Raw genomic sequence first — 72,089 nt, forward strand, 5'->3', positions numbered from 1 at the left:
ACTACTGTAGTTTAAATATGTTGATATATGTTTCTTCTTCCTTTATGCATGACCAAAATCGCTTATCTCCCTTCTTAGAAGTAGTATTGGTGGCTGATAAACCCCCGTCCCACTTCCCACATCACTGGAGGACACACTGGGAGGTCTTTCTGGACTTATCTGTGCCGTTCAGTGACTCCTGAGCTGACTGCAGCTGCCTGTCTTCAGTCTGGCAAGCCTAAAGTACATGCAGCACTCTCCAGCCCATCAGGAAGCTTTGGTGCTTCCTTCTTAGACTGGTAAATTCCTGCCCAGCAATCCCAAGTGGATGGTGCCATCTGGCAAGTTCTGTTTAAGGACCTCCACTCAACTGGGGAAACTGCCTGCAATAGGAATAGATATTCTCAATCCAAGAAACAACTGAGACCTTGCATTTGGCTTCCCTAAGGGAATATGGGAAAATACTAAAACAAAAGAGAAAAATGCAATCTCAAACCTCCATCCCATCCCAAGCAAGTCTAGGAGACAAGGACATAGAATAAAATGTAGGCCATACACCTGAAAATTCTGAAATAATAGCAACTGAAGTAAAGAAAGAACTCCACAAAGCTATAAAAGAACTCAGATCAGAAATAATCTCCTAGGTAAAAGAAGCAATGACAAGTGTAATGAAAGAAATGCCATACACATCTAAAAAATACATAGTTAAAAATTAGAAGAACAATGCAAAAATATGGAAACCTTGAATGAACAATATAAGAAACAAACAATGCTTGAAACAGATTCAAAGAGATGTACAGAAAATAAAAATTCCATTGAAAGTTGGCAAAACAGCCTTAATGAAAGTGAAAATAGACTTTCAGACCTTGAAGACAAGATTGCAGCTAGTGAACAGGAAAGGAAAGATCTTTCAGCAACAACAAGGATGCCTGGGGATTTAGCTCAGTGCATAAGTGCCTGCCTGGCAAGTTTAAGGTCCTGAGTTCAATTCCTGGTGCAAAAAAATAAAAACAAAAACAAATTAGGAAATAATAATTCAACAGCTGCAAGAAGATGCAAAGATAAACAACATAAGACTGATAGGTATAAACAAAAAAGAAGGTGACAACACAAATGATATCAAGAGACTATTTACAGAAGTAATAGCTGAAAATTTCCCAAACATGAGAATGGAAACTGACATACAGACCAGTGAAGCATATAGAGCTCCAAATAGCCATAACCAAAATAAAATTACATTCAGACATATAGTGATCAACATCCCAGATATCCAACATAAGAACAAAATATTAAAAACTGCTAGGGAGAAGAGACAGATCACCAACAAAGAAAAGCTTATCAGAATCACAGCAGACTTCTCAACACAAACAATAAAGTCAAGAAGAGCATGGAGTAAAGTATTTCAGATCCTAAAGGAAAATGACTTCCAACTCAGACTGATGTACCCTGAAAAACTGTCCTTCAAAATGGATGGAGAAATAAGATACTTGCTTGACAAAGAACAGCTGAAGAACTTCATGACCACCAAACCAACCCTGCAAAGAATACTGAAAGACATTCTAGATACACATAGGAAAAAAACTACCAGAAAAATAATTAACCAGAGTGGAAAGTTTAAGAATCAACATCAGAAAGATAATATATCAAAAATAAACCAATATATTTCAGTTATAACCATTAATATAAATGGCCTCAATTCACCAATTAAAAGAAACAGACTGGCAGAATGGGTCAATAAACAATATCCAATCATGTTGTATAAAAGAAACCCATCTAACCCAAAAGGAAACTCATAAATTGTTTTCCAAAGGGTGGAAAACAATACTCCTAGCAACAGGATTCCCCACCCCGATAAAGCAGGGGTAGCTATTCTATTTACAGATAATGTGAACTTCAAACTAATAATGATCAAAAGAGATAAAGAAGGCCACTATACACTAGTTAGGGAAAAACTTCAGCAGGAAGAGATAACAATCTTAAATATGTATGCACCAAATTCCACAGCACCCAGCTATACAAAATAAATACTAATAATAGAAATGAAAAATCAAATAAGAAAAAACACAATTATAATGGGAGACCTTAACATTCCTTTGACACAAAGAGACAGAAGACAGAAAATCAACACAGAAATAACAGAACTGAATAACACCTGTGAACAAATGGTGGACGTACACAGAGTGTTCCACCCAACAACACAAGACTATACAATCTTCTCAGCAGCACATGGGACATTCTCTAAAATAGACCATATATTAGCTCACTTAAGTAAATGCAAAAGAATTGAAATTATCCCATGCATGTTATCAGATCATAGTGCAACTAAACTAGAGATTAATGACAGAAGAAACTGCAAAAACCCGACAAACACATGGAAATTGAACAAAACACCCCTAAGCAATCAGTGGGTCACAGAGGAAATTAAAAAGCAAATTAAACAATATCTACAAGAAAATGAAAATATAAATGCAACTTACTGGAACCTGTGGGACACAATGAAAGCAGCCCTCAGGGGAAGTTTATTACAGTGAATTCCCACATCAGGAAAATAGAATGGACACAAATAAACAACCTGTTGTTACACCTCAAGCACCTAGAAAAAGAAGAGCAAGTCAAGCCCAAAGCCAAAAGAAGGGAGGAAACTATAATGATCAGAGCAGAAATCAATGCGATCCAGACTAAGAAAACAATACAAAGAACCAATGAATCAAAGAGTTTGTTCTTTGAAAGGACAAATAAAATTGATAAGCCACTAGCCAACCTTATTTTAAAAAGGAAATAAAAAACTCAAATTTGTGCAATAAGAAATGAAAATGGTGAGATCACTACAGATCCTGTGGAAATACAGAGGACCATCAATACCTATTTTGAAAACCTCAACTCTCATAGGCTTGATAATACAGAAGAAATGGGCACATTCCTACAAACATATGAATTACCAAAGCTGGATCAAGAAGATGTAAAACTTCCGAATAACCCAATTTCTACTAATGAAATTAAAAATGTAACCAAAAACTTACCAACAAAGAAAAGCCCAGTTCCAGATGGATTCACTGCAGAATTTTACAAAAAAATTCAAAGAAAACTTAATGCCAACACTCCCCAAACTCTTCAATGAAATTGAAAGGGAAGCAATTCACACTAACTCATTCCTGGAAGCAAGTGTTGCTCTAATACCGAAAGCAGAGAAAGATCCAGTCAAAAAAGAGAATAACAGACCAATCTCCCTAATGAACACAGATGCAAAAAATATCAATAAAACATTGGCAAACAGAATGCAGCAAATAATCAAAAAGATTATTCACCATAGCCATGTGGGATTCACCTCAGGAATGCAGGGATGGTTCAACATATGCAAATCAATAAATGTAATCCCCATTGTATCAATAGAACCAAAGATAAAAATCACATGATCATTTATAGAGATGCATAAAAATCTTTTGATAAGGTCCAACATTCATTCATGGTAAGAATCTTACAAAAGATTGGAATAGGTGGTCTTTACCTCAGTATGATAAAAGCTATCTATGACAAACCAACATCCAGCATCATATTAAATGGCTGAAACCATTTAACTGAAAGCCTTTACTCTAAAATCAAGAATAAGACAAGGATGTCCATTATCACCACTCCTATTTAATATAGTGCTGGAAATACTAGCCAGAGCTTTTAGATAATAGAGAGAAATAAAATGAGTAAGGATAGGAAAAGAAGTAGTTAAATTATCATTATTTGCAGATGACATGATACTTTACATAGAAAACCCCCAAAACTCCATTGAAAAACTCCTAGGTATAATAAATAAATTCAGTAATGTAGCTGGATACAAAGTCAATTCTCAAAAATCAATAGCATTCCTATTTACAAGCAACAAACTCATGGAGTGAGACATAAGAGAAGCTGCACCTTTCACAATCGCATCAAAAAAATGAAATCTTAGCAATCAATCTAACAAAAGAACTAAAATATCTATTCAGGGAAAATTATAATACCCTGAAAAATAAATTGAAGTGGATTTCAGAAAATGGAAAGACATTCCCTGTTCATTGATAGGAAAAAGAAGTACTGTGAAAATGGCTATTCTCCAAAAAATGTTATATAGATTTAATGTAATCCCTATCAAAATACCACTAGTATACCTCACAGACCTAGAGAAATTGTTCCTAAAATTCATCTGGAATCAGAAAAGATCTAGAATAGCAGAGGCAATTCTGAGCAACAAAGGCAAGGCAGGAAGCATCACAAAGCCTGATGTGAAGTTATACTACAAAGCTACTGTAATAAAGTTAGCATGGTAGTAGAATAAAAAACAGATCTGAAGATCAATGAATAGATTAGAAGATACAACTACAACTACAAACACATTCAGCCACCTTATCTTTGATAAAGGGGCCAAACATGTTCACTGGAAGAAAAATAGTCTCTTTAATAAATGGTGCTGGAAAAACTGGCTCTCCATATGCCGAAAACTAAAACTATACCCATGCCTATCACCATTTAGTAAGGTAAGTCAAAATGGTCAAAGATCTAAATATTAAAACAGAAACATTAAATCTGCTGGAAGACAAAGTAGGTAGAAATCTTAAAGACTTAAGGGTAGGTAGAGAATTCATGAGCAAAATCAAACTGCATGGGAAATACTTCCCCGAATCAATAACTGGAATCTAATCTTATTAAAAAGTTTTTGCATGTCAAAAGAAACCTCCAACAGAATAAAACAGAAACCCATGAATTTTGAAAAAATCTTAATGAACTGTCCCTCAGACAAAGGACTTCTATCTAGAACATATACATATAAAGAATTAAAAATATCAGAACCCTGAAATTCAAAGACCCAATCCAAAAATGGACATCTGAGATGAACACACAGTTCTCAGATAAAGAAATATAAATGGCAAATAAATATATGAAAAAACATTCATCATCATTATTTATTAGAGAAATGCAAATTAAAACCACACTAGGATTCCATCTCACTTCAGAAGGAATGTCCAGTATCAAGAAAACTACCAACAACAAATGCTGGAGAGGCTGCTGGGAAAAAGGAACTCTTCTGCACTGTTGATGGGAGTGCATACTGGTACAACCACTGTGGAGGTCAGGCTGGAGGTTCCTCAAACTGATGGGATTGGGAGTCTCATTTGACCCAGCTGTACCACTTCTGGGCATATTCCCAGAAAAACTGAAAGCATCATACCACAGTGATATATGTACATCCATGTTTACAGCAGCACAGTTTGTAATAGCCAGATCTTGGAAACAATCTAAATGCCCATCAACTGAGGAATGGTTAAGAAAGATGTGGTACTTTCGGTATCTACATCCACCTTCCCATCCCGGCTGTGCGTGGAGAACTGTGGAGCTTCCAACAAGTAGGCGGGCACATGCTATCCCCGGAGCCCAGCCTATTTGGGACTCCTGCACCTCACCATTGGTGTGCAGCAGAAGGGCTAGGTGGATCTGGGGCGCCTGCATCTGCCTGCCCGTGTGTCTGGAGGACTGTGGATATCTCAGCAAGCACGGGAGCATCACAGGTTCCAGAAGCCCCACGGCCTGCAGTCAGTGCTCTGTGCACTCTGCCCAAAGCCCAGACTGTTTGGGACCCGCCAGGCTTCCAGGTGCAGTGAAGTGGATAAGTGGGTTTGAGGCATCTACATCCGCCTCCCCATCCCGGCTGTGCTTGGAGAAATGTGGAGCTTCCAACAAGCAGGTGGGTGCACAGTGTCCCTGAAGCCCAGCTTATCTGGAACTATGGAGTTCTAAACAGGCAGAAGAGGGCCATTGGTTCTACAGGCCCAGTGGCTTGGGATAACTGGGTGCCAGAGCCTCAGGAGCTGCGAACATAGAAGGGGATTTCCAACAGACCCTGAGGAAGCTTTCAAATAACACTTGAAACACAGAAATATAGGAAAATGACAAAACAAAAGACCAAATTACAACCTCAAACCTCCAGTCCATCTTAAGAAACCCTAGGAGCAATGTATATAGAAGAAAATATATGCCATTCACCTCAAATATTGGACACAATAGCTACTGAAATTAACAAGCAACTCCAGGAAGCTTTAAAGGAATTCAAACTCGAAATAATCTCCCAGGTAAAAGAAGAAATGATAAAAGAAATGAAAGAGATTCTGAATATACCTAAAGAAAACACAGTTAAAAAATTGGAGGAACTAAACCAAAAGATAGAATCCCTAGATGAGCAATATAAGAAACAAACAGAATACATAATGCAGATGCACAGAGATATGGAGGAAATAAAAAACTCCACTGAAAGATGTAAAAAATACCTCAATGAAAGTGAAGATAGACTTTCAGACCTTGAAGACAGGATTGCAGCTAGTGAACAGGAAAGGAAAGATCTTTTAAAAATAACAAGGAATCAGGAAACAACAATTCAACAACTGCAAGACCATGCAAAGAAAAATAACATAAGAATGATAGGGATTAATGAAAAAGAAGGAGACAACATAAAGGATGTCAAGAGGATATTTAGAGAAGTAATAGCTGAAAAATCCCAAGCATGAGATCAGAAACCGACATCAGGATCAGTGAAGCATATAGAACTCCAAATAGTCATAACCAAAATAAAACTACACCCAGACATATAATAATCACCATCCCAGAAATCCAACACAAGAATAGATTATTAAAAGCTGTCAGAGAGAAAAGACAGATCACTTATAAAGGAAAACCTATCAGACTTCTCATCACAAACAATAAAGTCAAGAAGAGCATGGAGTGAAGTATTCCAGATCCTAAAGCAAAATGATTTCCAACCTAGACTGATGTATCCTGCAAAACTATCATTCAAAATTGATGGTGAAATACGATACTTCCTTGACAAAGAACAGCTGAAGAACTTCATGAACACCAAACCAAGCCTGCAAAAAATATTGAAAGACAGTTTAGATACACAAAGGAAAAAAACCACTAAGCAAAGCAGATAATTAAACAGAACAGAAAGATAAAGATGCAACAGCAGAGAGATAACATGTCAACAATAAACCAGCATTTAACAGTAATAACCATTAATGTAAATGGTCTCAATGCACCAATCAAAAGAGACAGACTAGCATGGATTAAGAAACAAAATCCAACCATATGCTGTTTACAGGAAAACCATCTAACCCAGAAGGATACTTACAGACTAAAAGTCAAAGGATGGAAAACAATACTTCACACAACAGGAATCCAAAAAAAAAAAAAAAAAAAAAAAAAGCAGGAGTAGACATTCTGTTTGCTGACAACGTGAACTTTAAACCAACAATGACCATAAAGGACAAAGAAGGCCACTACATACTCATCAGGGGAAAACTCCAAGAGGAAGAGATAACTATCTTAAATATATATGCACCAAACTCCAGAGCACCCAGTTATATAAAACAACTATTAACAGAAATGAAAACTCAAATTATCAGTAACAGAATTGTAACAGGAGACCTTAATACACCACTGACACCAAGGGACAGATCAACCAGACAGAAAATGAGCAAAGAAATAACAGAACTGAATCACACCTGTGAACAAATGGGTTTGATAGACATATACAGAATGTTCCACCCAACAACATCATAATACACATTCTTCTCAGCAGTACATGGATCATTTTCTAAAATAGACCATATATTAGCTCACAGAACATATTTAAATAAATGCAAAAGAGTTGAAATCATCCCTTGCATGTTATCAGATCATAGCACTCTGAAATTAGAAATTATTGATAAAAGATTCTGCAAAAATCCTGCAAACACATGGAAACTGAATAACACACTCTTGAGTAATCAGTGGGTCACAGAAGAAATTAAAGAAGAAATTATACAATACCTAAAAGAAAATGAAAATCAGATACAACTTACCGGAATCTGTGGGATGCAATGAAAGCCATCCTCAGAGGAAAATTTATTGCAGAGTTCCCACATCAGGAAATTAGAACGAATACAAATAAATAACTTGATGCTACACCCCAAACAGCTAGCAAAAGAAGAGCAAGTCAAGCCCAAAGCCAAAAGAAGAGAGGAAATTATAAAAATCAGACCAGACCAGACATCAATGCAATAGAGAATAAGAAAGCAATCCAAAGAATCAACAAATCAGAGTTGGTTCTTTGAAAGAATAAATAAAATCGATAAGCCCCTAGCCAACCTTATTAAAAAAAGGGAAGAAAAAGCTCAAATTTATGCAAAAAGAAATGAAAAAGTTGAAATCACTACAGACACAATAGAAATACAGAAGATCATCAACACCTGTTTCAAAAACCTCTACTCTCAAAGGTTTGATAACACAGAAGAAATAGATTCTTAGAAACATATGAAGTACCAAAGCTAGATCAAGAGGATGTAAAACTGTTGAATAACCCAATCTCTGTTGATGAAATTGAAAATGTAATTAAGTCCTTACCTACAAAGAAGAGCCCAGGACCAGACGGATTCACTGCAGAATTCTATAAGAAACACAAAGAAGACCTAATGCCAACACTCCTCAAACTATTCAATGAAATTGAAAGGGAAGCAATCCTTCCTAAGTCATTCCTGGAAGCAAATATTACTCTAGTAACAAAACCTGAGAAAGACCCAACTAAAGAAGAGAACTATAGACTGATCTCCCTAGTGAACACAGATACAAAAATCCTCAATAAAATATTGGCAAATAGGATCCAGCAAATCATCAAGAAGACTATACACCATGACCAAGTGGGATTCATCCCAGGAATGCAAGGATGGTTCAACATACGTAAATCAATAAATGTAATCCACCATATCAATAAACCCAAAAGTAAGAATCACATGATCATTTCTATAGATGCAGAAAAAGCCTTCGATAAGGTCCAACATTCATTCATGATAAGAACTTTACAGAAAATTGGAATAGATGGTCTTTACCTCAAAATAATAAAGGCCATTTATGACAAACCAACAGCCAGTATCATACTAAATGGCCAAAAATTGAAAGCCTTTACTTTAAAATCAGGCACAAGACAAGGATGTCCTTTATGACCACTCCTATTTAATATAGTACTGGAAGTACTAGCCAGAGCAATTAGGCAAGAGAGAGAAATAAAAGGGGTAAAGATAGGAAAAGAAGAAGTTAAATTATCATTGTTTGCAGATGACATGATGCTCTACATAGAAGATGCCCTAAGCTCCATTGAAAGACTCTTAGATACAATAAATAAATTCAGTAATGTAGCTAGATACAAAATCAATACTCAGAAATCAATAGCATTCCTATACGCGAACAACAAAATCATGGAGAGGGAAATAAGAGAAACTACACTCTTCACATTAGCAAGCAAAAAATGAAATATTTAGGAATTACTCTTACGAAAGAAGTGAAAGACCAATACAGGGAAAATTATAATACACTGAAAAAAGAAATTGAAGATGATCTCAGAAAATGGAAAGACATCACTTGCTCATGGATAGGAAGAACAAACATTGTGAAAATGGCCATTCTCCCAAAACTGTTATACAGATTCAATGCAATCCCAATAAAAATACCATCAACATATCTTATAGATCTAGAGAAATCACTCCTAAAATTCATCTGGAATCAGAAGAGACCTAGAATAGCAAAGGCAATTCTAAGCAGCAAAGGTAAGGCAGGAGGCATCACATTCCCTGACTTGAAGTTATACTACAAAGCAACAGTAGTAAAATCAACATGGTATTGGAATCAAAACAGAGCCGAAGATCAATGGGATAGATTAGAAGATACAACCACAACTACAAACACACTCAACCACCTTATCTTTGATAAAGGAGCCAAGCAGGTTCACTGGAACAATGACAGTCTCTTTAATAAATGCTGCTGGAAAAACTGGCTCTCCATTTGCTGAAAACTAAAGCTAGACCAATGTCTATCACCATGTACTAAATTAAAATCTAAATGGGTCAAAGATCTGAATATTAAAGTAGAAACACTAAATCTATTGGAAGACAAATTGGGTAGAAACCTTGAAGACATAGGAGTAGGTAGAGAATTCATGAACAAGACTCAAACTGCACGGGAAATACTTCCCAGAATCAATAACTGGGACCACTTCTTATTAAAAAGTTTCTACATGTCAAAAGAAATCTCCAGCATAGTGAAAAGAAAACCCAAAAGCTGGGAAAAGATTCTGGTGAACTCTCTCTCAGACAACGGACTCTTGTCTATAACATATAAAGAATTTAAAAAACTCAGACCCCCAAAATTCAAAGATCTAATCCCAAAATGGGCATCTGAGATGAATACGCACTTCTCAGATGAAGAAATACAAATGGCAAATAAATACATGAAAAAATGTTCATCATCATTGGTCATTAGAGAAATGCAAATTAAAACCACACTGAGATACCATCTCATTCCTGAAAGAATGGCCAGGATCAAGAAAACCAACAACAACAAATGCTGGAGAGGCTGTGGGGAAAAAGGAAGTCTCCTACACTGTTGGTGGGAGTGTAGACTGGTACAACCTTTGTGGAGGTCAGTCTGGAGATTTCTCAAAAAGCTGGGATTCAAAGTCCCATTTATTCCAGCTATTCTACTTCTAGGCATATGCCCAGAAGAACTGAAAGCATCATACCACAGTGATATATGTGCACCTATGCTTATAGCAGCACAATTTGTAATCGCCAGATCTTGGAAACAACTCAAGTGTCCATCAACTGAGGAATGGGTAAAAAAGTTGTGGTGTTTCTATACAATGGAGTATTACTCAGCTATAAAGAAGGATCACATTGAGATATTTATCATTAAATGGGTGCACCTTTAGACCATACTCATAAGTGAAATAAATCAATCTCGCATGTGTGAATACCAAATAGTTTCCCTAATGTAAGTAAGGATTCAAATATATAAAGTATGTGGTAATCATGATTCCCCATTATGTGGCCTTGAAGCCTTATAAAGTTTTCACTTATTAATTGGAAAGGCTTTATTCTGGGCTTCTTGATATGGAAATATTTGAAGCTATAGTATATGAAGTTTTATTCAAATATTTTAAGGAAAAAGACAGACACTATGGTAACTACTATTATGTCGGGTTATTTGGTGGTGAAGCACTAGGTTGCTGAAATAGTCATGCTTTGACCTGTATTGGTATATTTTTATGCCCTCTTTTATCTCAATCCCTCCCTTATTCATTAAAAAAGTATTTAGTTTTTTTATGGTTTTTTAATTAAGGGGAAAAATTTTAAAAATTAGCAGGATGTATAATAGTAACTTTTTTTGATTTCCTATTAACTTGTTTTGAAGTCCTGTAATACTCCCACTATCTTGTTTTGACTGATTAGATTCTGTTCCATTCTGTCTGATAGTATCAAGTTTGAGGGTATAGAAAACTACTTTGAAGGCAATAAGATTCACTAAGATGCCCATTCTGGTTTGACTATTGTCTCCTTTGGAAGTCCTGTAATGTTTACAATGCTTAAATTTTATTGGTCTTGTTCTCTACTGTTTTGTTCCACTTTATAATACCTAATGAGATAGTCAATTCTTTTTAAGGAAACAAAATACATTATGATAACCTTTGTTGATAACATTGTACTCCGTTCTTACATCATGTACTATGTCTATCCTTGGTTTTGACTGACAGCTTTGCTTTGCCATATTTGATTTTATTCTCTCCCCAACAAAAAGTAATAAGAACTAAGGAGTAATAAAACCCCAAATGTGTAAATTTTGTTGTAAAAAAAGAGGGAAAAAAAGTGCTCTAAAGGATACAACAGCAAGTGTGTTTAGGGGTGTTAAATAGCTGACCATGTTAATGTTTTTGGTTGGATCATTAAACACAACTGTTTGCAGTCTCACTGTTTGAATGTCCACTTTGTATGCTTTGATTCTGTGACTTGAGCAACTATCTCTAAGGTGATAATATATGATCTATTGACTGGTGATTTCTTACTGTCTTTTTTTTTTTTTTTTTTGTAGTTCTGTATTACTTGTACCCTCACACCGCTTTGTTTTGTTTTGTTTTTTCTCTTTTTCTTTTTAAATAAAATAAAATTTAAAAAAATAAATAAAATTTAAAAACAAAAGAAAAAAAAGAAAGTTGTGGTACCTTCATACAATGTTGTACTACTCAGCTGTAAAGAATGATCACATTGAGATATTTATAAGTAAGTGGATGCAACTTGAGACCATACTCAAAAGTGAAATAAATCTAACTCACATGAGAAATACCGTATTGTCTCCCTAGTGTAAGAAATGGTAAGTGTACATAAGATACAAAATATTAAATACAGTGAAGGGTAAGAATCTTCTCAAAGGGAGAAAAATAATATCTCAGGGAAAAGCACAAAAAAGAAAAAGGAAGGGAAAAGAATAATATCTAAATTTGTATATACACACAGGGTAGCTAAGACGATTGTGCTACAAATTCTATAAGTTCATAAAACAAAGCAGTTAATAGTCACAGGATTGGAACAATTTTGCATGTTTGTGTCAGGTGACCTTGAGGAACTCTTGAAGATCACTATGTAAAGTATCAGCCTTAGTTCTGTTCCTACCACTGTGTTTTGAAGGCCTGTATTGTTATTGTTTTGGGCTCTTTGCTATTGTTATTTATTTGTCTTTTTTCTTATTTTTCTAGTAATCTCTTTTTTTTTTCTCTAATGCAGAAAGGATAGTTATACATGTAGAGGCTTACACAGGCCTAGAACTTCTAAACAGTTTAAGAGAATCGATTACATTATGTGTGATGAACAGCTGTTTTGAAGAAAAAGGGACATTATGGTATCCTTTGCTGATTTCATATCATCATGCTGTGAAATCCAATAATGCTTCTATTCTTTGTTCTGAGTGGTTTTAGTCTCTTGTATTGTTTAATTGCAACATACATAAAGGTATGACCAGCTACTTTAAAGAGAACAAGAGACATTATGGCAGCCATTTTTAATTTTCATATTGTCTGGTTTTGAAGGCCTGTAATGCCTTCATTATCTTGTTCTGATCAGTTTTATACTATTTTGTTTTGTATGAATTCATTGTGTGTGAAGATATTGACAATCATTTAGAAGAAAACAATAGACAATATGATAGCCACTTTAGATCTCCTGTATCTTGTTTTGAAATCTGTTATCACTTACATTGTTTTCTTCTGATCTTTGTTATGTTTAGTTTTACCTGTTTTAAAAAATTAAATTAAATTTTAAAAAATAGTATAGGCATAGCCATCCTTTCTGTTGTCTTTTCTTTACACTTCTATTTGTCAAACTGAAGCAACTGCTTAAAAATATGTTCTCAAATCCAAAAATATTGACATCTTGTCATAGCAATTATTGTCATACTTTGCTCATAGATTAATTGCAAAACTTTAAGAATACTTAATGCCTTATAATGTCCCTTGTGTCATCAAATATTACTAGTTTGCCGTATAACAACTAGTATCATACCATTATAGGATTCCTCTTCCTCACATCCTGGATTGAATCCATGGTTTTATGGATTCCTTGGCTTCCTGTTTTCTACTTAACAACCTCACTTCATTGGGTCATGTCTTGATAAACTTCCAATAAAATTACGTGTAGTAGGTATTCTGCATCCTTTCATATGTATTTGTACTCTTTTTCTGTGTTGGATTGTGATTTTGAAAATGCATATATTTATTAATTTGAAGTAATTGTTCATTAGAACTCTGAGGTTTTTCTCATTTTAATGATAGAAGCATTTGGCAGTCTGATATCTGTCTCTTGTCTGTTTTGTTTTGCTTTTTCTCACTGGAGTTTATGATGTTCTTCAACCTGTGAGTTTTTAAATTATTAAAAATGATATCTTTTGCAATAATTATTTCTTTTAGTTTTGCTAAATTCCTGACAGTCTTCTTCTGTGTAAAGAATTAAATTCTTGTATTTGGAAAACTTCTGTTTCATTTTCTCTGTTTCTTTCACTAGTGTTTGTCACTTGATGTTGAATTTGCTCCATCTATTCTCTATATCTTAATACTATGTATTACATTTTTTTTGTCTTTAGATTTCAGTGAGTTTTTCTGTTACATTTTCCAACCCTGATTACCATTTTATTATTATTTTTAGAGATGACGTATCTTTTCAATTCTAAGAATTCTAATTTTGAAAACCTTAAATAACTTGTTGGTTTTTATATGAACTTTACTAAATCTGTGAAAGTTTTCATTTTATTTTATTTCTCAGCTCTTTCTTATTGGATAGTTTTCTTAAACTTTTGCTTTGCCCTCTTCAAACATGTCACTTATTTACCGTTTACCATTTTATTTCATCTCAAAATATATTTATTTAAGGTTTTTACTATAGTCTGGACCTGGAATGGGTTCCTGGTGTGGTACTGTTGAGTGGTAGAACTTTTGAGAGGTGGGGCCTGTGAGAGGTCTTCAGGTCACTAGGAGGCATGCCCAAAGGGGTTGTGGACTTCTTTATTGGGGACCTGGCCAAGGTCTCCAACCTCCTAAACAAGTGTATGGTGAAGGTTTAAATAAATGAGACAAGTGGTATGATTTTAGGTCTCTAGGAGGATTAAAACCATTTTGCAGAGTTCAAGACTCCGGGGGCTAAGCCAAAGAGCTTCTCTGGGTGGCCCATATTTATCATATTTTCAAGCAAAGAGAGAGAATACTGAGGAAAGCATGGAAACTGAGCAGGATCTTGGGAGTCCCTTCAAAGACTTCTCCAAGTAGTAAATTATGCCAACTTAGGAGAACTGTCTTATCTCCATGATGACTGACATAATGGGACAGCAAGAGTGAGATGCCTGCAATTGCAATCTTTATCTATCTACTTAATTGGTGTTTGAGCCAAGGTGTCCTCAGCTGTGGTCTTGTCTTATCTTTTGAGGTATCTTTGGCACCACAGGCCACTACAGGCCTCAGCCAGGACCAGTGATTCATAGAGGTTCACTTACTATAAATCAGCTCCCGTCCCCAGGAAAGGGGCCAACATCTAGGACCAACTCACAGATAAACAGAAAGTCAATCAGTTAATTTTAAATCCTGCTCAGAGCCACATCACAGTGGTTTCCAACAATTCTTGTCTCTTCTTTTTTTCTGTCTTTTGTCTACCATGAAGTAACCAGTTTTGTGCTGCCATATGCTCCCACTATATCACCGTATATCCCCAGATCAGGGCCAATTGGTCATGAACCAACAGCAGTGCCATCACTACAACTAAGACTGGGTGAGTAATTCCTTCATATAGTCAATACCAATTTTTTCTGATTGCTTCTTAAGGATTTTTTTTAGCATTATTTATTAAATTAACAATTGTTTTGTGTGAGTATAAAGATAAATGAAGTTCAACATTTGGTTAATGTATTTCATCAATTTTTAAACAGTTTTTCCTTCCTTTCCTTATTCTCTCCATCTTTTCCCCTTCCTTTCTTCATTCCTTTTTCTGTCTGTCTGTCTTTCTGTCTCTCTCTCATCTTCTCTTTTTCATTCTTCTTTTTTTTTTTTTCTTGCAGGCTGTTCACTAACAAAACTGCATTGTTTATCTAGTAGAGTCTTCCATATTTTGGATTTTGGTTGTTGCATTCCTGGGGTAACTTGGACCTCAGAAAATAGTAATAATTCTAGTTGTTGGCATCTATTAACTGCTTACTTTTGCCATGTTATATGTGAAAGTGTTTTATTTTAGACAACATTTAATTCTCCAAATTGCTAGTTTGTATTGATAAATACAATCCGGTATTATTCTTGTAATTTTCAATAATATCAAATGAAATATTATTAGCCATATTTTATGTGTATAATCTGAAATAGCTCAAATAATTTTATGAATAACAATTTAAAATCATGACTCATTTATAACTTTGTTTTCAGTAATGTCATGTGATAACCCCATTTTGAAAGTTTAGCTTATAAAAAGAAATGTTTACTCCTAATTTTTAGATTTAATTTTAATTCTGATGGTTAAAATTTATATAAAGGCTATGAAAATATCTCTTCAAAAATGCTACTGCTCCCACTTGCCTTTATGGGGAAGGCATCTGAATAGAGCACTATTTGTATATGTTTAGATGACTTTGGTCATAATGCTACTCAACATAATACTCTCTTACACACACACAAACACAGGCCCACAAAATCATGCAGGCACTCCCAAATTTCTTGGTTTTTTGGCTTATTAACCATTGAAATTTATATAAAATTTATATAAAATACAAAACCTTCTGAGTCACATTTGTGTATTTTCACGTGACCCATTATTTATATTAATTTTTTACATATTTGACATCTTTTACTTTTCTTTTATAAAGTTTATTTTATTGCAGATTTAGGTTCTCAGAAAAACTGAGCAGAAAATACTTCTCTCGCCCTTTCTACTTCCACGCTTGCACAAGTCTCTTTGATTAAAATCTCCCCATCAGAGTGATATATTTGTCATAATAATGAATCCACACTGATACATCATCATCATTCTAAACTCATAGTTTATATTATAGATCACTTTTTGTGTGTTACATTCCATAGGTTTTGACAAATATACATGACATGCAAATCATATAGCATTATACTAATTATATAGCATTCTACTATATTATATTATACTATACTATACTATACTATACTATACTATACTATACTATAGATTTATTTCCTTTAAAATCATCTCCTCTCTGTAATATACATTTTCATGATCAATTTTATGTATACTTCATATGTATACCATATGTATACTAATTTTATGTATACTTCACAAAGAGAGTACTATCATTCCCAGAATGTAGGTGAGAAAAATAAAGCTCAGAAGCGTTAGGTACTTGATTCAGTATTATAAAGTTTAAGAGTAGATATAAAATGCTGAATCTTGGATTTATATTTAGGTTTCTATACACTGAACTATGCAGCGTCACTTATAATGTGGATGTTTTATATATTTTTCCCCCAACTTCATTTTGAGTTAACTGATAGAGATGGCATGGACAGAAAATACCTTCACAGATTTTGTGACAGCTACATAATAACATCCTAAATCTACTGCATGCACTCAGTAGTTGCAAAGCAGGAACATTATTTGTTTGTAAAACAATTTCAAAAGCCAGTATCTCCAACTTTAGGTGCCATACCCCATCAAGAGATATACTTAGGGGAGTCAGAGAACACTATCTGGCGACCCATTTCCTCTTGAAAGGTTTGCACTGGGTGACAGTGAATCCAGTGGACACAGAACTCACAAGCACTGCTATCTTTCTGTCAGCTGTATTTTCCTTCCTAGGATTTCTCCTCACAGGTTCATGCTTTCCTTAGCTAGGAAAGGTAGGGGAACAGCGGGTTGTATTCCTGCTCCCAGGACACACAGATTCACCGAGGACTCAGTGAGCCCACCTTAGGGTAATCTACCCAGAGGTTTCATGTAACCATATTCACTCCACGGTTTCCACCATGCCACGGTGGCACAGGGACATCAATGTGGTATCTAGTGGGGCTTCCTGTAGGAGACGAGGTGGATGCATCTGTACTGCTCTTATGTATGCATGTCTACGGTTTTTACAACTGCCCCCTTTTCTGTTGACACTAACCCTGAATAAGAAATATGTATTCACTCTTAGGTACCTGTACACTGTTGTCTTATTCCAGTATTTTTCTAACTGACTTTATTTTCTTGCCTTGAGAATTCTTATTTCCTCAGTGTGAGGAAGCGAGAGTTTCTACTGTTATCACGCATTCTTTACAAACCTACGCTACCAAAATTTTATTTTTGGTACATTTTAGAGTCAAAGATCCTTTTTCTTAATGTGTTTCTGTTTCTGCTTTTAAAAGTTATGTTGAGTGTGGAGTTATTTACTGTTTTTTATTTGTTTTTCTGTTATAACGGGTGTACACCAGGAAAACAGGACATGCATTAGCTTCATTGTTATTTGAAATTGGGCTGAGTAGCAATGATCAAAGCTTGGAACAACAGGAAAAGAAAACTGTTAATCTTGGCTAAGATGTCGGACTATCATCACGCTGTATTTGGTTGCTTTGATGTTACTGAGCATTAAAATGACCTGAGGAATATGAGTGTATGGGCCTGAAACATAAGGGGTTCTGATTCTTAGCCATGGTCCCATTGACATTGAGATGAATGGAAAAAAAATCAACAAAGACTTCATAAAGGAGGATTTATTGCTTCCATGGAAATATTGGATCAGAGTCACTGAGAAGCAGGTATCTGGGTCAGTTATCCGAGGTACTTGATAGTAAATAACATTTGGGAAAGGGTAACAATCAGGAGGTTGGGGGAGAACTTTGAGGGTAATGAGCTTGGAGGGTATACAGACTTTTAGGGCCTAGAGAAGAGGTGGGAGGTGGAGCATTTACAAAAGATAAAAAATATGATGAAGCATAGAAATTAGTGCCCAGCCATCTTGCGTGTCCAGTTTTCTGCTCCTGCACATGGGAAGTGTACCTGCAGTAAAAGAGAAATGAGATCCTGTGCTGCCCATGTCACTCCACAATTCCATCACTATGTTTTAACTAAATTTGCATCACCAAACACCTCTTCCTTTCTTTCCCCCATACAGTGGATTCATCTCTGGTAAACAGAAAATCTTACCTTTCCTTGTAACTCACAAAGGTCCTAGGTGTTGAGGGGCACCACCTGAGCGCACGCCTCTGATGATGAAGATAGTGCCCACCACAATGCCCACAAGCCCCACAATCAATCCAAGGGCACAGACCACGTTCTCTGTCAGCTCTGACATAGGGGCTGGAATCTCAGGTTCTGTAAAATTGAAGTTGTCAAGGTCAGAATAAAGAGTATTCTTGTGCACACATGCAAGATGCGTTTGGGGTGGAGGACTGGGAGTTGATTTTCCAAATATTTGGGGTATTAGTCTCAGACAGGAACATCAAGGCTTCTATCACTAGAAACCTTTTAAGTATGGAAAACAAATTTTGGGCATTCTGGACTTGACAAAAAGGTACCAAAAGGGGTGAAACTCATACACACCCCAGTGTTTGAGAAGAGGCTTGTCCAGGCCCCAGTGCTCCACTCTGCAGTCGTAAACGTCATCCGCAGAAGGAAGGAAGGTGAGGTACGCGATCTTGAGGAAGGAGTGATCATCCCTGGACAGGAAGCTGGTCTCAGAAATGCCTTCTGTTACCAAACGTCCATTGATCAACCATGTGATGTTGATCACAGGAGGAAAGATGTTGTCCACAGCACAGATGAGGGTGTTGGGATCACCCAGCACCACCGGAGACTTGGGAAATACTGTCACCTCAGGAACTTCTATAGGAAGGAAGTAAACTTCATATGAATATCCAATAGGAATTTTTATAACCTGACATTCTGCACTGCATCCTGAAAGAGCCTTTTAACCAACCCTTGCTCACATGATATTCAAAGAGCTTCTGCTTCATTTCTGCTTGGGAGTATCCATCACCTCTACTTTACCCCTAGGTCCTTCTCTCTATGTACATGCAGATTAAAGTAGAGTGTCTGTGGGACCTTTTTTGATACATGCAAAGACTGCATTAAGGGAGGAAGGCTCTATGTAGTCATGGAAGAATGTGATTTGTAGGATGAGGGGAGATTACAGTTCAGTAGTTATCACGAGAATATCTGGGGACACTCTGAGTAGGAGGAACTGTAGAGTAGTGAAAGGTATCTATCACCAAGGAAGAATGGCGTGAAACCTGGGATGATAGAATAGATTTAACAAAGAGAAGCAGGATGGTGAACACATACTATTGATAGCTGCAGTAGAATTGGATCTTCTAGTCATGATGCCCAAGTTATGCTTTGCTGAAGCTATGTTTCTCAGTCCACCTTGTGGATCATAACTTGTAAATTCGGTAAACAGAGGAAGCCTCCAGACAGTCTGCTTCTTCTGCAGGTCTACATAGAGCTCTTCATCTCCATCAAATTCAAAGGTGTACTGACCAGAATCTCCATAGAACTGGTACATGGTCACGCCAAAGGAAGCAACGTGGTCAGCTGATGAATATATGTGAATAGCAGAAAGGTGGAAAATGGGAAAGAACATTATTAAACAAAATGACAGAAGACATGACATTTCCAAATATTGTGGATTTCATTTTTGGTACAATTGCTGGACAAAATGCCTATTACTGGCTTTTCCCACCACTAATGCTAGCAGTCATTTGGTTACAATCCAAGCAGTCTTTCCCACTGTGATGTATTCTTGATGAGGGCAGAATGTCATGTGTAACTACTGAGATTTCCTGAGTAACTTTTTCAGAGTCTAATACATTATAGGGGTAAGATACATAATGTAGCTGAATCAAAAAAGAACAAATAAATTTTTGTGAGGATGTTTTTAAAAGATGTAGTTTACTTTCCTCTGCTTCATACATTTTATCCATCAATTCTTTTACCAATTAATAAGTCTATTATACTTCCTTTACCCTTGCGGCTAGCTTAAAACTAGAGATTTTCTACAAATGGATTCCTGCTAATTTTTAAAATGCCTTTATAGAATCTTATTATTTTAGGAACTTTGTCTAACTTTTAGAGGGTAAAAGAAATAGTATAACAAGAATAGTGAATTACAAAATGTATAAAAATAATTCTTGCAAGGTAGTTGTTTTGTTAAAAGTAGTAATTCTACTTTTTTTTTTTTTTTTTTTGTCTTTTTGAGACAGGGTCTCACTATGCAGTTCAGGCTGGCCTTGAGCTCACTTTGTAGCCCAGGCTGGTCTTAAACTTGTAACAATACTCCTGCCTCAGTCTCTTGAGTGCTAGGATTACAGGTGTGTACCCCAGCAAGAGTAGTAATTCTTAAAGAAGAGAAAATGATTTTTTTCTAGAATAAAAAAAGATGGTTTATTAGATTTTGGATTTCTGTCACCCTCTTCTCAATGTTCTTTTCTCTTGAAGGAAGCTTTTGGAACATGCCTGCTTCGTCCCTTTCCCTTCCTGTTTTAAATACTTGTCTTTCCATCTGTGGTTTTTATGAATCTACTACTCATGTTGGTAAAACAGCAGAGAGCCAGGGGTGCATCCTGATAGACGGATACGGCTGCAGAAGGGAAGGAGGAAAGGGGTGGACGGCAAAGGCAGAGGGGCCCACAGGGCCACATAACTGTGTGCCCGCCTTCCGTTCACAGTACTCCATTAGGTGGACTGCAGGGCAGGTAACTCCTGTTGGTAATTTGAGAATAAAACAGTTCACCAAATTGCTCCTCATAAAGTTCCTAACTTTAAATAAAAACAAATACATTCTTTTAAGAAGAAAAATATTATCTGTACCTGCAGTATAAACAAACGGAGGGGAGAGTTAGCATTGATGTTTTCACTATTTAGGTATGAAGTATGACTAAATCTTATTTTTTGATTAGTTGTGAGGTGTCTCATATGAAGTCACATAAAGCAGGACCACAAGGCAACACCTGCTTCCCACCCCTGCCTGTCCCCAGCATAGAAAATTGTGTAGGTCTGAGACAAAGAAACGGTCACGCTTCTGTGTGTCTGAACAGTCTGCATAATTCACGAAACTGGTTCCCCAAAGATGTACCGCAGTGACATACAGAAAAAGCTTCAGCTGCGCCAGGAGGTGCATACCTCTAATCCCAGCCCTAGGGAGGCTGAGGCAGCAGAATCACCATGAGTCTGTGTCCAGCTCCAGCTACACAAGTGAGTTCAAGGCCATCCTGCACTATAGGGAAACTCTGCCACAAACAAACACCCCTCCCCCAGCTTTAAAAATTGTTGCGAGAACTTTGAGGGTAATAGCTCACACATTTTTAATATGAGAAGCAGTCCACTCAGGGGAACATGTCTGCTCGGTGAGTGAACCATGAATGGGTGGCAGAGACCGCCAGGCTACATTCACGGGATCCAGTACTGGAACCAAGTGCTGGTGACCCGTGGGGGGGGAGGGGCATAGTAGCCACTGGAGTCGTTTGGGCCCTGGTGTTCTGAAGGGGGAAGGGCATAAATTTTCCATCCTGTCTCCTGTCTTTAACTCTGCTCCCCACCCTCAGTTTCCTATTTTCTGGCTCTGGGAATAAACATCCCTCAGCAGTGCACTCACCCTTGATGTCTTGACCTCCACAAAGCCTCATGCTGGCAGTCAGGGCCAAGACCCCGAGAACTACAGCGTTGTTTAGAACCATTCTCTTCTCCTGGTGGTCTCAGTAGTTGCTGTTCTGAGCTACAAAGCAATTGTGAGAACAGAGCCAAGGAAATCTGGAGAGACCAAACCAAATACTCTCGCCTGAAGTATTGGCCAATCAGAAAAATCACCGATGATGACGCTTCAGTTGCCAGGTGCAGAGTTTGTAATAAGAGACCTGGAAGGACAGAGGGGAATCCCCTGGTTTGATACAGCCTCTGGGCAGAGTGGGGGGAGGGAGCGCTCTGTGAATGCGGGGAGGAGTCTAATCAGATTCTTCTCCGGTAAGTGCGTGTCTGTTAGTGGGAAGAGGGGTGGGCATGACGGAGCAGCCTACTGGATAGGTAATGTCCTAAATAGTGCAGTGCCCTTCGGGATTTCCTGGGTTACAACCTCCCGGAATTCTTCACTAACTTGATTCCCCTTTCTAGAAATCCTCCCTAACCCTGCCATCGCCCAACTTTCTCTGGCTTTCACAGACACACACACACACACACTTTTTCTTCTGTAATAATGGAATCCACATTTGGAGTTGACCCATTTCCCTAGAGCATTCTGCTGATGGTCACCAAGCTTTCTGCTTTTTCTCACAGAAATTATTAAAATCCAGCTGAGTTAAGTTTTTTGCGTGCTTTCAAAAGCTTCAGGTGTTTTCAGCCAGAGCGATTAAGAGTTCTAATGGTACTAAACGGCTGTTTGTAATAATTGTCCTCTTTCTTAACCTCACTTTTTCTTTCTTTTGCGTAATATTTGTGCTCTATGTTTTTTTTTTTTTTTTTTTTTTTTTTTTTTTTTTGTCTTTTTCCTTTCTATTGGTACCAGGGATCGAACTCACGACTGCCTGCTTGTAAGGCAGGCGCTTATGCCGCTGAGCTAAATCCCCAGCCCCGTCTATGCTTTGATGCTGCCTAAGTTCAAAGGAAATTCAGGGACATTGATCACATTGAAATATAAAGGAAAGCTCTGACTAGATCAATTACTGTAATAATTTTTTAAAAAGAATTTTGTTTTTTAAAATTTAAGAATGTCACAATGTTGAAGGTAGAATGAGGAAAATTGGTGCAACTTAGGGGACTTGTTTCCTTCCCTTAAATGAATGGAATTTTATATCTGTTATCCTGACACATTAATATTTCATATATTTTTAGAGACCTAGGAATTGAGCTAAACTCAAAGGTAATCATTAGAAGAAGATTTTCTTTTAGAAAAGTGTATTTTCAGTAACATGATCACAAGATGATGGTGATTTATAATCGATCCCTCTGCCCATTAAACAGTGTGGTGAGCTTTTCAGCCCTTGGTCTTCTCAGTGACAGAGACAAAAAGAGATTGAAATAAAAAAGGCCCTGACATCTGGGAGCTGTCTAGGCACTGGTGCTATGGGCCAAGCACTCACTGCTAGCTTTTGGTGTTCTCTTGTTGAACATTGACAATTTTATAGAACATTAGTCTATAAAATGATATGACCCTGAGGGATGAAGACAGAAAACAAGGCCACTCAGTAATCATGTCGGATGGGTTCTGCCAGCCTGGGGCTATCTCTAATGTGGCATCTGCCCAATTTGGCACTGGGCCCCCTAAAACTGCAACATCTCTTTCCAGAAGTAATTTCTGTGTTCTTCTAGTCCAGAAATAAACTTCCTGCTCCCTCTTTGTGTGTGCACCAAGCCCTCTCCAATCCCAAGACTTTTCAACCACTCAAGTGCTGCAATCCCAGCCCAACTCCATAAAAGTTCCCTAGCTCCCCCTTGTTGAGGGCACTTGCAGTCTCCAGCAGCCCTCATATGCCCACAATTAAGTTTTTTTCCTTATCTCTGCCTCTCAACTTCACCAAAAAATCTAATATTCTGGTGCTGCAACTCATATCAGTTGGGATGTGCAGTTCTTGGGGGGTCTCCCCCAGTTTGAGCTCCCCCCCACCAACAAGCTACCTCTCCATTTTCTCTCATCTCTACCATTGCTGTTACTAGCTTCTGTCCACCACTGACCCACCTTGATTCTCACAGGGGAGCCATCTTTCACTTTGGATTCCTGTCTCATATACTGTGGGGCCCCTCCAGACCCCCATCCATGTCCTTTAGGACCATGTCTTTTGGGACTCACCCTTTTCGCTCAGTGACAGCTGGTGGATACAGGCGTTGGTGATCTCTCTCTCTCTCTCTCATTCATATTCCTGAGAAGAGTGATGATTTTTCACAGGAATTGTGACTTGGCTTTCATAACCTTTGGCTCACCTTTAATTTGGTCACAATGGGAAATATTCCTTCCCAACCCTCCAAAAAGACACCACTTGGATGCCTGACAAGACAATTGGACACACTCGTCTGTGATCTTAAAACCAGAACAACTAATCCTTTACTGCCAAATGGTTTAAACTCAATATAAACTAGCAAATGGGCACAGATACCTTATTTGCAAGTCTGTTTTTGCTCCCAGGGCATTCAAGTGCGTGGGGTGGTTCAGACACTTTTGGCCTGCTCCACACTGCTAAAACCCTAACCTGACAATCCCGCTGGCTCTATAGATGATATCCCTTCCACTCTCTCCCCTCCTCCACCATGCCCACCAAGCTCTCCTTCCCCCCCCACTGCTATCTTCTCTTCCACCTCCCAGATCCCCCACTACACCTGCACCATTGTCTCACCTCACCACTCCCTCCCCTTCTCACTCTTCCTCCACCCCACCATTGCCATTTTCTCCCCAGCACAGCACACCAGATCTCACTCCTGCCTTTCACCACCATCTTGCAGCTCCTCACACTCACTGCTATCTGGGAACCTTCCCACATGTCCTCATTAACCCTATTCCAACTGCTTTTGACACGGTGCTCACCCCAATCCTCCTTTCCCTTTATGAGATGAAAGGTACTCAAGGCTTGGTCCATATTCATGTCCCTTGTCCCTCTCCAATCTCTCCCATATCTCCCAATACTTAATATCCTTTGCTGCTGATCCATATAATTATACCAAAGAGCTAAAATTGATAATTGAATCCTATGATTTACCCTACAAATATCTTTAAATTATTTTCACTTCTACTCTTTCTCTTCAACAAAAGGTTAGACTCTGGTAGGCAGCTCAAGCCATAACAGATAGAAAGTCAGATCTTGGCCTCAGTACCCTCAGACACCTCCTAGATATGTCTTTTCATGTCTTCAACAGTAGAGGGGAACAACAAAAACAAGATGATCTTTAAAAGATCAGACATCAGGCTAAGCTCCAAACCAAATTCCAAAACTAATTTCTGGCTATGGCACTCAGGGCTCAAAATAAAACATAGGCCACAGAGAAATTGAAAGCCCAAACCCTGCCCCTCCACCTTGGACCATGCTTCAAGTGCAACAAGGAAGGACACTGAGCAGAGACTGCCCTGACCCGTGGCCACAGCTGGGACCCTATCCCACCTACAGAAAGAGGGCCACTGGAACTGCGATTGCCCTGTCTGCCAGAGAGCAGGTAATCATCCAACTCCCTACCCTCCCAGGACAACACATCCCTGCTGCCTCGAGACTCATTGCTAACTGATCGACTTGAACTTGCCACTGAAGAGGATTGACAGGGCTTGGGACCCCAAGGTGTCTCTCTCAGATCCCCAAGTCTTGCTGGATATCTCAGGTAAAATCCTCTCTTTTCTTGTCAACACGGGGGCCACCTCCAGTGATTTACATGAGTTTTGAGGCTGATGTTCTCAGTCTACAGTGTCCATAGCGGGAGTTGATGGCCAAAATACATGACTTCTCCAGACAGAACCTATTCCCTGCGGGTTCCAAACCCTTTTGTTTATACACAACTTTCTTGTTATCCTAATTTGTCCTGAACCCCTTTTAGGCAGAGACTTTCTCCAAAAGCTCAATTTCTCTTATACTTTCTCTCTCCCTATGGGTCTCATATGCCAAACCCAACTGTCAGGCACCACTCCTTCATCCCCTCCCGTTCGCTCCTCCCTGATCAACTCTACAGTCTGAGGTTACCTCCAGACCTACCCATGCCACCCACACTATTCTGGTGGTAATTCACCTTAAAGATCCCTCAGTCTTCTCCTGCATTCCCCAATACCCAATAGACTCTAAACATCAATGAGGGCTCAAGCCTATAATATACTGCTTACTAAACAACAGGTTTCTCAAGGTCTTCCACCTTACAACACCCCTATTCTCACTGTACTCAAATCTAATGACTCCTACCACCCAATTCAAGATCTCACAGCCATTAACAGTATGATGACACCAAATCACCTAGTGATACCAGATCCTTGTACTATATTGTCTCATATTCCTCTGTCTACCTCCAAATTTTCTGTTTTACACCTTAAAGATGCATTTGTCATTACTCCTTTGTCCCCTGATTGCCAAGATTATTCACTCTCACATAGACAGATCCAGACACACTCCAATCTACCCAGCTCACCTAGACAGCTCTGCCTCAGGGATTCAGGGATAGTCCACACTTCTTCAGCCAGGCCCTTGCTGCAGACCTCAAGGCTCTCAGTCTTAAACCCAGCACTCTGCTCCAATATATAGATGATCTTCTCCTCTGTTCTCCATCTTATGCTCTAGCTATGCAACATACAGTGACCTTCTCAACTTCCTCTGAGGTTGGAGATACAGAATGTCCCCCACCAAAGCTCAAATAGCTTCACCAAAGGTCAAATACCTGGGTCTCACCCTCACCCCTGCCACCCATTCTATAACCTCTGGCCACAAAGCCTTGCTCCATGATCTCCAGGTGCCAACTACATAACAGCAAGTTTTATCTTTTCTAGGCCTAGCTAAGCTTTTTCACCTCTAGATTCCTAACTTTGCTACACTAGTCCATTCTCTCCAAAGAATCCAAAGGTTCCCTATCAGAGCCTCTAGACCCTGCTACTTCTATGCATTCCCTGTTTTCTAAACTAAAGGAGGCCTTTCAAAGGCCCCAGCCCTCACTCTCCCTAACCCTAACCAAAAAGGGACTTTCTTTCCAAGCAGTAGCCTGTTTCTCAAGACAGTTAAATGGCACAGTATGTGATCAGCCTCCCTGTCTTCAAGCACTTGCTTCAGCAGCCACACTAATGTGGGAGACAAAAATGTTCATTTTAGGACAATCAGTCACAGGAGACTCACCCCACTGCCTTAATGATCTTATTCCACACAAAACACTTTCTACTTTAATGACTCTTTCTCTCCTACAACAAGTTCACTTAATACTCATACAAGATTGTTACGGGATTAAAGACTGGTGGTCAATTTAACACCAGCTGAGTTGAATCAGTGTGGTGTTGAGTGTAGATGGCCCAGCTTAAGACAGTTGCCGGCATAAAAGGAGACATACAAAGGCATTGGTATTGTGGGTTCTCCTAAGAGCTGTTGGTTCTCCTGGAGGAGCCTGTCATGGGTAGTTTCACTGATATGAATTTGGCCATTATCATTGGAGGAGCTTGGGACCCGGCTGCTGAGAATGGCTGTGTTTCACTTTAGGGAACCTCTGGTTCTTACTTTGAGTATCACTTCCCTGGAGGGGAAGACATGTGCTTTTAATCTCCAGGATAAGTTTGTCATGCTGGCTTCCTGATATGTAATTGGCTATTCTGATTGTCGGAGGAGCTCAGGACCTCACTGTCTCTGAGGATGGTTGTGGTAGTTTTTGGGGGGGCCCTGGTACTTATTTTGAGTGCTGCTTCTTGGCTCCAACCTGTTGGCACAGATCCTCCACCAAGTGGCATAGACTTTCTAGTTCCTACCACTGACCTTTGGGCCTTCCCAGAGCAGATCCATGGGGTAGACTTACATGGGTCATTGCCATGGGCTCTGGGTTTTCAACTGGACTCATGCAAGTTATTGGCATGGGATCCAGGCCTTTGGCTGGATTTTTAAGTCTCAGTGTTGTGGAAAGATTTTTTGTACTTTCTTGTATTTAACTCTGGGTGACCATCATAAAATAATACTACAAATTCTGAGTCCTGTATGTAATTGTTCTCTTTGTACCTTTGACTACAACAAAAATGCTACAATCACCATCTTTTCCAGGAGTCCCCTCAACCCAGCCACACTGACACTCCATCTCTGATGACACCACTCTCCACAACTACATTAAGGTCTTGCAGATGACTCCTACCTGCTTCCCTCCCATTAACAGCATCCCTCTCCCTACAATTTCTGATACATGGTTCATAGATGACAGTTCAATCAACACAGACACTCAAAAAGGACAAAATACGCTATAGTTAGTGACTCTAAGGTAATATAGGCAAATCTACTGCCATCCGGACATCTTCACAAAAAACAAAACTTATTACCCTCACATAGGTCCATAATAGCTAAGGACAAAGTCATAAATATTCATACTGGCTCAAAAGATATTCAGAATCCTTCACTTTCATGCTTCTATTTGCAAGAAAGGGGTCTAATTGTCACTCAAGAAATCCCTGTGATTAATTCATCCTTCGTTCTCAAATTACTAAAAACAACAGAACTCCCCAAACAGATAGCAGTCATTCACTGCAACAGACACCAAACATAATCATCAAAGTCCAGTCACTACTTAGAGTAATGCCTATGCTGACCAACAGGCCAAACTGGTTGCACAACAGCAATTCCCCTTCCATCCTTTCCCGCTTACCCCAAACACCCTGCTCTCACCTCAGTATTCACCTACACAGCTACAATTAACTCACAAACCTACCTGTGGCCAAAACACTCAGGGACATACAGTCCAGGGCTCAGAACTCCTCCTCCCAGACCAACAGGCCTCAAACATCATCAGGCCGACCCAACTGTGTCCACACAGACACTCAAGCTCCACACAGACTCCTACTCATCCTTCCCCAGAGAACATTATTCACCAAGTCACCCACCCCTGTCATCTCTGCACCAAATCCTTTCCTCAAATTCATCTACCTCTTTCCTTCCCAACTCCCCAACTTCAGGGGCCACACCCCAGACAAAGACAAACAAATGGATTTTACTCACAGAGCTCACCGTAAAACCTTCCCACCTCTACCTCACCCATTCATAGTCCCCATTATCTGTTATTCTCTTTACTCCCTGTCATTTTTACTGCTGGTCTCATCTTCACTGTCTGCTGTAGACCATCTCTCCCTGCAACACCAAGACTCTCCTATCGCCCGCTACAATTTTAGGCTTAAACACCTTACACTGCCTAAACAAAGCCCTCCATCTTACTCCCTCTTCCTCTATTCCTGCTCATTCTCCTCCTAGGACACATAGCTTTACTGAAAGCCCACTCTACAACTTTCAACCTCACTACTCCTCTCTCCCCCATACCTCCCACCCTAAAAACTCAAACCAAAATTCTCCAGTACTACCACACACAACAAATAGCCCCGACTCCAACCAAGCCTCCCCCTGCCCTCTCTATGAGCTCCCCCAATGCCCCCATCTTCACCATCCCCCAAACTGATAACAAAACCTTGTGGTGAATAATTATATGACCATCAATAGATTCATCACTCTTTGTTTCCCATACTATCAACTTTACCCCTTCACACAAATATGAAACATCATTATGACAGCTGGACAAACGACCACCTGTTGGCAATGTGGGCTCTACTTGGCCCTGCCCCACCAGCCCTAAACAATGCCAATAATTCGACCCTTGATGTTTTTATATCTCTGTCTTTATCATGAGGACACCCCATGAAAACAAACGTCCACATCTCACTGTTCTTCAACTAACAAATGACATCATTTTCAACATAATCATCAAAAACACTTCCTTTCATCAATACTCCTTAGATAAAACATGGGGATAAGCCTTTAAGAGGGAGCAGATCCATCCTCAGGAAGAGAAAAAAGATTCCTCATATTTTGCCCAATGCCCTTTGGGGCCCCACTACTAAGTACCCTTGCTGATGTCTCCCCCGACTCCGCACCCTGGACACCTCACACCACAGCTCTCCCTTTCCTCTCTCCTTAAGTGAACAGTTGAGGTCGAGGCTCTCTCCAGCAACATTAATATCACTGACAAGATTTTCCCATCTGGTCTTCTCGGAGGGCATAGGTCCTTCATCTCCTCCTCTTAACAGGACCTCTCACACTATTCACTATATTTTACTTATAACTCCCTGTCTTTTAACACTCTTTTTCAAGGTTTCTTTAATGCAGAATATTGACCTTCACTATCAGGGAGCTCCTTGTCCTGGCTGAGACCTTGGCACTAGCCTCTACATTGGCCTGACCCATAATCCAGGCAGTGCAACAGCCCCATCACGAGCAGGATCCAGTCTAAACTGATCGCCTCTCCTGTTCACCCATAAAACAAAAAGACAGGAATGATGGGTTCTGCCAGCCTAGGCCTTAGCTATCTCTAGCATGGCATTTGCCCAGCTGGGCACTGGGCTCCCCCAAATTGTAGCATATCTCTTCAAAAGTAACTTCTGTGGTTTTTCTTCTAGTTCCAGAAATAAACTTTCCACTGCCTTTTTGTACATACACCAAGCCTTCTCCAATCCCAAGGCTCCATAACCATCTAAGTGTTGCACCCCCAGCCCAACTCCACTAAAGGCTGTTCCCCAGCTCCCCCTTTCTGGGGGTTCTTGAAGTCTCCAGCAGCCTCCAGCACCCACAATAAAGGATTTTTCTTATCTCTTTCTTTATCTCTCCACTGCACCAAAAAACCTAACAATGTCTGACTACAGACAAAATGTGAACAAAATGACCAAGCATGGTCAAGCATGGAAAAGACGCTGGACAGCTCAGTCTTTGTGTATAATCCCACCCCATTCTTGTCCCTGCTCCAGGAGGACTTCAATAAATCAGCACCGCCTATGTGTGGCTGCTTCTTCTTTATCAATTATAGTTTTAACTTCATTGAAGACAAGATTTCTTAGGACACCCAATCAACCCAGTCATAGAGTTACTCTGCCCTCACTTCCTGACAGCATCTAATTAAGCATCTTATTAAGTCCAAAGTCTTTCCTTATTAAATCCTCCTCTACTTTGCCTTACACAAGCCCAAATCCTATGATAGTTAAATATTCAGTTTTAAGTGTCTAGGATATAGACCTGATTTAAAAAAAAAAAACAAACCAATCTACATGTTGCCATGAAGATATCTTGTAGATGGGACTAATTTCTTAATAAATTCACATTAAGTAAGAAAAGTTATCCCAGTTGAACTGATAGGCTGGATCCAGTTAGTTGAGAAGACATAAGGAAGAGCTGAGGAATCTCCAAGAAAGGAGAAAGTCCGTGCACACAGCAGTTTCTGCCTATGACTAATCTCCTGGTGATACCTGCCCCATGGACCATGGACTTGGCTAGTTCACCACCACAGTTATACAAACTAGGTCTTGGTAGTAATTCTCTTAAGATCTATCTCTGATGGGTTCTACTATGGTTCCACACACCTCACAGTTTTCATTGGCAAGTTTTTACCCTCATTTCAAAGAACAATAAAACCAACTTTTCATGCAAGAGTGTGGTCTTGGTGGTCCTTAGTGGAGGACAGTGTCTTGCTAAGTAATTGGGAAGTATTTACAACTACCGCCTTCAGAATATAAAATCCCTGGGATGTGAAATTATACTTGTCATACTTGAGTAATCATGTATGCTTTACAAGGAGGATATTGTAAATTTATTTAATATTTAAGCTCTGAGCTTAAATATTTTGTCCTGGGCTACAGAGCTGATAACTAGTACAGCTGGAGTGTGACAAAAGCAAGACATGAGCCCTCCCTGGAGGAGTTTCCCATGTGGATTCAGAAGCCAGTGCCCTAACATAACTGAGACAGATACTATGAATATCTTTCATCGGTTTTTTCCACTGCTTCATTTGAGATGCTGGATATGAATAAGGTGTGACACTATTCTCACACACTATTCAGTCTTGCAACAGAGAACAGAAAGTTGGAGAATTGTAAGAATCTTTTTAGGGTTTGTAAGTACATTATTTTGATGTAAAGTCTTACATATTCATATCAAATCAAGTGGATTGGTACAGTGATGAGGTTAATGATGCAGGTGTGGCTTCTTCACACAATAATGAAATCAGTGAAGCAGATGGATCTTGCACACAATGATGAAATCAGTGAAGCAGATAGATCTTGCAGAGATAACCATTCTGTTTGTTTCTTCATTTGTTTGTTTGACCCAGAGTCTCCCAAGGTGGTTCAGGCTAGCTTTGAACTCCCTAAGTAGCCTAGACTGAACTCCTGGTGATCCTCCTGTCTCAGTTTCCTGAGTTTTGGGTTTACAGGGTGCACAACCATGCCCAGCAAAAAGCTTTGGCAATTGCTTGATTAAAGCAATTGATTCTCTAGTCTTCAAGAGTCTGTGGTCAACAGACTTGCAGTATCAGCATGTCTGTAGGATCCATTAGTCCTGTGGGCCCCACTCTGCCTCTGACCACCAGTGTAAAGCATCAGTGAGGACTTAGCAGTTCTAGAGATTGGCCCTGCTGCAGCCTGGGTCCCTTAGTTTGGTCTAAAATCGGCTTTTGCACACCCTGTGAGTTAGCTGGCACCAAGCACTTGCTGAGTCACCCTCCCTCGCCTCTATCCTAACCATCATTAACTATTCTGCTTGTTTCCTTTGCTCAGCTTGTTTCTCACAACTTTCCTTCCTGTGCTCCTTCCTGAATCAACGGCTGAGTCTGTTGTTCTTCATCACCCATCTGGTGATTGCCAACAGGCTCCAGTTCAGAGATTCCACAGCACTTACTTGGAAGGGCTTTGGGAGAAGACTATGAAAAGAAAATGTGCTTAACTCTCCTCTTGGTACTTTATCCCGATATAGGAGAAATGCTAGATGTCAAATATGCCAAATTCATGTTCCCCAAGGTCAAACAATGAATTGCAAGAAACAATGGAAGTTTTCCTTTTCCTTTATTTATTTAAAGAAAGACTAAACAAAACAGAAAATAGGTAGAAATAATACATACATTCAGAAAAAAAAATAAACAGTAAGAAATCACTAGCTGATTTTTACATATTGTCATTTTACAAATAGTTGTTCAAGGCACAAAAATGGAACATGTAAAGTGGAAATTCAAGCAATGAGACGGTAAACAGTTCTGTTCAACTATCCAGCAAAAACTTAGTAACATGGTTGTCAATCCTATACACTTAAACATACATGCAGTTATCCATATCTTCATTTATGTTTAGATTAAACAAACTAAAGCAGGTTAAAATCATTCTGAACAAAGAATAATAGTATTGCTGGATTTCGCATCATGACACTCCATGATCAGCACTGGGTACTGTAGTGTCTTTTCTTAAAAATTTAATTTAAAGAAAGACTAAACAAAACAGAAAATGGGTAGGAATAATACATAATTTCAAAGAAAAAATAAAACAGTAAGAAATTACTAGTTGATGATTACAGATTTTCTTTTTATAAATAGTTATTCAAAATACTAAAGTGGAGCATATAAAGTGGGGATTCACACAATGAGATTGCAACCAGATCTGTTCAACAATGCAACAAAAATTTAGAAATATGGTTATCAATCCTATACACTTAAACATACATGCAGTTATTCATATCTTCAATTATGTTGAGATTGAATAAATCCAAGTGGGCTAACATCACTCTGAACAAAGAATGATACTATTGCTGGGTTTCACATTATGACACTCCAGGATCAGCACTGGGTATTTAGTGTCTCTTTTTCTTCAAAGTATCTGTTCATTTCATCATGTGTCATAAGATCAGTTCTAATAACTGTTTATAGGTTCTGCACATGCATGATTCTTAACATGTATTTCTAATCTTTCTATATTAGAGGGAGAAACAAAACAAAGCAAGGCAAAATAAAACATATTCCTATAAACACATGAAACAAAATAAACATATACGATCATTGTACAAAGAGTTCTACCATGGTTCCTGTGTTGTCTCTTGTTATCGTCAATAGAATTGGCTATATCGTCAGACAAAGTATAATTGAATATATCAGTACAGAGCAGTATTAATAGAAACACAACTTTGTATATAGTATAGAACTTCAAAAGCAGGCACTTATCAAACCAGAATGTGTATCGTAGAGTCTTGTAACTGCCTATACTCTCAGACTTGATACTATCAATCATATCAGTTTGGAATAAAATCTTCTCTGCCTCATTTCTGTTATGTTCTTTTTTTTGCCATCAGTTGTCTGCTTATCTTCTTCATTCTGTTTTCTGCTCCATTCATTGAGGCCTCTCTGCCACTGTTCCTGGAATCCTAGTACTTTTCTCTCTCTCTAGAATGCCCTGCAGTATTCTCTGTTGAGTTGGATTCGTGGTTGTGAATTCCCAAAATTCTTCTTTGTCTTGGAAGCATCTTGTTTCTCCATTAATTTATAGAAACATTTTATCAGGGTATATCAATCTGGGCTGGAGATTATTTTCTTTCAGGGCTTGGAATATTTCACTGTAGGCTCTTCTTGACTTGATGGTTTGTGTCAAGAAGTCTGCCATTATTCTGATGGGTCTTCCTCTCTAGATTATCTGTTTCTTGTCTCTAACAGCTTTTAATATTCTCTTCTTATATTGAATTTCTGGGATCTTTATTATTATATGCCTGGATGTAGCTCTGTTTTGGTTGTAGGTGGCTGGAGTTCTGTATGCCTCATATATCAGAATATCATTTCCTTTTCCTATGTTTGGGAAGTTTTCCTTAATTATTTCTGTGAATAACCTTTGCAGTTCCTTTGTTTGTATCCCAGCTTCTTCATTCACATTCTTTATTCTCAAGTTATAGATCCTTTTGTCATCTTCTAGCCTTTGTATTGTTACTGCTTGTTTCCTTGTTATTTAAAAAAAAATTCCCTTTCATACTCCCACATGGCAAAATTGTCCTCCAGTTTGGATAATCTATCCTTAGTTTCTTTCAAGCTGATTTGCCATCTTTCCATAGAGTTTTTAATTTCCTGGTGATCTCTTTGAATCTGCTTCATGTTTTCTATATTTTTTATATTCTTCATCAAGTGGTTCTCTCCTTTGTTTGAGTTCCTCGCTTCTTCTGTCTGTGTCTGCTTGAGGGTTCTTAGTATTTCTTTCATTAATCTTCTTATATCTTGCTTTATTTGGCTAAATATTTCACTTTTGAACTCGTCTATGAGGCCCCAAATATATCTCTATGTCCACTGGTGCCATGTGTGATATTGCATGTTTGCTGTTCTTATTCTCCTTTGTATTTTCCTGTCCTGGGTCAATGTTCTCAGGGTTGGGACCTGAGGACTTTTTGTTGTTGCTTCCTCTTCCCATCTTTTTTGCTTCTTCCAGGAGGCCCCAGTTTCTTTCTTTGTTGGTTACAATTCTTCTGAAGCACGCTGGCTACATGACCCGTCACACTGCCATGTGCTACTGAGTTGCAGACAAGGACAGCATATGCTGGCTCCTCCCCTTTGGATCAGTCAAGCTGCTGTGGCTGCACTGTATTACTTTGTGCCACCTCCCCTCTGGGTGGCAGTGACTGGAGCACGGCGGCAGGGGCAGTGGCAGTGGTGGTGGAGGTGGTGGACTTTGCTCCACCTCCCCTCTGGATTGGCAGCAGTTGCAGCAGTAGTGGGGGCAGGGGCGGGGGCAGCCAGTGGGTGCCGAGTTGCTCCACTGCCCCAGCCTCTGGCAGGCCCATGGTGACAGGTCTTGCCAGCAGCCCAGAGGCACCGGAGGCGGCAGCTGGAGTATGGTGACACCGCGATCAGTCAAGCTGCTGTGGTGTGTATTTCTTTGCACTGCCTCCCCTCTGGGGCAGTCAAGCTGCTGTGGCCTGCACTGTCAGTCAAACTTTCGAGGTTTCACTGCATTAGTGTGGTTAATGTGCACCACTGCTGTAGGGATTTGGTTTCAGATAGCCTATTGGGTCTCAGTCAGGTCATGTGACCCAGGCCTACCTCACTCCACCAATCCCATTTGGGAAGGGAACAACTAACTGAAGTCACTGCTGCCCTTTGTACTTGCCAGTCCTGCCAGTCCCAGAATGTTCTCCACTGGAGCCCCCCAATTTATGGAATGGCTCCACTCCTGTCACTCACCACAGGTTGATGTAGTCACCCTGCCAACTCAGCTCTCCTTTTGGCTCACTGGCCCCCGAACTCAATGTTGAAGAGGTGGGGCCTTGGATGGCATGGCAAGTCATGGTGAGACCTTGGCAAGTCACGGCAGGACCTCGGCAAGTTGCAGTGGGACCTTGGATGGTTGGCAAGTCACTTTAATTTCTTCTTGGGATGAGAGAATTCATCTCCCTCTGTTTGGGGCTCTCCACTCTGTATTATGTTGAATTCTAAGCTGACTATCTCAGGGAGGCTCTGTAGCCAGTTGTTATCTATCCACAATCTTTGCTCCTCCCCGAAACAATGTAAGTTAATAGAAAATTAATTGGAGAAAAGGGATGGAGGAGTAGGCATGGGGAATGGAGAACAGGGATAGAAACAGCTGCTGAGAGACAGGAGAGGTTCTGAATGGGTCGTAAACTACTCTATTTTAATTTTAACATCATTTCTACCGATTCTTTGTCAACACTGACTTAGTTGCTTTAGATGCCTCTTTTACATAAATTGTACAAAAGTGAGTACAAGGAAAAATACTCCTAGTAATTTTATGCCAAAAACCAAAATTACATTTCCTGATTTTACAGTTCTCAGGACGACATTCCAAACAAATTACATAGATTATTTGATGAAGTTTTTTATTTTAAAAATGAAAAAAGCCATAAAAACTATGATAGAGAAATTCAAAACAAAATGATAGATTAACACTGGTTAACATATTGTGTATTGTTATCTGCAAAGTGGTTGTTCAGAGTACAAGGTATAGGCATAAAAATGATCACACAAACAATGGAAGCACATTTGTAGGAAAGCTGATGTGCCTTCAGACTATAATTGTGGGAAGCCGCCTATGATGGCGCCCATTTCCTGCTTCCGGGTTCTTCCCGGCCTGAACAAGCCCGCCAAATTGTCATGTCTGCCCAGTTACCCGTGACGCTAGCCTATCAGCTTGTTAGACGCGCTTCTCTGTGATTGGATACTGCTTCCCCTTATAAGAGGCTGTTCCTGCCCCCAACGGGCGGAAGAGGAACCAACGTTGAGGGTGGCGGACCTTGTCAGGTCCGGTTCGCTGTACGCAATAAAGTTTGAGAGCTGATCCTGCTCGAGTTTGGTCTCCTGTCTTCCGCGGGTCCGGTCATATAATGTTAAGTGGAATAAGTCAGACACACAAACTTAAATACATGAGAAGCCCAAATATAAATAAAGAGGAAAATAAAATATAGATAATAGGAAACAGGGAGATGAACCTTTTGTAAAAGAGAAGGGAACCCAGAAATGGAGGGAAGGGTAGGGTGGTAAAGTGGGAAGACAAAAAAGAATTACGATAAGTTATACACATGTACCATCTCCTCAAGATGTAATCATTATGTACTATAAGCATGTAGTAATGCAAGTAAAATGAAAAATAAAAAATTACACACATAAACAATTTGAAACCTCAATTTTGTTCTAAAAATGTTCATTTTCTCAAGTTGATTTATGGATCATTCAACATCTCAGCAGTATTTTCCATCTTCCTCCTCTTTACCTTTCTTTCTTTCTTTCTTTCTTTCTTTCTTTCTTTCTTTCTTTCTTTCTTCCCTCCCTCCACTTTCTTTGTGGAAGTTGTTAATTATAATATGTATGCATATATATATATATATATATATGAGTTATAATAGCTAAAACAATTTGTAAAGAGGGAAAGAAAAGAAAGAAAGAAAGAAAGAAAGAAAGAAAGAAAGAAAGAAAGAAAGAAAGACAGTCTCATCACTTTTCAGGGCAATACTGTACATTATTGGTTAGGGTGTAAAATGACTTCACATTACAGAGCCTTTTAGCAGTTACATGTAAGAGTAAATATACCGTCTCTAATCTTAGGCTCTCTAATCTTAAACTCTTTAATCTTGAGCTCTCTAATCTTAAACTGTCTAATTTTAAGTGTTTGCCTAACAGCATTAAAGTATGTATTCAAAACAGAACCACACAAGATAATTCATAGAAGCTGAGCTCATAAAAAATAAAACAATACTAGAAACCAACTCAATTGTTAATAGGAGAAAGTAAGCAAAACAATAGAAAGGGAAGCAGAACCAAACAACAAAGTGAACCCCACAACATATGGAGTAAAAAAAATCAGGCACAAAAGAGTAAGTACCATATGATTCCTAAGTGAAGTTTTACAGCAAACTTATCCTATATCATAAGTTTTTATATCATCAGACCCCTCACTAGATCAAAATATAGGAATCAGATTGGGGTCAGGTATGCTGAGAAAGTCTTCAAGCAAAAACCCATGGTGAAGTTTGTGGACCTGTCTTGGTAGCAATGTGAGGTAGAGTGGTGCAAAGTGTTTGTTAAAAATTTTGGGCTATTGCATACTGAAGACCTGTGCATTTTATTAAATATAATTTTACCAGTACATTAAACATTTTAAAAGTTGAGTGAGCTTGAACTAAAGACAACAAAATACCAAAACTAGTAATGGAAAAATGACCTATTCATGTGTTTTTTAAAACATATTTGTGTTTTTTTGACTCCTTGATACTGAGAAAAGATGAGGCTAATCAATCAGATTTCATTATAATGAGAATAAGAAAAATCTAAAAGGCCCTTTAGTTAGATTATAGAGGTTAAGTTTCCTCTATTTGGGATCTCTTAAGGGATCTGATGATATAGAAACAGAATTCTTCCTGTTGTATTTGAGGTGAAGTTGTTACAGCTGATAGGGGCAGTGGGAATTAATGAGGTTAATCTAATTCTTTAAAATATTTTTACGAATTTAAAAAAAATTTATTTAAAGGAGGAAAACAAAACAAAACAGTATAAGGGTACAAGTAATACAGAATTTCAAAAAAAAAAAACAAACAGTAAGAAATACTAGTTAATAGATTACATATAGTCATCTTAGAAATAGTTGTTCAAGTTACAGGATTAAAGCATACAAAGTGGACATTCAATCAGTGAGACTGCAAACAGTTGTGTTCAGTGCTCCAACAAAAACTTAGTAATATGGTCATCTATCTTAACACACTGAAACACGCTTGCAGTTGTATCCTTTAGAGCACTTTTCCCCTCTCATTTTTACAGCATTTACACATTTTCTTAGTGCTTATTCCCATAGTTCTTATTACTATTTTTTTGGGAAGAGAATAAAATCAAATACGACAAAGCAAAGCAGTCAGTCAAAACAAAGGATGGACATAGTACATGATATAAAAACAATACAAGGTAATCAACAATGGTTATCATAATGCCTCTTGCTATCTTAAAAAGAATTGCCTATATCATCAGGTATAATAAACTTGAACAAAACAGTATAGAACAAGACCAATAAAACCCAAACATTGGAGACATTACAGGACTTCAAAAGAAGATAATAGTCAAATGAGAATGGGTGTCATAGTGAATCTTATTGCCTTCAAAGTAGTTGCCTATACCCTCAAACTTGATATTATCAAACAGAACAGAACAGAGTAAAATCAGTCAATACAAGATGGTGGGAGCAATAGAGGGCTTCAAATCAAGTTAATAGGAAATCAAAATGTTACTATAATATATTCTGCTAATTTAAAAAATTTCCCTTAATTAAAAATAACAATAATAAAATAAATAAATAATTTTTTTTTAAAAAAGGGGAGATTGAGATAAAAGAGGACATAACAATACAGGTCAAAGCGTAACAATTTCACCAACATAGTGAGTCACCACAAGATAACCCAACATAATAGTAGTTACCATAGTGTCTTTTTCCTTGAAATATTTGAGTATATCTTTGTATACTATGGCTTCAGACATATCAAGGCAGTGTGAAACCAATCAAGAGAATGAAAGTATTACAGGGTATGTAGAACCAGCTAATGGAAAATGAACAATGGTTTCTATATTATCTTTTTGCCTATAAAAATTTTTGTTTATACTATCACATATAATAAAATCCAGTAAGATACAACATGATAAAACCAATGGAGACAGAAGAATAACAATTTGATGGGACTTCAAAACAAGATATTAAATCAGCACTACCTACTATGATGTCTTGTTTTCTTCAAAATATTTGTTCATATCATCACAGGCAATAATATCACACAGCCCCAAATAAAGCCAACAGCTAGTATCAAACTAAATGGCCAAAAATTCAAGGCCTTTACTTTAAAATCAGGCACAAGACAAGGATGCCCTTTATCACCACTCCTATTTAATATAGTACTAGAAATACTAGCCAGAGCAATTAGACAAGACAGAGAAATAAAAGGGGTAAAGATAGGAAAAGAAGAAGTTAAATTATCATTGTTTGCAGATGACATGATACTTTACATAGAACACCCCCAAAACTTCATTGAAAGACTCTTAGATATAATAAATAAATTCAGTAATGTAGCTGGATACAAATCAATACTCAAAAATCAATAGCGTTCCTATACATTAACAACAAAATCACAGAGAGGCAAATAAGAGAAGCCACATCCTTTACACTAGCAACCAAACAAATGAAATATTTAAGAATTACTCTTATGAAAGAAATGAAAGACCTATACAGGGAAAATTATAAAACACTGAATAAAGAAATTGAAGAAGATCTCAGAAAATGGAAAGACATCCCTTGCTCATGGATAGGAAGAATAAATATTGTGAAAATGGCCATTCTGCCAAAACTGTTATACAAATTCAATGCAATCCCAATAAAAATACCACCAACATACCTCATAGATCTGGAGAAAGGACTCCTAAAATTCATCTGGAGTGAGAAGAGACCTAGAATAGCAAAGACAGTTCTAAGCAACAAAGCCAAGGCAGGAGGCATCACAATCCCTGACTTGAAGTTATACTACAAAGCAACCGTAGTAAAATCTACATGGTACTGTAATCAAAACAGAGCCAAAGATCAATGGAATAGATTAGAAGATACAACCACAACTACAAACACACTCAACTACCTTATTTTTGATAAAGGAGCCAAACAGGTTCACTGGAAGAATGACAGTCTCTTTAATAGATGGTGTTGGAAAAACTGGCTCTCCGTACGCTGAAAACTAAAACTAGACCCATGCCTATCACCATGACCTAAATTAAAATCTAAATGGATCAAAGATCTGAATATTAAAACAGAAACACTAAATCTATTGGAAGGCAAATTGGGTAAAAACCTTGAATACATAGGGATAGGTAGAGAATTCATGAACAGGACTCAAACTGCATGGGAAGTACTACCCAGAATCAATAACTGGGGTCACCTCTTATTAAAAAGTTTCTGCATGCCAAAAGAAATCTCCAGCATAGTGAAAAGAAAACCCACAAACTGGGAAAAAATCTTAGTGAACTGTCTCTCAGATGAATGACTTCTGTCTAAAACATATAAAGAATTAAAAAAGTCAGACCCCCAAAATTCAAAGATCCAAAAATGGGTATCTGAGATGAATACACACTTCTCAGATGAAGAAAAATACAAATTGCAAATAAATATTTGAAAAAATGTTCACCATTATTAGTCATTAGAGAAATGGAAATTAAAACCACACTGAGATTCCATCTAACTCTTGAAATAATCGCCAGGATCAAGAAAACCATCAACAACAAATGCTGGAGAGACTGTGGGGAAAAAGGAACTTTCCTGCACTGTTGGTGGGAGTGTAGACTAGTGCAAACATTGTGGATTTCAGTCTGGAGATTTCTCAAAAATCTGGGATTGGAAGTCCCATTTGTTGCAGCTATTCACTTCTAGGCATATTCCCAGAAAAACTGAACACATCATACCACAGTGATATATGTGCATCCATGTTTATAGCAGCACAATTTGTAATAGCCAGATCTTGGAAACAACCTAAGTGTCCATCCACTGAGGAATGTATAAAAAACTGTGATACTTTTATACAATGGAATACTACTCTGCTATAAAGAAGGATCACATTGAGATAATTCTAAATAAAGGAATGGAGCTTGAGACCATACTCATAAGTGAAATGAATCAAACTCACATGTATGAATACTGAATAGTTTCCCTATTGTAAGAAATGATTCAAATATATAAACGTATGTGGTAATCATGATTCCCCATTATGTGGCTCTGAAGCCTTTTAAAGTTTTCACCTATTTTTTATAAATTTATAAGCTATTCATCATTCCTACTGACTTTTAAGAATATTTTTAATTTTAGAATTTTACATATATGTTTCTACCCAGGATCCTGTATTAAAAGCAACAGCTTCATACTACATTAAGCACTTTAATGAAGTTTCATTATCTTGGTTCTTTCAAATTACGCTTCATTGGTATTGTGAAAAGAAACACTTTGTCTCTGTACAGTAACTCTCTTGTGAGTTTTCTGAACAGTTTATTCTTCCAGAGACAAGAGATGTGAACCTACATCTGACTCTCAGTGGCTGGAGAGAATAAGTTCAATGCCAGATGGTTATTTCACTTGCACACAACTTCTGCAAAGGCTTCTGGTCAGTAAATTCCAGTTGAACTCATGCCTTCCTTGGTGGGGATCAGGTAGTGTTCCTGGGGGCTGCAGCAGAGTTATGCTGGGCTGCAAAGCCATTGTTCCCCCGCCTCCTATGTCCCTCACTTATCTTTAGGATTTAGTCCTTTACACCAAAGCTGTAATGCTTAATAGTGTCACTAGGAATTAACAGTTGTAAATATATCTGCACCAAATACAGGAGCACCAAACTATATAAGACAAACACTAATGGATATGAAAAATCAAATACACAAGAACACAATTATAATAGGAGATATTAACATGCCACTGTCACAAAGAGATAGATCAACTAGACAAAAAGTCAGCAAATAACAGAACTGAATCATATGTGTGAGGAAATGGACTTAGCGGATGTATACAGAGTGTTCCACCCATCCACATCAGAATACATATTCTTCTCAGCTGCACATGGGACATTTTCCAAAATAGACCCATAAAGCATTCTTAACTAAATGCAAAGGGAGCGAAATTATCCCATGCATAATGTCTGACCATAGCACACTAAAATTGGAAATCAAATGCAAAAACCCCTGCAAAACTGGCATAAATACATGGGAATTAAATAACAATCTTCTGAATAACCAGTTACAGATGAAATTAAATAAGAAATAAAACAATACCTACAATAAATACAATGAAAATGCAGATACAACATACCACAACCTATGGGATGCAATGAAAGCAGTCCTAAGAGGGAAATATATAGCAATAAATAGTCACATTGAGAAAATGGAATGAACATAAGTAAATAACTTAATTCTACATCTCAGGATTCTAGAAAAGGAAGAGAAAATCAAACCCAAAGTTCATAGAAGAGAGGAAATTTTAAACATTAGAGAAGAAATTAATGCAATTAAAACTAAAAAAAATACAAAGCACTGGTTTTTTGAGAGAATAAACAAAATTGATAAACCTCTGGCCAACTTTATCAAGAAAAAGAAAAAAAATTCAAATCCATACAATAAGGACTGAAAACAAGGAAATTACTACAGATCCCATGGAAATTCAAAAGATCATGAACACATACTTCTGAAAATATCTACTCACATAGGGTGGAAAACACAGAGGAAATGGACAGATTTCTAAAAACATATGAACTACCAAAGCTCAATCAAGAAGATGTAACAATTTTGAAAAATCCAATATCAGCTACTGAAAAATGTGATTAAAAACTTACCAACAAAGAAAATCCCAGATCGTGATGGATTCACAGTTTAATTTTACAAGAAATTTAGAGAAGATTTGACATCAATACTCCTTAAACTCTTCAGTGAAATTGAAAGAGAAGCAGTCCTCTCTATCTCATTCTTGGAGGCAAGTATCACTCTGCTACCAAAACCACAGAAAGACCCAATCAAAAAGGAGAATTGTAGACCAATGTCACTAATGAACATTAATGAAAAGATTCTCAATAAAATATTGGCAAATAGAATGCAGCAAATTGTCAAGAAGATAATACACCGACGACCAAGTGGGGTTTATTCCAGGAATGCAGGGATGGGATCAACATATGAAAATCAATAAATGTAGTACACCACATCAACAGGGAAAAAATAAAAATCACATGGTCATCTCAATAGGTGCAGAAAAAGCTTCTGATAAAGTCCAATACCTTTCCATGAGAAAAACTGTACAGAAACTCAGAATAGCTGGTATGTACTTCCATCTCATAAAGGCCATCTGTGACAAACCAAAAGCCAACAGTATTCTAAATGGACAAAATCAGAAAGCCTTCACTCTAAAATCAGGAACAAGACAAGGATGTCCACTATCACCACTCCTATTCAATATAGTTCTGGAAATATTAGCTAGAGCAATCAGACAAGAAAGATAAAATAAAAACAATAAAAATAGAAAAAGAAGAAGTTAAATTATCATTACTTGAAGATGACATGGTACTCTATATAGAAGACCCCAAAAACTCTATTGAAAGATTACTAGAGATATTAAACAAATTCAACAACATAGCTGGATACAAAGTCGACAATCAAAAATCAATAGCATTCCTGTATACAAACAAAAAACTCCATGAGAGAGAAATTATGGAAATATTGCCTTTCACAATAGCTTCTACAAAAATGAAATACCTAGGAAACACACTAACCAAGAATGTAAAAGACCTATATGCTGAAAATTATACTATTCTAAAAAAGGAGATTGACGAGGATATTAGAAAATGGAAATATATTCCTTGTTCTTGGTTAGGAAGAATCAATATTGTGAAAATGACCATACTCCCAAAACTGCTATACAGATTCAATGTAATCCCCATCAAAATACCACTAACATACCTTACAGATCTGGAGAAAATATTCCTAAAATTCATCTGGAAACAGAAGAAACATAGAATAGCAAAGGCAATAAAAGCAAGACAAGAGACATCTCAATTCCTGGCTTAAAACTATGCTACAAAGCCACAGTGATAAAGTTTGCATTGTGCTGGCAAAGAAATGACCTGAGGATCAATGGAATAGATTGGAAGATGTAAACACAACTACAAAGACATTCAGCCACCTTATATTTGACAAGGCTAAACAAGTTCACTGGAAAAAAGAGAGACTCTTTGATAAATGGTGTTGGAAAAATTGGCTTTCCACATGCCAAAGACTAAAAATAGACTCATGCCTATTACCATACACTAAACTAAAGTCAAAATGGATCAAGGATCTAAATATTAAAATAGAAACACTAATCTGCAGTACAGGACAAGGTAGGTAAAAATCTTGGAGACATTGGGGTAGGGAGAGAATTCATGAATGAAATGCAAACCTCATGGGAAATACTTCAAAGAATCAACAAATGGGATCTCATATTATTAAAAAGTTTTTGCACTTCCAAAGAAATCACCAACAAAGTGAAAAGAAAACTCACAAAATGGGAGAGAATTTTAGCCAACAATCCCTCAGACAAAGGACTTATACCCAGAAAGTATAAAGAACTGAAAAAAATCAAGTCCCTCAAATTCAAAGACCCCTTCCAAAAATGGGTATCAGAGATGAAACCACATTTATCAGATGAAGATATACAAATGGCAAATAAATACATGAAAAAATGCTCATCATCATAGGTCATTAGAGAAATGCAAATTAAAACCACACTGAGGTTCCATCTTACTCCAAAATTTTAGCTAACAATCCCCTCAGACGAAGGACTTAAGTGCCCCAAATTCAAAGACCCCCCAAAAAATGGGTATCAGAGATGAATCCACAGTTCTCAGATGAAGATATACAAATGGTAAATAAATATATGAAGAAATGTTCACCATCACTGGTCATTCAAGAAGTGCAAATTTAAAAAGCATTGATATTTCATCTCACTCTGGAAAGAATGACTGTCATCAAGAAATCAACTGATAACAAATGTTGATGAGGATGCGGGGAAAAAGAAACGCTTCTCCACAGTTGGTGAGAGTGCAGACCGGTGGAACCACTGTGGAAATCAGGATGGAGATTCCTCAAAAAACTAAGATTGGAAGTTCCATTTAATCCAGCTATTCCCCTCCTGTGTATTTTCCCAGAAAACTTGAAAAAGTCATGTCACAGTGATATATGTGCATCCATGTTCATAGCAGCACAATTTGTGATAGCTAAATCTTGGAAACAACTAAAATACTCATCAACTGCAGAAAGGATGAAAAAGAAGATTTTTTATACAATGGAATACTATTCAGTTATAGAAATGGTTTTGAGGCCTTTATAGGTAAATGGAGGCCACTTGAGAATATCCTCAGTAGTGAAATAAAGAAGACTCACATTAGTAAATATCATATTGTCTCTATAGTGTAAAAATAATAAGAACTGACAGAATAATGGGATCCAAAAAATATAATAGATAGTGTAAAAGTGAAAGGGAAGGAAAGTGCTCTAAAGGATATAACAGTATGTCTAGTGTGTAAAATGGATGACCATATTCCTAAATTTCTATTAGATCATTGAGCAGAAGAGATTGCACTGTCAATATGTGAGTGTCTAGCCACTTTTTATGCTTTGATTTTGTAACTTTAATAACTATTGTTAAGATGACAATATGTAATGTATCAACTAGCATTTTTATGATGTCAAATTTTTTTGAATTCTGTATTCTTTTTTCTATTTTGCTTTTTAATTGTATCTTCTTTCTTTCTTTAAATAAAATTTTAAAAAAGAAATGAAAAGATGTCTCCTGCTCCTAGGAGAACAAAATTGGCAAAATGGCTATATTACTAAAAATATTTAAATTTAATGCAATTCTAATCAAAATACCAGCGATATTCTTCATAGAAAAAAATTCCCAAAATTGACATGGAATCAGAAGAGATGCAGAATAGCCAAAGAAATCCTAAGCAATAGGAGCAAAGTAAGAGGCAGTTCAATCCCAGATTTTAACTTATACTACAAATCTACAGTAATAAAATGCATGGTACAGGTACAAAAAATAGGCATGTTGATTGAAGGGCTAGAATTCAGGATGCACAAACAACCCCATGCACCTACAGCCACCTAATATTTGACAAAGGGGCCAAAAATATATGCTGAAGAAGAATAGCCTCTTCAACAAATGGAACTGGGAAAATTGGTCATCCATGCACAGAAGAATGAATCTATACTCATATTTCTCATCCTACACTAAATGCAAATCATACTGGATTAACGACCTAGATATAAACACTTAACCTCCTGGAAGACAAGAAGAGTAAAACTCTTGAAGAGTCAGACAAAGACAAGGACTTTCTGAGTACAACCCCAACTGCACAAGAAACAATATCAATAATCAACAAATGAAATCATACCATATTTTAAAAGCTCCTGCACAGCCAAGGAAGTCCAGTGACTGAGTGCAGGCTTCCTGGGTCTGAGTTTGAGTGCTGCCTCTTCCCACCACCATCTCAGTGTCCATGGATATTGTGAATCTTCTCCAAGTCAGTAATTTCTTATTGGTAAAATAAGTTGTCACAATTATAGTTAGTTCATAATTATAGTATTTACCTCATTATGATTAAATAAAACACACATGTAAAGAATTCAACAAAGTTCCTGGGAAACAATGTTTCCAGTGAGTATGAAAATTGTCAAATGTAGTTGCTTACATCAACTCTAACAGAAATAGGTATAAAAAGAATAAATCTAAGAGGTGACTAAGGGTTCTCATGGGTGGTTGCTGATCACAACTATCACTAGAACACATTTTGCCCAAATGCCATTGCAATTGCAATGCTATAAAAAAATGCTCCTGCAAAGAAATCTGCCCAGCACCTGTTTGTTCATTCTCAGACTGATACCACCCTTGTTATTTTCTATGGCCAAGGCTTATTGCTTCAAAGTATCTTATGTAATCCTCCCAATTTTTGCCTTTAAAAACTTTTTGCAAGCTCTTTGAATATGCTCATAGTTTAATATTGCACACTGTTCTTATTGCATGTTCTGATATCTTCAAATAAATATTATTCTTGGAGAAAAAAGAGAACACAAACTGGATGGCAAATTGATAGACCCCAAAAAGGCCAAAAATTTAAAAGGGAGCCCCCAACCCCCCTAAAAAGGTGTTTGTGGGTGGATGGAGCACTGGGGCTTCTGAAGTACAAATTAAAGAGTATTTTGGAGTCTTTGGAGAGGTTGAAAATATGGAACTTCCCGTTGGATAGAAAAACAAATGAAAGGAGAAGATTCTGTTTCATCACATATATAGATGAAGAGCCTGTCAAATGGTAGAAAAAAGATACCATCAAACTGGTTCTGGAAAATGTGAAATCAAAGTTGCACAACCCAAAGAGGAATATCGGCAGTAACAGTAACAACAAGAAAGAGGAAAAGGCACTGCAGCTGGGGGACAAGGTGAGACTAGAAGTCATAGCCAATGTCAGGGCCAAAACTAGAACCAAGATGCCATGTCCATGTGGCTCTTGACATTTCTGGGATGAAGGACTGTGAGAGGATAAGAAAATAAGAGACAAAAGCTGGGGTCAGGTGGAGCCCTTACTCTCCTGATGGGAGAGAAAGAACTGCTTAGAGCTTTGGAACATTGCTCCCAGTGCTTAGGAGCCTGACCAGGTTCCTGAAACATTGGAGGAGGCTCAAGAGGTGCTTCAGGCCTGACTGGACCATGCCTAGTGATCTTCTTTCAACCAGTGGGAGTTGAGGGCATGCAATGTGAGTTCCAGCATGCTTTTACTCTCTCAGAGAAAGCTTTGGACCATCACTCCCAGAAGTTAGGAGCCACCCAGCTTGCTGAACCAATGGAGGAGTCAAAGGAGGTCCTGCAGGCCTGACAGTGCCATGCTCAGAGACCTCCATTCACTCTCAGGAGCTGAGGGCACACAAGGTGATTTTCAACATGCCCAGGGGAAGCTTTGGAACATTGCTTGAAACTGGGAAATATAAGAAAATGACAAAATGAAAGATGGAAATGCAATCTCAAACCTCCAACCCATCCCAAGAAAGCCTAGGTATCATGTGCATAAAAGAAAATATAAGCCATACACCTGAAATGATATCTACTGAAATAAAGAAACAAATCTGTTAAGCCATAAAAGAACTCAAATCAGAAATACTCTCAGGAAAAAGAAAAAATGATAAAAATAATAAAAGAAATGTTGAACACATCTAAAGAAGACACAGTTAAAAAATTAGAGGCACAATGCAAAAAGATGGAAACACTGAATGAACTATATAAGAAATAAACAGAATGCATGAAACAGATTCAAAGAGATATATAGGAAATCAAAAATTCCATTGAAAGTTGACAAAACTGTCTCAATGAAAATGAAGATAGAATTTCAGACCTTGAACACAAGATTTCAGCTAGTGAACATGAAAGGGAAGTATTTTAAAAATAACAAGGAATCAGGAAATAAGAATTCAACAGCTGCAAGATGATGCAAAGAAAAACAACATAAGATTGATAGGGGTAAATGAAAAAGAAGCAGACAACACAAATGATATCAAGAGGCTATTTGCAGAAGTAATAGCTGAAAATTTCCCAAACATGAGAATGAAAACTGACATACAGATCAGTGAAGCATATAGCACTCCAAATAGCCATAACCAAAATAAAACTACACTCAGACATATAGTAATCAGCATCCCAGATATCCAACATAAGAACAGAATATTACAAGCTGCAAGAGAGAAGAGACAGATCACCTATAAAGAAAAGCTTATCAGAATCACAGCAGACTTCTCAACACAAATAATAAAGTCAAGAAGAGCATGGAGTGAAGTATTTCAAACCCTGAAGGAAAACAACTTCCAACCCAGATTGATGTAACCTGAAAAACTGCCCTCCAAAATGGATGGAAAAATAAGATACTTCCATGACAAAGAACAGCTGAAGAACTTCATGGTAACCAAACAAACCCTGCAAAGAATATTGAAAGACATTCTAGTTAGACATAGAAGAAAACCACTAAATAAGGCAAACAGTTAAACAGAGTGGAAAGGTTAAGAATCAACAGCAGAAAGAGAACATGAAAAATAAACCAATATATTTCAGTTATTACCATTAATGTAAATAGCCTCAATGATACAAGAATGATACAAAGAGATAAAGAAGGTCAATACATGGTAGTTAGGGGAAAACTTCAAGAGGAAGAGATAACAATCTTAAATATATATGCACCAAATTCCAGATCACCCATCTATACAAAACAAATATTAACAGAAATGTAAATCAAATAAGCAATAACACAATTATAACAGGAGACCTTAACATGCCATTGACACAGTGGGACAGATCAACCAGACAGAAAATCAGCAAAGAAATAATAGAACTGAATCACACCTGTGAACAAATGAACTTGATAGATTTATACAGAGTGTTCCATCCAACAAGATCAGAATATACATTCTTCTCAGCAGTACATGGGACATTGTCTAAAATAGACCATATACTAGCCCACAAACATGCTTAAGTAAATGCAAAAGAATTGAAATTATTCCATGTATGTTATCAAACCATAGCACCATAAAACCAGAAATTAATGATAAAAGAAACTGCAAAAACCCAGCAAACACATGGAAATTGACTAATACACTCTTGAGCAATCAGGTCACAGGGGGAATTAAAGAAGAAATTAAACAATATCTGTAAGCAAATGAAAATACAGCTTACCAGAACCTGTGTGGTGCAATGAAGCAGTCCTCAAGGGAAAATTTATTACACTGAATTCCTACATTAGGAAAACAGAATGAACCCAAATATACAACCTGATGCTGCACATCAAACATCTAGAAAAAGAAGAGCAAGTGAAGTCCAAAGCCAAAAGAAGGGAGGAAATTATAAAGATCAAAGCAGACATTAACGCAATAGAAACTAAGAAAACAGTAAAAAGAATCAATGAATCAAAGAATGGGTTCTTTGAATGAATAAATGAAATTGATAAGCTCCTAGCCAACCTTATTAAAAAAGGAAAAAAATTCAAATTCATGCAATAAGGAATGAAAAGGATGAAATCACTACAGACTCTGTGGAAATACAGATCATCAACACCTATTTTGAAAACCTCTACTCTCATAGGTTTGATAACATAGAAGGAATGGACAGATTCCTAGAAACATATGAAGTACCAAAGACTGTCAAGAAGATGTAAAACTTCTGAGTAACCCAATCTCTAGTAATGAAATTAAAATATAATTAAATCCTTATCAACAAAGAAGAGCTCAGGCCCAGATGGATTCACTACAGAATACTACAGGAAATAAAAAGAAGACTTAATGCCAACACTCCTCAAACTCTTCAATGAAATTGAAAGGGAAGCAATTCTTCATAACTCATTCCTGGAAGCACATATTACTCTAGTACCAAAACCTGAGAAAGACCCAACTAAAAAGCAGAACTACCGGCCAGTGTCCCTAATGAACATAGATGCAAAAGTTCTCAATAAAATATTGGCAAACAGGATGCAACAAATCATCAAGGAGGTTATACACCACAACCAAGTGGTATTCATCCCATGCATGCAGGGTTGGTTCAACGTATGTAAATCAGTAAATATAATCCACCATATCAATAGAGCCAAAAATAAGAATCACATGATCATTTCTATAGATGCAGAAAAGCTTTTGATAAGGTATAACACTCATTCATGATAAGAACCTTACAGAGAATTATAATAGATGGTCTTTACCTCAATATGATTAAAGGCCATCTATGACAAACCAGCAGCCAGCAGCATATTAAATGGCCAAAAACTGAAAGCCTTTCCTTAAAATCAGGCACAAGACAAGGATGTCCCTTATTACTGCTCCTATTCAACATAGTACTGGAAATACTAGCCACAGCAATTAGACAAGGAAAGAAATAAAAGGAGTAAAGATAGGAAAAGAGGAAGTTAAATTATCATCATTTGCATATGACATGGTACTCTACAAAGAAGACCCCCAAAATTCCATTGAAAGACTCCTAGATATAATCAATAAATTCAGTAATATTGCTGGACACAAAGTCAACACTCAAAAATCAGTAGCATCCTTATACACTAACAACAATATCACTGAGAGAGAAATACGAGAAGCCACAACCTTTACAATAGCATCCGATAAAATGAAATACTTAGGAATTAATCTAGTGAAATAAGTAAAAGAACTCTTCAGGGAAAATTATAATACCCTTAAAAAAGAAATCAAAGAGGACCTCAGAAAATGGAAAGACATCCCTTGTTCATGGATAGGACAAATAACTATTGTGAAAATGGCCATTCTCTCAAATTTGTTATACAGATTTAATGCAATTATAATTAAAATACTACGAGCATACCTCACAGATCTAGAGAAATCACTCCTTAATTCATTGGGAACCAGAAGGGACCTAGAATAGCTAAGGCAATTCTTAGCAGCAAAGGCAAGGAAGGAGGCATCACAATCCCTGACTTGAAGTTATACTACAATTCTACTATAATAAAATCAGCATGGTACTGGAATAAAAACAGACCTGAAGATCAATGGAATAGATTAAAAGATACAACTACAACTACAAACACACTCAGCCACTTCATCTTTGATAAAGGGGCCAAACACGTTCACTGGAAGAATGATGGTCTCTTTAATAAATGGTGCTGGAAAAATTGGTTCTCCATATGCCAAAACCTAAAACTAGATCCATACCCATCACCATGTACTAAACTAAAGTCTAAATGGATCAAAGATCTAAACATTAAAGCAGAAACACTGAATCTGTTAGAAAGCAAAGTAGGTAAAAATTTTGAAGACCAAGGAGTAGGTAGAGAATTCCTGAACAAGAATCAAACTGCATGGGAAATATTTCCCAGAATCAATAACTGGGATCGCGTCTTATTAAAGAGTTTCTGCATGTCAAAAGAAATCTCCAGCATAGTGAAAAGAAAATCCACAAATTGGGGAAAAATTCTTAGTGAACTGTCCCTCAGACAAAAGACATCTGTCTAGAACATATGAAGAATTTTTAAAAATCAGATTCCCAAAATTCAAAGACCCAATCTAAAAATAGGCATCCAAGATGAATACACAGTTCTCAGATGAAGAAATACATCTTCAAAGAAATGGCAAATAAATACATGGAAAATGTTTAGCATCATTAGTCATTATGGAAATGCAAATTAAAATCACACTGAGATTCCACCTCACTCCAGAAAAAATGGCTAGCATAAACAAATGCTGGAAAGGCTGTGGGGAAAAAGGAACGCTTCTGCACTTTTGGTGGGAGTTTAGACTGGTGCAACCACTGTGGAGATCAGTCTGGAGATTCTTCAAAAAGATGGGACTGGAAGTCCCATTTGATCCAGCTATTCCACTTCTTTTTAAATAGTGGAGTACTATACTACTCAGCTATGAAGAAGGATCACATTGAGATATTTATAAGTAAATGGATGCAACTTGAGACCATACTTATAAGTGAAATAAATCAAACGCACATGTATAAAATACCATATAGTCTTCTTAGTGTAAGAAATGGTAAGTGTTCATAAGATTTTATGGTAATCATGGTTCCCTATTATATTGCTTTGAACTCTTATAATGTTTTCATTCATTGGTTGGAATGGTTGTATTCTGTTTTGTTTGATTTTATTATGTGTGATGGTATGAAGAGCTACTTTGCAGAAAACAAAACATTATGGCAGCCATTGCTGATTTAACATCATTTTGCTTTGAATTCCTATCATGCTTTTGTTCTCCTATTTCTACTGGTTCTGTCTTGTTGTGTATTATTGGATTTTAATATATGTAATAGTATAAACAAATTTTTTATGGAAAATGAGATATTATAATAGTCATTTTAAATTTTCTGTTATTTGGTTTTGAATGTCCTGTAATACTTTCATTCTCTTGAATGGTTTTATACTATTTTGTTACATTTGATATTGTTGTGTGTGAAGGCATGCTCAACTATTTCAAAGAAAAGAGACATTATGGTAGTTACTATTAATATCCAATTGTCTTGTTTTGAAGTACTGTGTGCTTACATTGTTCTGTTCTGGTTTGCTTTGTTCTCTCCTCTTTTGTTTTATTCTTTTTTAAATAAAAAAATTTTAAAAAGAAGGAACTGCTCAACCACTAGCATATTTATTTATACACTCAGGAGGAAGCTGTCAATTTCAACCCCTGCTACCTAGCAACATATTGCTTGGGTTATCTAGGGGCTTGGTGTTTTCTTGGCTGAAGCAGCTTCAGGTGGCTTGCCCTGGGCACTCTTTATTTTCGGGATGGTCATGGCTCCAGCCTTGCACATGTGGTCCATTTCCAGTTTCAACAGCTCCCAACACCGAGCTATTTTAATAGCTATTATAATCAAGGAAATGGAAACTACAATAGTGTCTATGGTGGTGTGTCGGAGACCATTACAAAGTGGGTCTGAGTAGGATTTAAGTTTTACTAATTGGCTTTCTATGTTTATCTGTGAGTCTGTCCTAGGCCTAGGCTCCTTGCCTGGCGAGGGGAGCTGATTCATCATAAGTGAACCTCTATGAATCACTGGTCCTGGCCAAAGCCTGTAGTGGCCTGCGAGACCAGAGATACCTCAAAGGGCAAGACAAGGCCACAGCTGCAGACACTCTGGCTCCAACCCCAATTAACAAGGTTGAGATTGCAGCTGCAAAGATTACCCTATAGTCTCACTTCTATCATGTCTTCATGATAAGACAGTGCTACTGAACTGACTTGATTCATTACTTGGAGACCTTCCTTGAAATGACTCCCAAGGTCCTGCTCATTGCCTGCACTTTCCTCAGTTTCTCTGCCCTTTGTCCCTGGTCCTAATATAAGTGGACTGATCCAGAGAATCCTTTGTCTTTACCCTGGAAGCCTCAAGCTTAATTAAAGGGTTTTGACCCTCCTGGAGCCCTAAAAGTCATGCAATTTTTCTCTTTTTATTTAACCTCCACCATACACTCATTTGGGAGATCAGGGATCTAGGATAGTACCCAATAACTGGCACCCAGAACAGGGATTTAAAAATCTTTGGACTGGGAATTTATGGCCTGAATGAGTAAGTCCGCCCTGAGTGGAAAGTTTTGGATATGGAGGAGAGCTTCACAGGTTGAAAACTTCACCAGGGACCTTGGAGAGAAGAGAAGGAAGAAAAAGGGTGAGTCTTCCTGCTGTGAAAAGCCATTATTTTCTGGGAGTAAAATATGGGGCAAAAGGTTTCAGCCAAGGAGCAGAGGTATTTACAACTGTTTCAAAACCTGCTTAAGTGCTCAAGGGCTCATGTGCCAAAGAAAGACTTAACAGTGTTAAAAGAGGTAACCAAATATAACCCATGGTTTCCTCAAACAGGCACTATAGAGATTGATATACAAATCATTTCCCCTAAGATGTTCTCAACTTGGAGTCTGGTCAGGTCAATTTTAAATCAGAGCTCAAGGTCTGCAGGCTCTAATTCAGACACAGAAGGGAGAGAGCTCCCTGCTGAGGTGTCTGCCACCAAAACAAAATCCCTAGAGGGATCTCAGCAGGAGCCAGAGCCTTTACAAAAAATATCTCTTAGGGCTCTATCCAGAAACTTACAGGTAGTACTGGAAGAGGTATCTGCAAAGGGAGCAAATAATACCCTACCTTCTTGCTTCCCAGTTGGAATTGTAACAGATGATAATTATCAGGAGTATTTTATTCATAAGCCTTTTTTTTTTTGTCTTTTGCGCTTATGCCGCTGAGCTAAATCTCCAGCCCCTTCATAAGCCTTTTGAAATACAACTGCTAAAAAATCTTAAACAACGTGTGGTTAATAATGGAGTCCAAAGTCCATTTACTGTGGGACTCTCACAAAATGTTTTGCATACATATCAATTGACACCTTATGATACTAAACATTTGGCACAAACATGCCTGTCTCCTGCTCAATTCCTTCATTTTGATGTAAAGTTGAAAACTCTTGTTTCCGAGCAAGCTAATAAAAATAAAATGGGTCCCAATCTCTGTCCAGCAATAAATGAGGAAATGCTTTTAGGGACAGAAATCTGGGTGCCCCCTCCACCTAAAGGAACAGTAGGTCTTGTGCTGGGAAAGGCTGATCTAAATTTAAAAGGAATAACTATTGTGCCTAGTGTGATTGATGGTGATTGTAGAGATGAAATACAAGTTCTTGCATGTGCTACAAACATCTGGATTTTTGAACAGGGAGACTATATGCCACAGTTGATTTTGTTACGTATAGGGAAACCTTCTTTTGTTAAGTATAGACAGTTCAGAAGGGAGCAAGATCGTCAGAGCCAAATTACAGAAAGAGAAATTTATTTTATACAGGAAGTGACTAAAAACAGGCCTATGTGTTTTATAAAAATTAATGGGAAATACCTTGAGGTTCTGATAGACACTGGTGCAGATGTGTCTGTAACTGCATTAGAACAGTGGCCTGCCACTTGGCAGACAAAAAGGGGCCCCACTTCCGTTAGTGGACTGGGGATCCCTCAGCACATTTTACAGAGTGTTTCACCTTTGCCTTATGAGGGGCTGGACCAACAAAAGGGTTTTTTTTTACTTTATGTGGCACCTATTCCAGTTAACTTCTGGGGAAGAGATTTATTACAAAAATGGAAATTAGTGCTGACTAGTGGTTCTGATTTTAAAGCTGAACAAATGAATTCCAATTTGGAAACTGAACAAATAGATTTAAATCCTAAAATTGAGAAAATGATGATTAAAATGGGATATCAAAAAGGCCAAGGACTAGGAAGGGACTTACAAGGGACTCAAAGAGCCTGTTAAGATTACACCTAAGGATGACAGGCAAGGTATTGGATATCAACAAGTTTTTTGACAAGGGCATTGATGCTTCTTCCCCAAAACAGCTCTGCCTTTACAGTGGAAAACTAAGAAGCCTGTTTGGGTAGATCAATGGCCCCTTAAAAAGGAGAAGCTAACTCAATTACACAGATTAGTTAAAGAGCAATTACAGCAAGGACATTTAGAAAGCTCAGTTAGCTCTTGGAATACTCCTGTCTTTGTTATTCCAAAAAAGTGAGGCAAGTAGAGGTTTTTACAGGATTTAAGAGCTGTAAATACCTGCTTACTTCCTGGAGGGATGCTGCAGCCAGGACTGCCAAATCCAACTGCAGTTCCTAGAGATTGGCCTCTCATCATAATTGATTTAAAAGATCGCTTTTTAAACATTTTTATTTTTCCCACAGATAGATCAAGTTTTTGCATTTTCCATGCTTAATTTAAACTTAAAAAAATCATTACAACTAATAACATGGAAGCGAGGTTATGCTTGTGTCTTAACAGGTGAAAGATCCACAAGAAAATATACAGCATTGGTGGGAGACACGACCAATGCTGAGGACAGCCTTAGGTGATGGATCCACCAACCTGGGCCCAGGGAGACCTGCCAATCAGCCAGAAAATCGACCTCCAGCTCTCCCAAGAGACCAAGAGAGAGCACAAGTGATCCAGTAGAACAACATCCAAGCAATGATCCATGAGACTAGAGATATAGTTACCAGAAGGGGGATTCCACCAAGCCCTGAAAATCTTTTGGTTGTTTTAATGGCCCTGCCTGCAGTATCTGTATATATGACACCTGTCTCATAGGAGTGGAGTAATGGACTTATGTCCCTAATCCACCATTACTCAGACCCATTACTTGGGCAGATTCTCCACCTGAGATTTATCATGAACTAGATTTGACTTCCTAAATTGTACCATTACAAGGCCACTCATTTCTGCATAGCTCCCTTGCCTTATAACAAATCTATGCATCTTTGGGAGGATATAAAGAAACATATACAAGGAACTATCCATCAAAATGTTACTATGGATATTGATGCATTCCAGAAGGAGGTTTTGTCAATGTCCCAACAAACCCCAAAATTTGATAAACAAATTCAAGATTGGGACAAATTTGACAAATATCTGATGCTTTAGATCAATTAAATCCATTCAACTATCTGAAGGTACACTTCCGGCTTTATGTTGGTATTCTTGGAGTAACCTGTGTGTTTCTCCTTATTCTACTTATAGTCTGTGGAGGAGGAGCCAAGACAGGCTCAAGACAACATTCAACCACACTTTACCCTGATCCTGTTGTTAAAAAAAAAAAAATGGGAGGAGATGTTGGAGACCATTACAAAGCGGCTCTGAGCAGGATTTAAAGTTTACTAATTGGCTTTCTATTTTTATCTGTGAGTCTGTGCTAGGCCTGGGGACCCCTTGCCTGGTGACAGGAGCTGATTCATAGTAAGTGAACCTCTATGAATCACTTGTCCTGGTTGAGGCCTGTAGTGGCCTGTGAGGCCAGAGATACCTCAGAGGGCAAGATAAGGCCACAGCTACGGACACTCTGGCTCCAACCCTAATTAACAAGGTAGAGACTGCAGCTGCAAAGATTACTCCTACAGTCTCACTTCTACCATGTCTTCATGATAAGACAGTGCTACTGAATTAACTTGATTCATTATTTGGAGACCTTCCTTGAAGTGACTCCCAAGGTTGTGATCATTGCCTGCGCTTTCCTCAGTTTCTCTGACCTTTGTCCCTGGTCCTAATATAAGTGGGCTGATCCAGAGAATCCTTTGTCTTTACCCTCAAACCCTTAAGCTTAATTAAAGGTTTTTGATCCTCCTGGAGCCCCAAAAATCATACAATTCATCTCTTTTAATTTAACCTCTGCTGTACACTCATTTGGGAGATTTGAGATCTAGGACAGAACCCAACAGTGGTGATCAAAACTCTAGTGGCTATAGTGGATATGATTATATTGGGTATAGCTATGGGAACTGTGGACATAGACAGGGATATGCAGACTACAGTGGTCAACAGAGCGCTTATGCCAAGATGTTTCGAGGAAGTGGCAATCACCAAAATAATTTTTTTTTAAAATTTTATTTAAGGAGAAAAGAAAAAAAAGCAGGGAAAGGGTACAAGTTATACAGATTTACAGAAAAAAAATGAACAGTACGAAATCACTAGTTAATGGATTACATATTGTCATCTTAGAAATAATTGTTCAAGTCACAAAATTAAAGCTTGTAAAGTGGACATTCCATCAATGATACTGCAAACAGTTCTGTTCATTGATCCAATAAAACTCTGTGATATCATTTTCTATCTTATACACTTAAATATACATGCAGTTATATAGTTTGGAGCACTTTCTTTTCCTCTCTTTTGTACCATGACTATTACACATTTTGGGTTTCATTGCTCCCACGGTTCTTATTACTTTTTTGGAAGAGAGTGAAACCAAATGTGACATAACAGAACAGAATCGGTCAAGTCAAAAGGGTGGACATAATAGATAATGTAAAAACATAATACAAGGTGATCAACAATGGTTACCATAATGCCTCCCGCTATCTCTAATAGAATTGCCTATATCGTTAGTTATAATACAATTGAACAAAACAGTAAAGAATAAAACCGACAAAACCAAAACATTGGAGACATTGTAGGTCTTCAAAAGTAGATAAAAGTCAACAAGAATGGGCGTCATAATGAATCTCATTATCTTTACAGCTGATGCCTAAACTTTCGAACCTGATACTATCCAGCAAAACAGAATAGGGGAACATCAGTTGAAAACCAGGTGATGAGAGTAATACAGGGCTTTAAATCAAGGTAATGAAAAGTCAAAGTGGGTTACTATATTATATCCTGCTATTTTTCCCTTTAATTAAAAGGATAAAGATAAAAAAGTAAATAATGGAGTGGAGATTGAGATAAAAGAGGGCATAACCACGAAACAGCGCAGAGCAAAACATAACCATTTAGGCAGAATAGTGTTTCACCACCAGATAATCCTAACCTAAAAGTAGTTACCATATTGTCTCTTTCTTTGAAATCCTTGAGTACAACTTCGTATACTGTAGCATTAAGTATATCAAAACAATGTAAAACCATTCAAGAGAATGACAGCATTACAAAGTATGTAGAATCGACTAACAGAAAATGAACAATGGTTTCTGTATAATCTCCTTGTCTTTAAAAGGTTTTTGCTTATACTATCGTACATAATAAAATCCAATAAGATACAGCCTGTTTAGACCATTGGAGACAGAAGGACAAAAGCTAGATGAGACTTCAAAACAAGATGATACTAAATCAGTATTACCTATTAAGATGTCATTTTCTCCAAAATAGCTGTTCCTATCATCCAATCTTCTCTGCCTCATTTCTGTTGAGCTCTTTTTCTGTCAGTACCTGTCAGTTTGTCTTCTTCATTTTGTTCTCTGCTCCTTTCGTTGTGGCCTCTCTGCCATTATTTCTGGATTCTTTGTATTTTTCTTTTTTTAGAATATCCTGCAATACTCTCTGTAGAGTTGAATTGGTGGTTGCAAATTCCCCAAGTTCCTCTTTATCCTGGAAGCACCTTGTTTTTCCATCAATTTCCAGGGACAGTTGTGCAGGATATCTCAATCTTGGCTGGAGATTATTATCTTTCAAAGCTTGAATTATTTCCCCCCACGCTCTTTGTGATTTGATGGTTTGTGCAGAGAAATCTGCTGTAATTCTGATGGGTGTTCCCTTGTAAGTGGTCTGTTTCTTGTCTCTTACAGCTTTTAATATTCTGTTCTTGTATTGAATTTCTGGAATTTTTATTATTATATGCCTGGGTGTTGCTCTGTTTGGGTTGTAGGTAGCTGGGGTCCTGTATGCCTCATACATCTGAGTATCTTTACCTTTTGCTAAATTAGGAAAATTCTCCTGGATTATTTCTGTGAGTAGCTTTTGTAGTTCACTTGTTTGTGTCCCTACTTCTTCTTTTATGTTCTTAATCCTTAAGTTATGGATCCTCTTATCATCTTCTTGTCTTTGTATTATTGCTGTTTGTTTCTTTGTTATTTTTAAGAAGTTTTTCATTTCATTCTCCCATATTACAAGTCTGCCCTCCAGTTCAGATAGTCTGTCCTTAGTTTCTTTCAAACTGTTATGCCAGTCTTCTATAGACTTCTTAGTATCTTGGTAGTCCCTTTGAACCTGCTTCACATATTCTATGCTTTCTCTGTTTTCTCCATCAAACAATTCTCCCCTTTTTTTCTGTTCTTCCATTCCACCACCTGTTTTTTCTTGGGTGGTGCTTAGCATTTCTCTAACTATTCTGCATACTTCTAGCTTCAGGTCGTTGATAACTTCATTCCTGAATTGGTCTATGAGGCTCTCTATATGGTGCCTTATGTGTATTGGTGCGGTGTCTGCTATTGCCTGTTTCTCAGAATTGGGGGCTGAGGAGCCTTTCTTGTTGTTGCCTCTTCCCATGCTGCCTCTTCTTCTCTCTTCCTTATATATGCAAGCTTATATAAGAGGCCCAGCTTCTCTCCCAGTCAGCCACAGCCTGATCGAATTGCGCCCGCTCACCGCTGCGCACCAGGGAGTTACGGACCAGGCAGCCTACGCGTCTCCCCTCCCGGCCACCGTCAGGCTCTGGGATCTGGGTTGGGACAGCCCACCAGGTCTGCCGGCAGCGTCACACAGTCCAGGCACTTTTCACCAATCCTGCCCGAGAGGGGAATGTGTGGCTGGAGTCGCCACTGCGCCCTGCTCCCGCAGGACTGCTCGGGCCCAGAAAGTCCTCTGCTGGAGTCAAACTGTGGTAGAGTGTCAGTTTCTCTCACTCACCTCACCACAAGTCAGTGCACGCCTCCCTGTCATTCGCAGAATGCCGTTCTCAGAGCTTCTGCGCGTTTCTCTCCTTGCCGAGCCACTGTAGAGGCAGCCAGCCACCGCACGGCGGGAAACCCAAATCGCGGCTTACAATGGCGCGGGGTCCAGCCTCCACACCGAGGCTTTTCTGTTCATGTTTTAGCACCAGGACTGCATTCCAAGTTGGTTTCTCTCAGCCCAGTTCGCTCCTGAGTCAGCAGAGCATATCTCCACCTGCTTATGTCTCCTTAGTCCGCACCATTCCTGGCTTCTGAGCCGAGTCTTTCAGAGAGCCTCTGGTAGTTGCTGTTATCTGTCCGCCATGTTCTCCCAGAAGTCCCAATCACCAAAATAATTATCAGCCATACTAAAGAGGAAGGCATTGGAGAAAACAGGAGATGCTACAGAAGTCTTCTGGGATGACACTGGAGATTGGTTCCTGTTGCTCTAAAGATAACTTTGTAAAAGATTTCTTAGTGTATAAGATGCATAGCCTCCAATTAGATTTCTTTGATTTTACTTTGTCCTTCACCAGATTATGATGCTGTGGATTTGTGGTAATACAAATTTTATTTGTATGATTTCTTATAGTAAACCCCAAATAAATGATTCCTTATGTGAAAAAAAGAATTCATGTAGGTGTTTAAAGAAACTGAATTAAATGTATATATGACATTCTTCCCTAAGAACATCAAATTCATCTCCTTTTGTGGTCTCAAAAGAGTTCTGCAATATTTTTGATAGATTTTAATGTTTCTTATTAAATGTATGAAGCAGGATTTCCTTTGATAATGGATATTTTTCCTTTTCTTAGAAATAGATAGTTTTTCTTTAGTTTTTCAGGCCAAAGACAAATGATGCTATCTTCCATGTGGCTCTCATTTATTTTTTATTTAAAGAAAGAAAGAAAAAAAGAAAATAACAAAACAAAACAAAATAGAAAAAAGTAGACTAATACAGAATTCAAAAAAATAAGATCATAAAATTGCTGATACATTACATATTGTCATCTTAACAATAGTTGTTAAAGTTACAAAATCAAAGCATAAAAAATGGCTAGGCACTCAAACATTGACAGTGCAAACACTGCTGTTCAATGATCTAACAGAAATTTAGCAATATAGTCATCTATCTTACACACTATACAGATCATTATATCTTTTAGAGCACTTTTCTTCTTTTGCATTTTGACAATATCTACTATACTTTTTGAATCCTATTACTCTATCAGTTTCAATTATTTTTTACACTAGAGAGACAATGTGATATTTATGAATGTGAGTCTTGTTTATTTCACTAATGAGGATATTCTCAAGTTGCCTCTACTTACTTATAAAGCCTCAAGATCATCCTTTTAATAGCTGAGTAGTGTTTCACTGTATAAAAATACCACATTTTTTCATCCACTCTGTGATTGATGGGCATTTTGGTTGCTTTCAAGATTTAGCTATCACAAATTGTGCTGTTATGAACATGGGTGCACATATATCACTGTGACATGACTTTTTCAAGCTTTCTGGGAAAATACACAGGAGGGGAATAGCTGGATTGAATGGAACTTCCAATCCTAGCTTTTTGAGGAATCTCCATACTGATTTCCACAGTGGTTACACTGGTCTGCACTCCCACCAACAGTGAAAAAGTGTTTATTTTTCCCCACATCCTCATCAACATTTGGTATCAGTTGATTTCTTGATGGCAGCCATTCTTTCCAGGGTGACATGAAATCTCAATGCTTTTTAAATTTGCATTTCTTGAATAACCAATGATGGTGAACATTTCTTCATATATTTATCTGCCATTTGTATATCTTCATCTGAGAACTGTGTGTTCATCTCCATTGCCCACTTTTGGAGATGGTCTTTGAATTTTGGGGCTTGATGTTTTTCAGTTCTTTATAAGTTCTGGATATAGGTTCTTTGTCTGAGGGACTGCTGGGTAAAATTATTTCCCATTCTGTGGTTTTTTATTTTTTCACTATTTTGGTGATTTCTTTTGAAGTGCAAAAACTTTTTACTAATATGAGATTCCACTTGTTGATTCTTTGAAGTATTTCCCATATGGTTTATGTTTTATTCATGAATTCTCTGCGTATCCCTATGTCTCCAAGATTTCTACCTACCTTGTCCTCCAGATTTAGTGTTTCTGTTTTAATATTTGTATCTTGGATCCATTTTGGCTTTAGTTTAGTGTTTGGCGATAGGTATGTGCCTATTTTCATGTAGAAAGCCAATTTTTCCAACACTATTTATTAACTTACTATAGAAATGATTAACTTACTATAGAAATGAAAGTATAAGCTTAACACTATTTATTAAAGAGGCTATCTTTTTTCTGAGAATATGTTTAGCCCCTTTGTCAAATATAACATGGATGAGTGTCTTTGTGGTAGTGTTGGCATCTTTTAATCTTTTCCAATGATCCTCAGGTCTATTTCTTTGCCAGTGCCATGCTGATTTTATTACTGTGACTTTGTAATATAGTTTCAAGTCAGGAATTGAGATGCTTCCTGTCTTGTTTTTGTTGCCCAGACTTGCCTTTGCTATTCTAGGTTTCTACTGTTTGCAGATGAATTTTAGGAATATTTTCTCTAGATCTGTAAGATATGTTAATGGTATTTTGATTGGGATTGCATTGAATCTATTTAACAGTTTTGGGAGTATGGCCATTTTCACAAATGTTGGTTCTTCCTAACCAAGAGCAAGGAATATCCTTCCATTTTCTAATATCCTCTTCAATTTCCTTTTTTAAAGTAGTATAACTTTCAGCATATAGGTCTTTTACATTCTTGGTTAGGTTGATTCCCAAGTATTTAATTTTTTTTAGGTGCTATTGTGAAAGGTGGTATTTGCATAATTTCTCTATCATGGAGTATTTGTTTGTGTCCAGGAATGCTATTGATTTTTGAGTGTTGACTTTGTATCCAGCTATGCTGCTGAATTTGTTTATTACCTCTAGTAGTCTTTTAGCAGAATGTTTGTGGTCTTCTATGTAGAGTATCATGTCATCTGCAAATAATGGTAATTAAACTTCTTCTTTTTCTACTTTTATTCCTTTTATTTCTCTCTCTTGTTTGATTGCTCTGGCTAATATTTCCAGAACTATATTGAACAGGAGTGGTGATAGTGAACATCATTGTCTTGTTCCTGATTTTAGAGTGAAAGCTTTTAGGTTTTGTCCATTTAGTATAATGTTGGAATTGGTTTGTCATAAATGGCTGTTATGAGATTGAGGTACATACCATCTATTCTGAGTTTCTGTAGGTTTTTTTTTATTATGAACAGGTGTTAGACTTTATCAAAAGCTTTTTCTGCATCTATTGAGATCATGTGATTTTTATTTTTTCTCTGTTGATGTGGTGTATTACATTTATTGATTTGCATATGTTCAACCATCCCTGAATTCCTGGAATAAATCCCACTTGGTCATGGTGTGTAATCTGCTTAATGATTTGTTGCATTCTATTTGCCAATATTTTACTGATAATTTTTGCATTAATGCTATGAGTGAGATTCATCTATAGTTCTCCTTTTTGACTGGGTCTTTCTCTGGTTTTGGTATCAGAGTGATACTTGCCTTCAAGAATGAATTAGGGAGAACTGCTTCTCTTTCAATTTCATTGGAGAGTTTACAGAGTATTGACATTAAATCTTCTCCTAATTTCTTATAGAATAAGGCTGTGAATCCATCAGGACCTGGCTTTTCTTTGTTGATAAGTTTTCAATCATGATTTAAATTTTAGTAGCTGATATTGCGTTACTCAAAATTGTTATATCTTCTTGACTGAGCATTGGTAGCTCATATGTTTCTAGAAATCTGTCCACTTCCTCTTTTTTTAATCCTATATGAATACTTTCTTTTTAAAAATTTTTAAAATTTATTTTAAAATAAGAACAGAACAATTTAAGCAACATGGTATTTCACTACAAGACAACCCGAAATAACAGTAGCTACCATAATCTCTCCTTGCTTGAAATATTTGAATATACATTACACTATGTATCAAACATAACAAAATAGTATAGAACTATCCAAGAGAACGAAAGTATTTCAGGGCATTCAGAAAATGCCCAAATAACAGAAAATGAACAATGGTTACTATATTATCTCCTTGTCCATAAAAAAATTTTGTTTATACTATCACACGGAATAAAATCCAACAAGACACAACATGATAGAACTGATGGAGACAGAAGAACAAAAGCATGGCAGAACTTCAAAACAAGATGACATTAAATCATCACTGGCTGTTATAACTTCTTGCTTTCTTCAAATTAGCTGTTCATACGATCACAGACAATAAAATCAAATAACCCAGGATAAAACCATTCCAACTAATGAATGAAAACATTATAAGGCTTCAAAGCAATGTAATGGGGAATCATAATTACCATATACTTTTATATATTCTCACCATTTATTACACTAGGAAGATGGCATTTATACATGTGAGTCTGATTTATTTCACTTATGAGTATGGTCTCAAGTTGCGTCCATGTATTTATAAATATTTCAATGTGACTATTCTTTATAGTTGAGTAGTACTCCATTGTATAAAAATACAACAACTTTTTTATCCATTCCTCAGCTGATGGACACTTAGGTTGTTTCCAAGATCTGGCTATTACAAATTGTGCTACTATAAACATGGGTGCACATATATCACTGTGGTATGATATTTTCAGTTCTTCTGGGAATATGCTTAGAAGCAGAATAGCTGGATCAAATGGGACTTCCAATCCCAGCGTTTTGAGAAATGGCAGGACTTCAAACAGCAGGACTGGTTGCACCAGTCTATACTCCCACCAACAGTGCAGGAGAGTTTCTTTTTCCCCACAGCGCCCCCGGCATTTGTTGTTGGTGGTTTTCTTGATCCTGGCCATTCTTTCAGGAGTGAGATGGAATCTCAGTGTGGTTTTGATTTGCATTTCTCTAATGACTAATAATGATGAACATTTTTCATGTATTTATTTTCCATTTGTATTTCTTCCTCTGAGAACTGTTTATTCATCTCAGATGCCCATTTCTTTGAATTTTGGGGGTCTCATTTTTTTATTTCTTTATATATGTTTTAGACAGAAGTCCTTTGTCTGAGGGACAGTTCACTAAGACTTTTCCCAGTTTGTGGGTTTTCTTTCCACTATACTGGAGATTTCTTTTGACGTGCAGTAACTTTTTAATAAAAATGTGATCCCAGTTACTTTCAAAGCAGGTGTTCATGATCTTTTGAATTTCCATTGAATCTGTAATAATTTCCCTCTTCTCAGTCCTTATTGCATGGATTTGAGTTTTTTCTTTCTTTTTCTTGATAAAGTTGGCCAGATGTTTTTCAATTTTGTTAATTCTTTCAAAAAATCAACTCTTTGATTCATTGATTCTTTGTATTGTTTTTTTAAGTTTCAATTGCATTAATTTCTGCTCTAATATTTACAATTTCCTCTCTTGTATAAGTTTCAGGTTTGACTTGCTCTTTCTTTTCTAGAAGCTTGAGATGTAGCATGAAGTTATTTATTTGTGCTCATTCCATTTTTTTGATGTGACTATTTATTGCTATATATTTCCCTCTTAGGACTGCTTTCACTGTATCCCATAGGTTATGATATGTTGTATCGGCAATTTCATTGTATTTTAGGTATTGTTTTATTTCTTTATTTCTGAACCACAGGTTATTCAGAAGGTTGTTATTTAATTCCTATGTATTTATGCAGGTTTTGCAGGGTCTTTTGCCATTGATTTCCAAATTTAGTGTGCTGTGGTCACATATTATGCATAGAATAGTTTCACTCCCTTTGCATTTAGTTAAGAATGCTTTATGGGTTAATATGGAGTCTATTTTGGAGAATGTCCCATGTGCAGCTGAGAAGAATGTATATTCTAATGTGGTTCAGTGCAAAACACTGTAAACATCCATTAAGTCCTTTTGCTCACAGGTACGAATCAGTTAAGTTATTTCTTTGCTGACTTTTTGTCTCATTGATCTATCTCTTTGTGACAGTGGCATGTTAACACTTCCTATTACAATTGTGTTCCTGTGTATTTGGTTTTTTTGTGTGTGTGTCCATTAGTGCTTGCCTTATATAGTTTGGTGCTCCTGTATTTGGTGCATATATATTTATAATTGTTAATTCTTCCTGTTGTTTTCCACTTACAAGTATGTAATGACCTTCTTTATCTCTTTTAATCATTTTAGGTTTGAAGTTCACTTTGTTTGCTAACAGAATAGCTACCCCTGGTTTTTTCTAGGTTCCTGTTGCATGGAATATTGTTTTTCATCCTTTGAATTTTAATCTATGAGTTTCTTTTAGAGTCAGATGTGTCTTGTACACAGCATATTGTGGGATCCTGTTTCTTGATCCATTCTGTCAACCTGTTTCTTTTGATAGGTGAATTGAGTCCATTTACATTTATGGATATTACTGATATGTACCAGGTTGACTTTGCTGTGTTGTGGTCCTATTGTTGGTTTCCTGCTTTTCTCCATTGTTTAATTTCTTGTCCAGTCTGTTGGTTTCTTTCTGTTATTGTTCTGGAGATTGTGGTCATTTTTATCTCTATTTAGCATGTCTTTCAGTAGTCTATCTAGGGTTGGTTTGGTGGACATGAATTTCCTCAGCTGTTCTTTGTCATGGAAGTATCTTGTTTCTCCACTAAATTTGAAAGACAGTTTTTCTGGGATCATCAATCTGGGTTGAAAGTTGTTTGATTTTAAGGCTTGATCTACTTCACTCCAGGCTTGTCTTAACCTGAAGGTTTGTGCTGAAAAGTTTGCAGCAATTCTTATAGGCTCTCCTTGATAGGTGAGTTGTGTCTTTTCTCTATCAGCTTTTAGTATTCCATTTTTTATGCTGTATATCTGGAGTCTTATTATATGTCTGGGTGTAGATTTATGTTGGTGATGACTGCTTGGTATTCTGTATGCTTCACTTATTTGTATATCAGGTTTTTTCCCCCATGTTTGGGAAATTTTATGCTATTCCTTCTGTGAATAGTTTAGTTATGTCATTTGTATTGACTGTTGCATTTTCTCTGGTGCCTATTAGTCCTATATTTTTTCTCTTGCCCTCGTTATTGAAGCTGCTGGATTGTCATTTCATGTTGCTTTGTTGTTTTTATAAATTCTGCCCTTTCATGATCACTATTTGTGATCCTGTCCTCAAGGTCTGAAATTCTATCCTCAGCTTCATGTAAACGGTTTTGCCAGCTTTCAATAGAATTTTTTGTTTCTTGAATATCTCATTGTTTTGTTTGATGGATTCTGCTTGCTTTCTACATTGTTCATTCAAAGATACAATCAATTTCCCATGTTCCTATATTTTTTTAATCTTTTCTATGTTAATTAACTTATTTACTAAGGTTGTTAGTTCTGTGCTTACGTGAGACATCATTTCTAATTTGATTTCCTCTATAACCTCATGTATTTGTTTCTTTACTTCATTTGCTATCTTTTCAGAGATTCCTGGTGTATTACTTTTAAAGTCCTCTATTTCAGTGTCAACTCTACTTGCTCCTGATGGACTAGATGTTTGAGATTGCATTTTGCCTTTTCATTTTGTCATTTTCACCTTTTGGGTAAATAGTTGGTCTTTCAATCCCAACAGTCTCAATTGTCCATAATGTGGATTTTAGGGTCCTACTGTGTGGTTGATGTTTGTCCAATTGCTGGGTACCACAATGAAGAGGAAAGCCAGTCACCTGAGTTCTTCTTGCAGGGCCTATTGGGTGAGTCCTATATTCTTCCTGGGCTGATTAGCCTAGACGTACTGATGTAGGTAAACTCTTAGTTCCTGCTGTTGCTATGTCTTCAGGTTATTGCAGGTCACTAGCTCTCCCTGTCTACTGTGTTTGTGTCAGCCGAGGCCCTGCTGTGTCACTGGGGGTTGCATAAGCCCTTTTAATTTTCTCCAAATTGGGGGAGGCTGTATTGGTGCACTCTTCAACCTGTCTGATATTCTCTCTGTGGAGCATATCTCTTTCTCCCACCTGGCCAACCTCTCTTGCCAGGTTCGCCAGGTCTTACGGTTGGAGGTTGTTTCACTTCCACTCCTATTTACCTGCTGAAAACCTCTATTTTATGGATAAACTCACTGCACTGACTTGAGTCTGCTGAGGTCTTTTGTTTGGTGAGAGATTCTTGAGTCTCCCATCAAGCCAGCACAGTAATCCACTGTAGTCCAAGGTTCTAGGAGAAGGGGCTGAATCCAAAAGCAATACTAGGTCCAGGAGGTGGGGGTTTCCCCCAAAGGGTGGGCCCACAGGGGCAGTCTGGGTGTCTGGGTATCCCAGACATTTTGGGTGCATTCTGGATGTGCTGGTTCAATAGGCAAGCCTGCAGCAGTGATCCAAGGTGGCTCATTATGCTGGAGGTGTCTCAAGTGTTTGGGGCTGAAGGGCCCATGTAGCTGTCAATTTCTGGAAAGGAAAGTACCCAACATCTGACTTTGGAAGCAGTTAGACCTAGTTTCTCCTCCAAACCTGGCTAGAAGAAAAGGTGGCAGCATTTGGGGATTTGGTTGAGGAAGTGTAGACAGCATCTATGGCACAAGTGCCTTCCAGGCTATGGGCTTCTCAGTATAGAAGTGCATTTCATGTCATGAGAAACCAGAGGTTGGCAGGTGGAGGAGGGAAAACTATTGCCTTATGCTCCAGGTCTCAATCAAGGGCTGGAATTTAAACCAAGGTTGGATCATACTTGGGGTCTAAAAAGAAATGTTGGCTCTACAATGAACCCCTTGAAGTGTTTCCACTTTCAGAAATTCAGAGGGCACTTCATGTTTTATGTCTGCTAAGTCCAGTGAGTCTCAGGACACAACAACAAAATCTCCTAGTTTAGAATTTGCCTATTAAAGTGACAATAAACTCCAAATCAACTTCACCAGTGTGAATCATATCTGTACTGTTTCAGTCAACCAAACAACTCTGCAATGTGCCAGTGGTGGGAAGGAAACAGAACAGGGTAGAGGGTGAACTCATGTGTCTCCTCAGGTGTCTGGGAGCTGTTTAGTTTTCTGGAGGTGATCAGGGAATCCCCAGAGCATAAAGCACAAAGTGGTTCCTCTGCTCATTGTCACTTTCCCATTCTCACCCAATATACACCGATTCAGGCTTCTTTTGGTTTTTAACCCTGAAATTTTGTCTTCAAATATATTACTTATTTATGAGCCAATATGGTAAGAAAATACAGAGATACTGAGAGGTTTCCCACTAGCCATGATGATCATCATAATTAATAATAAGGACAGGGTCTCTAGCAGTGCCCTGGACAGATTATCTGTTCTTTCCGCATAAACCAACTCCATTCAGCTGGTGCTAGAGGGGAGTCCAGGTCCAGCTGCAACCACAGCATGAGCTGGAGCCACGAAGACTCGGACAGATCATGGCCTGATGTGGGAGACAACTCCAGTGACTTCCCTTCAATGCAAAATAATTACTGCGACTTTGGTTATTTGGAGACTTATTTCCTCCTACTGATATGTAGAGAGCTGGCTGTGGTACTTCCTTCTCTCTTCAATTGGCTCTAAGTATTGCAAATAAGGCCAGCCAAGGTGGTGGTATACAATCTCTAAAGTCAACAGACCATCCTGTTTCCTCACATAGTGTTCTTCGTACTGGATATGAGAACAGTGGGATGTTAGAGTCAATAGCTCCAGGGAATGTCAACTGGGTATGAGCTTCAAGGTAAAGAGGCTATGACTCTCCAGGGAACAAGAGTTTGCATATCAGAAACCAAAGTGACAGCCTCCCAAAAACAATTCTGTTGCTGCCCTAATTAGTTTATGTGACTTGATCCTTCCGCATATCTCTTTCTCCCACCTGGCTAGAATTATATTACTCACATAATTCCTGCCATCCTCACCGTCACTCATCCTTGAGCTATTTCCCTTATTCACAAGATAATAAATTCTGGGAGAGGCCTAGGATCAGAGCCTTTGTCCACATGTCCTCATGGGGATTGGACTTAGGACCCCTTGGCTGCCCTTAACTTGGAATGTGTCTTGGAGTTTTTACTCTCACCGTGGGTTGCATTGCTGGTGGTAGTTTGGAACTAACTTGCTGGGATTTCAATAACATCTCAGTGGGACAATAAATATAACTTTTTGGATTGTGAGGCAAACTAGAAAGAGGATTACAATACTGTACACAGTATTTGGGATTACAATAGCTTGAGCCAGAAAGTCCCCACAGAGCTGCAGAGAGACCACAAAATCTGCTATCTGCCCATTGTGTCAGTGGGGCTGAAAGCAGAGGTCCTGGGAAAGCAAGACAGGTCCCCTGGTGGGAATGCAGGTATGAGGAGATGTTATCTAGCACATTAGAAGATGGGTCCAGTAGCAGCAGGATCAGTGATCTTCCTAATAATGTCTTTATTCTAAAGGGTTATTAAGGCACAGAATCTGTCTCTAAGAACAACTTGCTCTGGAATCTGCTTCTTTCATTTCTTCCCCTGCACCAACTAACTGTACTGAGCTGAAGCTCCTGGATGACGCAAGCACTCTGCCTGGAAGTTTTTAGTGGAAAACCAATCATCCAGCTGGAAATCTTGTCGTACTAACAATTCCTCTGCTGCTTGATACTGTTAATCACTGATATTCCCTCTTAGATATCACTGGAAACTGTGTCAAAAATGGTGGTCTTCCT

The 72,089-nt window shown here is 37.8% G+C and overlaps 1 protein-coding gene and 1 pseudogene across 1 annotated transcript; one reads left to right on the plus strand and one right to left on the minus strand.

The window, feature by feature from the left end:
* Positions 1-18,022: 18,022 nt before the first annotated feature.
* On the minus strand, positions 18,023-22,115 carry LOC100735670 (SLA class II histocompatibility antigen, DQ haplotype D alpha chain-like). Its single transcript, XM_063239097.1, has 5 exons — positions 21,916-22,115; positions 19,608-19,856; positions 18,867-19,148; positions 18,471-18,638; positions 18,023-18,323 (listed from the first exon to the last, which is right to left on the minus strand). The coding sequence occupies exons 1-4, from the start codon at positions 21,995-21,997 to the stop codon at positions 18,484-18,486; spliced, it is 768 nt and encodes a 255-aa protein (XP_063095167.1). The 5' UTR covers positions 21,998-22,115; the 3' UTR covers positions 18,023-18,323; positions 18,471-18,483.
* Positions 22,116-22,132: 17 nt separating this feature from the next.
* On the plus strand, positions 22,133-58,679 carry LOC134473779 (heterogeneous nuclear ribonucleoprotein D-like; annotated as a pseudogene).
* The last annotated feature ends 13,410 nt before the right edge of the window (positions 58,680-72,089 follow it).

Source organism: Cavia porcellus, unplaced genomic scaffold, assembly GCF_034190915.1.
Source record: "Cavia porcellus strain 051 isolate PalLab524CR breed Dunkin Hartley unplaced genomic scaffold, mCavPor4.1 scaffold_28, whole genome shotgun sequence".
NCBI lineage: Eukaryota > Metazoa > Chordata > Mammalia > Rodentia > Caviidae > Cavia > Cavia porcellus.

Bases quoted from the DNA above. Each gene is read 5' to 3' on its own strand.
- LOC100735670 (XM_063239097.1), bottom strand. From the start codon at position 21,997: ATGGTTCTAAACAACGCTGTAGTTCTCGGGGTCTTGGCCCTGACTGCC. The intron at 19,857-21,915 runs GTGAGTGCACTG...TATATTCATCAG, and splicing joins TGGAGGTCAAGACATCAAGG to CTGACCACGTTGCTTCCTTT. The intron at 19,149-19,607 runs GTATGTGTTCAC...TCCTTCCTATAG, and splicing joins TTCTACTGCAGCTATCAATA to AAGTTCCTGAGGTGACAGTA.